The 60,948-nt window shown below is 48.8% G+C and overlaps 2 protein-coding genes across 4 annotated transcripts; one reads left to right on the top strand and one right to left on the bottom strand.

Annotated features, from left to right (window-relative positions):
* The first annotated feature begins 8,944 nt into the window (after positions 1-8,944).
* On the top strand, positions 8,945-59,316 carry PLXNB3 (plexin B3). Its single transcript, XM_051969308.1, has 36 exons — positions 8,945-9,279; positions 11,563-11,652; positions 15,884-16,930; positions 17,221-17,400; positions 23,094-23,222; positions 23,329-23,429; positions 27,541-27,679; positions 27,831-27,987; positions 28,106-28,214; positions 28,429-28,543; positions 28,809-28,934; positions 29,029-29,145; positions 29,278-29,371; positions 29,500-29,669; positions 30,134-30,285; positions 31,349-31,454; positions 32,482-32,612; positions 32,962-33,138; positions 33,394-33,607; positions 33,700-33,939; positions 34,330-34,491; positions 34,709-34,860; positions 35,807-35,907; positions 36,877-37,094; positions 50,608-50,786; positions 51,596-51,662; positions 51,897-52,212; positions 52,835-52,938; positions 53,074-53,167; positions 53,743-53,909; positions 54,491-54,651; positions 55,738-55,885; positions 56,132-56,196; positions 56,375-56,450; positions 57,895-57,969; positions 58,486-59,316. The coding sequence occupies exons 1-36, from the start codon at positions 9,052-9,054 to the stop codon at positions 58,588-58,590; spliced, it is 6,012 nt and encodes a 2,003-aa protein (XP_051825268.1). The 5' UTR covers positions 8,945-9,051; the 3' UTR covers positions 58,591-59,316.
* Positions 9,244-13,461, bottom strand: LOC127543253 (uncharacterized). 3 transcript variants are annotated; one of them, XR_007949177.1, is made up of 5 exons: positions 12,774-13,461; positions 12,048-12,088; positions 11,725-11,912; positions 11,146-11,203; positions 9,244-10,639 (listed from the first exon to the last, which is right to left on the bottom strand). XR_007949177.1 is itself a non-coding variant. In XM_051969310.1 (3 exons), the coding sequence occupies exons 1-3, from the start codon at positions 11,993-11,995 to the stop codon at positions 10,501-10,503; spliced, it is 468 nt and encodes a 155-aa protein (XP_051825270.1). In that variant the 5' UTR covers positions 11,996-12,035; the 3' UTR covers positions 9,244-10,500. The 3 variants fall into 3 exon arrangements, 2 of the variants coding, with proteins under 2 accessions (XP_051825270.1, XP_051825269.1); XM_051969310.1 differs by lacking the exons at positions 12,048-12,088; positions 12,774-13,461 and having other exon boundaries at positions 11,725-12,035; XM_051969309.1 differs by lacking the exons at positions 12,048-12,088; positions 12,774-13,461 and having other exon boundaries at positions 9,244-10,602; positions 11,725-12,035.
* Positions 59,317-60,948: the final 1,632 nt, after the last annotated feature.

The raw sequence follows: 60,948 nt of genomic DNA, 5'->3' as shown, positions 1-60,948 counted from the left end.
CTTTAGGAGGAGGAGGAGAATACTTTAAAGAAATGAATTCAAGCTATTCATTAGATTGTCAAATCCCGAAGCTGAAACTTAAATGCTTCGGCCAAATATCAGAAAAGATCCTAATGTTGAGAAAGATTGAAGGCAAAAGGAAAAGAGGATGGTAGAGGATGAGATGTCCTATTGTGTTACAAAAGCAACTAACACGAACTTTGACAAACTTTGGTAAGTGGAGGACAGAAGAGACTAGTGTGATATGTGGTAATGAAGAGTCAGATTCCACAACAGAACAAGAAAAACAGTTTAGAAACAATGGAAAACCCGAAATTCGTCTTTTTCGTATGTCCAGTGGTTCTGAACTTTAGGGAGCAAGGAAAAGCTATTTTAGAAGAAACATTTGCCAAGGTTTCATTTCCAGTAGCACTTTATTCCCCAAGAAGTGTGACTAAATAGGTCATCAAAGTGGCCTGCCTGCTTCTGTGTCCATTTCCTACCTTATCCGCTCTCCCCATTCTGGCTTTGCCCTTTAATTGGCTAGAATGAGGAATCGCAGTTTCCTTTTGATCTGCTGTAAATTATTGAATAGGGTTTTAGTGTCTACAGTTAATGTAGGAAGTGAACCAAAGGATCAGCTTATGTATTCAGAGTAACAATATTGTAAGATGATCAGCCGTCAATGACATAACTATTCTCATCAATATAATGATCCAAGACAACTCTGAAGGACTTAGGATGAAAAATGCTATCCATCCCCCGAGGAAGAACTGATGACATACTTTATTTTTCTTGAGAATTTTTATGTCTGTTTTTTTTCTCACTCTGACTATTGTGGAAGTGTTTTGCACGACTACATGTGTATAACCTATATCAAATTGCTTGGTTTCTTGATTGGGGAGGATGGGGAGGGAGGAAGGGAGAAAATTGAGAACTCAAAGGTTGGGTTTTTTGCGTGTATATATATACACTGTATATAATTTTCAACATAACTTCAAGGGAGAAACAAAAAAAGTGAAAAATAGTATGTTTCGCTCTGCATTCAGATGCCATAGTTCTTTCTCCGATATGGATAGCATTTTCCATCAGGAGTCTTTTGGAATTCTTAGACCATCATATTACTGAGAAGAGCTAAGTCTACCATAGTTGATCATCACTCAGAGTTGTTCAATGTTCTCCTGGTTCTGCACTTCATTCAACATCAGATCCCGTAAGTCTTTCCAGGTTTTTCTAAGATCCACCTGCTTGTCATTTCTTATGGCACAATAATATTCCATTACATTCGTATACAATGGCTTGTTCAGCCTTTTCCATGATGGACATCCCATCAATTTCCAATTCTTTGCACCACAAAGAGAGCTGCTGTAAGCATTTTTGTACATGTGGATCTTTTTTGTTGGTTTTTTTTTATCTCTTTGGGATACAGACTCAGTGGTGGTATTGCTGTCTACAGTTTTATAACCCTTTGAGCATAGGAACTTACTTTTAAAAATGAATGTCAAAAATTGTTTCTATATGTAACTGTGGAAAAATAAAATAAAAAAATAAATTATGGTTTAAAAAAGGACCAGTTTTTGCTGATAGCATAAAATATTTGGGAATCTATCTACCAAAGGAAAGTCAGGAATTATATGAGCAAAATTACAAAACACTTTCCACACAAATAAAGTCAGATTTAAATAATTGGAAAAATATAAAATGCTCTTGGATAGGCCGAGCGAATATAATAAAGATGACAGTACTACCTAAGCTAATCTATTTATGTAGTGCTATACCAATTAGACTCTCAAGAAACTATTTTTTAAAAATAACTTTTTATTGACAGAACCCATGCCAGGGTAATTTTTTACAACACTATCCCTTGCACTCATTTCTGTTCCAATTTTTCCCTTCCCTCCCTCCATCCCCTCCCTCAGGTGGCAAGCAGTTCTATACATGTTAAATAGGTTACAGTATATCCTAGATACAATATATGTGTGCAGAACCTAACAGTTCTCTTGTTGCACAGGGAGAATAAATAACCCAGGAAGAAAAACAAAAATGCAAGCAGTTTATGTTCATTTCTCAGTGTTCTTTCTTTGGGTGTAGCTGCTTCTGTCTCAATTAGATCTCTTTGTTGAAGAAATCCACTTCCATCAGAATACATCCTCATACAGTATTGTTGTTGAGGTATATAATGATCTCCTGATTTCAAGAAACTATTTTAATGACCTAGAAAAAATAACAACCAAATTCATCTGGAAGAACAAAAGGTTGAGAATTTCAAGGGAATTAATGGGAAAAAAAATCAAATGAAGGTGGCCTAGCTGTACCTGATCTAAAACTATATTATAAAGCAGCAGTCACCAAAACCATTTGGTCTAAGAAATAGACTAGTTGATCAGTGGAATAGAGTAGGTTCACAGGACAAAATAGTCAATAACTATAGCAATCTATATGTTTGACAAACCCAGAGAGCCCAACTTTTGGGATAAAAATTCACTATTTGACAAAAACTGCTGGGAAAACTGGAAATTAGTATGGCAGAAATTAGGCATGGACCCATACTTAACACCGTACACCAAGATAAGATCAAAATGGGTCCATGATTTAGGCATAAAAAACGAGATTGTAAATAAATTAGAGGAACATAGGATAGTTTACCTCTCAGACTTGTGGAGGAGGAAGGAATTTGTGACCAAAGAAGAACTAGAGATCATTATTGATCACAAAATAGAAAATTTTGATTACATTAAATTAAAAAGCCTTTGTACAAACAAAACGAATATAAACAAGATTACAAGGGAAGCAACAAACTGGGAAAACATTTTCACAATTAAAGGTTCTGATAAAGGTCTCATTTCCAAAATATATAGAGAACTGACTCTCATTTATAAGAAATCAAGCCATTATGGATAAATGGTCAAAGAATATGAACAATTTTCAGATGATGAAATTGAAACTATTTCCACTCATATGAAAGAGTGTTCCGAATCACTATTGATCAGAGAAATGCAAATTAAGACAACTCTCAGATACCACTACACACTTGTCAGATTGGCTGAGATGACAGGAAAAAATAATGCTGAATGTTGGAGGAGATGCGGGAAAACTGAGACACTGATGCATTGTTGGTGGAGTTGTGAACGAATCCAACCATTCTGGGGAGCAATCTGGAATTATGCCCAAAAAGTTATCAAAGTGTGCATACCCTTTGATCCAGCAGTGTTACTACTGGGCTTATATCCCAAAGAGATACTAAAGAAGGGAAAGGGACCTGTATGTGCCAAAATGTTTGTGGCAACCCTCTTTGTAGTGGCCAGAAACTGGAAAATGAACGGATGCCCATCCATTGGAGAATGGCTGGGTAAATTGTGGTATATGAATGTTATGGAATATTATTGTTCTGTAAGAATTGACCAGCAGGATGAATACAGAGAGGTTTGGAGAGACTTACATGAACTGATACTGAGTAAAATGAGAAGAACCAGGAGATCATTATACACTTCAACAACGATACTGTATGAGGGTGTATTCGGATGGAAGTGGATTTCTTCAACAAAGAGAAGATGCAATCTTGATCAATGATGGACAGAATCAGCTACACCCAGAGAAAGAACACTGGGAAATGAATGTAAACAATTTGCATTTTGGTTTTTCTTCCCGAGTTATTTTTACCTTCTGAATCCAATTCTCCCTGTGCAACAAGAGAACTGTTCAGTTCTGCACACATATATTGTATCTAGGATATACTGCGACATATTTAACATGTAAAGGACTGTTTGCCATCTGGGGAAGGGGGTGGAGGGAGGGAGGGAGGGGAAAAGTTGGAACAGAAGTGAGTGCAAGGGTGTAAAACATTACCTAGGCATGGGCTCTGTCAATTAAAAGTTATAATTTTAAAAAAAGAACCAGTTTAGAATATTTTTGTGCTGCATTTCTCTTTTAAGTAGATAGCAACCTAGCTTGTTTTGTTTTTAATGGAACACTGCATGGATTTTGTTTTCCCCTGTGTGTGAAGATGCTTAGTAGACAAAGTCAACTTCCCTCCCATAAATTCTCGAGAGACATCTGTCTTCCTCTTATGAAGCAAGGTTAGGTGGAGACCTGGATTTTCTCCAGCCCCAGTCCCTGAGCAGGGGAACAATAAGATAGGAAAGTGTATCTCTTGTCTTGGTTCCTTAAGTTCTATTTGTTCCTGCCTGTATTTCTAATATATGCCTATATAGACCGGAAACCTTGAGCTTTAATCAATCCAGTCTGAGGTATAGGGATGAGGGAGGTGAGGGGAGGGAGAAGGAGGAAGAGGGGAATCTCCCCTTCACTAGCAGGGGCAGGACAGGGACCAAAAAGGAGGGAATCAGATTGGGACCCCAGATTCATTAGACATTACTCTCCTTTCTACACACTAACCTTAATGTGAGACATTCCGTCTTTATTCTGTGTTAACTACTCCCTACTACGCTCTACTTAGTTGTTCCCCACCTAGCCACTCTATTTTTTGAAAGCTTTGCATTCATTATTTTTTGTTCTAACACTTTATTTTAAAAATATAAGCAAAGATAGTTTTTAAATTTTAATTTCTTTTTTAATTAAAGATTTTTTTATTTTCAAAACATATGCATAGATGATTTTCAACATTCACCCTTGCAAAACCTTCTGTTCTAAAATTTTTTCCCTCCCTTCTCCCCATCCCCTCCTCTAGGCGGCAAGTAATCCAATATATGTTAAACATGTGCAATTCTTCTATACATATTTCCACAATCATCATACTGCACAAGAAAAATCAAGTCAAAAAGAAAAAAAAAATAAGAAAACAAAATGCAAGCAAACAACAATAAAAAAGTGAAAAGACTATGTTGTGCTCCACATTCAGTCCCCTCTCTCTGGATGCAGATGGCTCTCATCATCCCAGGTTTATTGGAATTTCCCTGAATCCCATCATTGTTGAAAAGATTCAAGTCCATCACAGTTGATCATCACATAATCTTGTTGCTGTATATGGTATTCTCCTGGTTCTGCTCATTTCACTTAGCATCAGTTCATGTAAGTCTCTCCAAGCTTCTCTGTATTCATCCTGATGATTCTTTCTTACAGAAAAATAATATTCCATAACATTCATAAACCACAATTTATTCAGCCATTCTCCAGCTGATGGACATCCACTCAGTTTCTAGTTTCTTACCACCACAAAAAGGGCCGTCATAAACCTTTTTGCACATACAGGTCTCTTTCCCTTCTTTAGTATCTCTTTGGGATATAAGCCCAGTAGAAACACTGCTGGGTCAAAGGGTATGTACAGTTTGATAACTTTTTGAGCAAAGGTCCAAACTGCCCTCCAGAATAGTTGGATCAGCTCACAATTTCACCAACAATATATTAGTGGCCCAATTTTCCCTCAGCCCCTCAAACATTCATCATTATCTTTTCCTGTCATCTTAGCCAATCTGAGTGGTGTGTACTTTTACTTCAGAGGTGTCTTAATTTGCATTTCTCTGATCATTAATTATTTAGAGCATTTTTTCTTTTGACTATAAGTGGTTTTCATTTCTTCATCTGAAAATTGTCTGTTTATATCCCTTGATCATTTATCAATCGGAGAATGGCTTGAATTCAAAGATAGTTTCCAACATTCACCCTTGCAAAACCTTGTGTTCCAAATTTTTCTCCCTCTCTCCCCTCCTCCACCCTCCTCAAGGCAGCAAGTAATGCAATATAGGTTAAACACGTGCAATTCTTTCAAACATATTTCCACATTTGTAATATTCTCTCTAAACTGTACTATTTTCTGTTGAGATTTTCTCGGGGGTCTCTGGAGGCAGCCTTCCTTTCAATCCAGTAATCACCACACACCCTTTTAGCCGGGGGTTAAAGTGCAAATCCTTTATTGTCTCTTTCTAAGTCTTGTCTCCTTTCCTGCGGCCCGGTTAGCTTTCTTACAGTCTAGATCCTTTATTATCTCTTTCCTGGGGAAGGGCAGCTTTCTGGAGAGTCTTTCAGTCTGGCCTTGGTTCCGAGAGCTTGAGCTCCCGCCTGCCTTCTCTGGCTTCTGAATCTCCCTGACTCAGTCCTGGCTGAGGCTCCTAGCTTATATATGCTCTTTATCAAAGCTGTGAATCTTGTAGAACCATAGTCAATACTAAGTACATGTACTGAACTAGAGAACCGTTAAGCACCATGCAAATAACCATTGTCTCTATCAATTCCACTGACTTAGTACCTTGTAAGAATCCTTTGTTTCAAGTTCAGAGTTCTGGCCCATAACACACATTTACATGCTGCACAAGAAAAATCAGATCGAGTTCCAACGATCTCGTGATGATGTGAGCCACCTACACCCAGAGAGACGACCCTGAGAACTGAGGGTGGGTCACAACATAGCATTTTTACTTTTTTTGTTGTTGTTGTTGTTGTTTGCTCGAATTTTGTTTTCTGTCTCATTTTTCTTCCTTTTTGATCAGATTTTTCTTGTGCAGCAAGATAATTGTATAAATATGTATGCCTATATTCAATTTACATATGTTTTTTACCATGTTTAGCATATATTGGATTACTTGTCATCTAAGGGAGGGGGTAGGGGGAAAGAAGGGGAAATTGGAACACAAGATTTTGCAGGGGCTAATGTTGAAAAATGATCCTTGCATATGTTTTGAAAATGAAAAGCTTCAATATAAAATCAGATCAAAAGGGGAAAAATGAGAAAGAACAAACAAACAAGCAAACAACAACAACAAAGGTGAAAATACTGTGTTGTGATCCACATTCAGTCCCTATGGTCTTCTCTCTGGGTGCAGATAACTCTCCCCATCACAAGTCTTTTGAAATTGGCCTGGATCACCTCACTGTTGAAAAGAGCCACGTCCATCAGAATTGATCATTTTATAATCTTGTTGCCGTGTACAATGATCTCCTGGTTCTGCTCATTTTACTTAACATCAGTCCAGGCCTCTCTAAAATCCTCCTGCTGGTCATTTTTTACAGAACAATAATATTCTATAACATTCATATACCATAAATTATGCAACCATTTTTTAACTGATGGGCATCCACTCGGTTTCCAGTTCCTTGCCAATAGAAAAAGGGCTGCTACATTTTTGCACATGTGGGTCTTTTTCCCTCCTTTATGATCTCTTTGGGATACAGACCCAGTAGAGCCACTGCTGGAGCAAAGGATATGCATAGTTTGATAGCCCTTTGGGCATAGTTCCAAATTGCTCTCCAGAATGGTTAAATCCATTCAGGACTTCACCAACAATGTATCAGTGTCCCAGTTTTCCCACATCTCCTGCACCATTTCTCATTATATTTTTCTGTTAATTTAGCCAATCTGACAGATGTGTAGTGGTACTTCAGAGTTGTCTTAATTTGCATTTCTCTAATTAATAGTGATTTAGAGCATTTTTTTCATGTGACTACGGATGGCTTTCATTTCTGTCTGAAAATTGCTTATATCCTTTGACCATTTGTCAATTGGAGAATGGTTTGATTTCTTATAAATTTGATTCAATTCTCTATATAGTTTAGAAATGAAGCCTTTATCAGTACCCTTGGATGTAAAAATTTTTCCCAGTTTATTGCTTCCTTTGTCATCTTATCTGCATTGGTTTTGTTTGTACAAAACCTTTTTAATTTAATATAATCAAAATGATCCATTTTGCATTCCATAATATTTTTTAGTTCTTCTTTGGCCATAAATTCCTTCATTCTCCACAGATCTGAGAGGTAGCAGAAACCCTTTGTTCTCATTTGCTTTATAGTATCACCCTTTATGTCTAAATCATGAACCCATTTTGGCCTTATCTTCTTATAGGGTGTTAGGTGTGGGTCAATGCCTAGTTTCTGTCATGCTAATTTCCCATTTTCCCAGCAGTGAGTTCTTATCCCAAAAGCTGGGTTCTTTGGGATTACCACTAGATTACCATAGTCATTGACTATTTTGTCCTGTGAACCTAACTTATTCCACTGATCGACTACTTTCTTTCTTAGCCAATACCAAATGGTTTTTTTTACATTTTTAATAACTTTTTATTGATAGAACGCCTGCCAGGGTAATTTTTTACAGCATTATCCCTTGCATTCACTTCTGTTCTGATTTTTCCCCTCCCTCCCTCCACCCCCTCCCCCAGATGGCAAGCAGTCCTTTACATGTTGAATAGGTTACAGTATATCCTAGATACAATATACGTGTGCAGAACCGAACAGTCTTTTGGTTGCACAGGGAGAATTGGATTCAGAAGGGAGAAATAACCTGGGAAGAAAAACCAAAATGCCAGCAGTTTATATTCATCTCCCAGTGTTCTTTCTCTGGGTGTAGCTGCTTCTGTAATACCAAATGGTTTTGATGACCACTGTTTTATAATATAGTTTTAGGTCTAGCACAGCTTCTACCTACTACTTTCTGTCATCTAGTATTTAATCTGCAATAGCCAAGACTTGAGTTTGAATCCAGTCGTGTCACTTAACCTTTGTCAGCCTTTGGCCCCTGTTTTCCCATCTGTAAAATGGGGATAATAACTATGTCTCTTTTGTAGAGTTGTTATGAGAATAGGATCAGTTATATGTAAAGTGTTTTGTAAATCTTGGGGCACCTTGGAAATACGTGGTACCATGTTTTTGTGTGACCTAGATGTCAGTTCCTTGGGAATAAAGATAGCTTCATTCTTGTCTTCCCGGCACCTGACACAACGCCTGTCAGGTAGTTGGTGATTAATCAATGCTTGTAGATTGATGGCTTGATTGGGGATGCGGGAAGGAGCTTTCCTGAAAGTGGTGAACCCCTGCCAGGGTAGTTTAGGGCTAGAGCAGGCCAAGGCGTCCCTGGCTTTGCCCTTCCTCTCATCTCCACCAGGAGACCCCTTCCTTTTTCCTAGTGGCCATGCTTGCAAGCAAGTACGCATGCGCGCGCACACACACACACACACACACACACACACACACACACACACACACACACACACGCATGCGCTCACGCGCGCATACACACACCCCAGAGGGGGCCCCCCCACCACACACACCAGCACCCACAGTTGCCTTAGAAGGCCTGCAGAGGGCAGCAACCGCCGGCCTTGGGATGGAGTAGAGGCGCTGGGAATGAGAGGGGTGGAGGGAGGGCGGGCAAAGGGGCAGGGCTGGCTGGGTTGGTTTGGGCATATTGCATTGTGGGGAAGCTGGGGCACCGGCAAGGAGGGAAGAAGGAGGGAGGGAAAGTGGGAGGGAAGATTCCTGCCTGGCTGTCCAACTCCCCCTGTTCCCGCTCGGGACGGCCTGTACCCTCACTCCCTCCTCCCTCCTTTCTGCCCCTGCGGGAGTCTTGCCCAGGTAGGTGGGTATATGCCCTTGCCTCGTGGGGGAGCCCGTGGGCAGCTGGTAGGGGGGCAGGAGCAGCTTTGGGGGTGCTCAGTTGGGGAGCAGGTTGCCCCACCCTTCCTGCTCCCCCCATCTCAGCTCAGAAGATCATGATCTAGCAAGGGAAACTAGGAACTCTTCGGGGTCGGGGAGACGGACAACTGGTCCAGATGGCAAGGTCTGAAAGGGCCCCCTTTTCTGCTGAAGGGGAGGGAGGCTGCAGCTTTTGGGGGCTGGTTATCCGCCTGTAGCAAGTGGGAGCCCGAGTCCCGGCACGGACACCAGCCAGAGCTTTAACCCTCCCTCCCTCTCCCCCCCCCCCGAAGTTGCCAGGGCAATTCCAAGTGGCCTTGATTCAGAAGGTGGCTGTCTCCTCTCGCAGGGGGGCAGATAAGAAGAGAAACGCTCAGTGGCTATTCCTCGCGGTGCCATCTGTGCCGTCCGTCTTTTTTGTCCCAGAGATAGCAGGAGCCTGGCACCAGCACCGAGGCACAGGATAGGCAGATGGGCGCAAAGGGGGATGCTTTTCTGGCCAGCAGCTGCCCCACGCCGGAGGTCTGGGGTTTCAGACGGGCTAGGGACCGAGGCTCCGGGCTCCCTTCCCCCAGAGCCACCCAACCAGCCCGGCCGGGCTGCAGATCCGCCCGTCACCTCCTTTCACAGCCTCTTCTGCCTGCCCTTTTCTTCTCCTCCTCCCCCATTGCCCGTCCCCAGGCATCATGCCCACCGCTAGGCACGGGCAAGTGGAAGTCCCCCTACCATCCCAACACTTCTTTACTTCCTTCCAGCCCATCCCCCCAAGTGTTCCCACTTTAGAAACGGGGCAGATAGAGACGGGAAAGATCCAACTGTGTTGGAGGATACCCACAGACCTACACGGTCACACCCACCCAGGTAGGGCCTGTGCCATCAGGAGCTTGGGAGTGCCTTGCCCAGAACTCTTAGAGACCATAGAAGCGGATGGTGAAACCTGCCTGCTGAGACCAGGGCCAAGGCGGGGGAAGAGATAGCTGGGAGGCTTTAGGGAAGAGGATTTTCCAGAAGATACTTAATCTCTGAGGATTATTTTTTCCCCTAGAGTAGGTGGCCAGGAAGGGTGGGTCTTGTGACGGCAGTTTTCCATACCTGCGGCCATGAAGGTAGTTGGGAGGAAATGCGCTGAGGTGCCATCTCTGGGGCCCCACCCTTTCCGTATCAGGTGAAGAAGGGGCTCTGTTCCCTTCCCGTCGTCCCATGTTCCCTCTCTCGGACATTCTCCCTCTGGGGTCGGTCCCGCCGGCTGTTTCTGGCCCGAGCCTGGCAGGGTGGGAATAAGGGGATCTGTGTCCCCGGCCTGCACAAAGGTCACCGGGTGAGAGAGGGAATGTGGGGCTAGCCCGGTCCAGAGTGCTCAGGGTTAATCCAGGGAGGGCTGAGGGGGGCATGCCACAGGGGAGACAGTCACTCACTGGGGGGTGGGGGGAGGAAGGTCTTGGGGACTGTGTTGCCTTTTATCAGCTAGGCCTCTGTCCCCGGGCCCCCTGCCCCCTCCCTTCTGCTAGACAAAGGCAGGCATTGAACCCCTAAGGCTGGCGATTCATTTCAAGGAGAGGAGGAGGAGCTGGGGAGGGCACAGAGGCTGGGGTGGGCACGTGCCAGGGCCACCCATCCCATTCCTGGGACATTATCCACCCTCTCCTCCCATTCCAGCTTCAAGCCAAACACCCCCGACTCCCTTCTTTCCAGCCAAACTGTGGCTCGGAATCGGGGGAGAGAGGGCAGACTCACACCTTTCCGAACCCTAATGAGCACTTTTCCCAGCTCCCCTTTCTGTACCCCAAAAGGGTAGCGTCAGCTTACCGGATGCCAGGCTGGGCTTGGGGCCCTATGTGGGTATCTTTTCTTCTGCTTCTGTATCCTAAGGGAAGAGGATCAGATGCTTGGGTTGGCATTTCTGGTGCCCTTACCCCCCATGCCAGGAAGGCATCTCTGTGGCTGACAAGAGTCCTTGGAGTGGCAGAAAAGCTCTCTCAGCTCCCAGAAATCCTCGGATGGAGGCCTGAGAGGGGAGGGCGGGCTGGATAATAGGTCCCTGGAACCCCCCTGGGTGGGGTTAGGGAAACAGAGGAGACATTGTTGGGGATGGGGGGAGAAAATCACCATCATAGCCGCTATTGACGAAAGTACCAGCTGTGCTCAGGGTGGACCCTGCCGTCCCTCCCCCAGATGGGCCAGAATGAACAAGGGCTCAAGCATCTCCTCCTCTCACCCCCTCAGGACAATGCCCACCACAGCCACAGTGTACCAGGCTGCAGTGTCCTGGGGCAGCTGAGTGGAGGAGGTCCCCCCTCTGCCTCGATATTCCCGGTAAGTGACTGAGACACACCTTCCTCCAGCCCGGGTTACCGGCTCTGTTCTTGGTAAGGGGACACCTCTCACCTGCTTTTCCCGAAGCCAGTTGGGCCAGCGAGGTTGGGAGGAGGGAAGGCAGAATTTCCCGAGGGATGCTCCAGGAGGAAAGAGGGTCTCTGGGCTTCTGAGCTCTCTCAGTGCAACTGTGGGGCCCAGGCCTGCCCCAGCTGTGTATGTCATGTGTTCTGGACATGTCTGCACTCTCAGGAAGGAACCTGATGGAAGGTGACGGCAAGGTTAGCCCTGGGGCCCCAGGAATTGAAGAAAATCCATTCTCCAGAGGGGGCCCCACCCCCATCCCCTATGTAGCCCCAGTTACTCAACATATCCTTACGCTGTCAACCCCTTACCACTGGTTTTCCTGTCTCTGGCCTCTGGAGATAAGGGGATCCTGGGGAGAAAGAGGAGATAGTTAGAAGCCATGTCTTTGTGGAAGGCCAGTTTCCTCCACTGGGGGAGAGCTCAGTCCCCAGCCCAAGAAGTGCGGGAGTGCGTGTGTGTGTGTGTGCGTGTCTGTGAGTGTGCGTGTGTGTGTGTGTGTGCGTGTGTGTGTGTGTAGTCTGTATCTGTGAATTTGTTTTAGGAAGGTTGGGGGTGGAGGATTCAGGTCTTCATGTATGTCTGTGCTTGAAAATAGACGCCTGCGTTCATGTGTGCAGAGGATGTAGCTGGATCTGTCTCTGGGTTCCCGGGACGGTGGGGGGCAGGGTGTGTGCGCCTCTGGAAGGGGGTCCCTGCATTCCCGTGTGTATTCACGTGCAGGGGGTCTGCACAACATGGTTGGGCAATCTGTGCTGCTCGGCCTCCGAGGGGAAAGGACGTGAGCGTCGGAGGTTCGGCACGTCTCCACACGCCTGCCTGCGCGTGCATGTCACCGTCGCTAGGTGCCTCGGCTCCCTGCCCCGGCCTGCCTGGCCTGCCGGGACTGGGTGTCTGCTCTGGCTGTGCTCCCGTCCTAGCCCCGCAGCCCTGCCGTCTCTCTGTCTTCCCTTCCCCATCTCGCTTCCTCCCCGTCCCCCACCTCGTAGCTCAGGCTTCGTACCGGTGCTCATTGCCTGGCTCGGGCTTCTTGGTACCTGTGCGTCCGCGGGCGTCTCGGCGCTGCCGGCCTCCTCGGCTCCCCTTTCTGATCTCTCTACGGACGTGGCTTAAACGATCCCGTCCCGTCGTCCACAACTGACGAACGCCAACGTGACCCTCCCGGGGAGGGCGCAGCTTTGGCCCTCCTTGCAGAACTCTGAGGCCCAAGCTGACCTTGACCTGGATATCTTAGCATGGGTGGGCTGGACTCAAGCCAGCAGGCCAGGGCTTCCTAAGCTGCTCTGTGACTGTCCCAAGGTGTGTGCACTTGGGAAACCAGCCCGGCTCAGAGTCCCAGTAATGTCTCTTCAGAGCCAGAAGGCCAGCCACCCCAGTTATAGAGAAGGAAACTGAAGGCCAGTTAGATGAAGTCCGAGGCTGGATTCAAATCCAGGCGGTCTTGGCTACAGCACGCTAAGCACAAGTGGGCAGCCCAAGGATAGAGCCCTGAACCTGGAGCCAGCCTCAGACATTCTAGTGACATAACCCATTTCCTACTCACATCTCTCTCCATTCAGTGACTATTTTATCCTGTGACCCTATAACCTATTTCACTGATCACCACGGAAAAGATAGTTTTCAACATTCCTTTTTCTAAGATTTTGAGCTCCCCCTCCCCTCCCCTAGACAGCAAGTAACTCAGTATAGATTATATTTGTGGGATCATTTCATCCTTTCTCTCTCTCTGTCTCTCTGTCTCTCTCTCTCTGTCTCTCTCTCTCTGTCTCTCCTCTCTTTCTTGCTCTCTCTTTTCCTCTCTCTCTCTCCTCTCTCTCTCTCTCTCTCTCTCTCTCTCTCCTCTCTCTCTCTCTCTCTCTCTGTCTCTCTCTCTCTCTGTCTCCCCTCTCCCTTTCTCTCCTCTCTCTTTTCTCTCTCAGCTTCTCTCTGTCTCTCTTTCTCTCTCTCTATGTCTCCCCTCTCCCTTTCTCTCCTCTCTCTTTTTCTCTCTCAGCTTCTCTCTGTCTCTCTCTTCTCTCTCTCTCTGTCTCCCCTCTCCCTTTCTCTCCTCTCTCTTTTTCTCTCTCAGCTTGTCTCTGTCTCTCTCTCTCTCTGTCTTTCTGTTTCTCCCCTCTCTCTTTCTGTCTCTCTGTCTCTCTCTTTCTCTCTCTGTCTCTCTCTTTGTCTCTCTCTCTCTCTCCTCTCTCTCTCTCTCTCTCTGTCTCTCTCTTTGTCTCTCTCTCTCTCCTCTCTCTCTCTCTCTGTCTCTCTCTTTGTCTCTCTCTCTCTCTCCTCTCTCTCTCTTTCTGTCTCTCTCTCCCCCTTGCCCTTTTCTATTCTATCTGCCTCTGTTTCCACCACATCACCCCCATTCAGCAACAAGCATAGATTTTCCTCTCACCTGCTCGGCAGGCACAGAAACATGGAAATCCTCACCGTGAGAAGCTCCCACTCACTCGATAGGAAGTAAGAAGTGAATATAAAAGCAAACCCCAAAGCTGCCTTTGGTCCAGCGGCTCCATCGGTGTGGTCTTTGCGATGGGGTAGAAGCCCCCTTCTTCGCCTGGCTTGCGCACATCAGCAGCTCAGCTTGCCCTCTGCTTTTGGAAACTTTCCCAGGGCCCGGAGAGATGAAATGCTTTGCCCGGAGACCCACAGGTGCTGTGTGTCGGAAGACTACAAGACCAGCCCTTTGTCTCGGATGCCAATATTTACAAAGTGACTTTAGTCACTTGGAGGGCAAGAGGGAGATTCTGCCAGGCCGGAAGGAAGGCGTGGGAGGGAGAGGTGGCGGTCTTCCACTTCGCTCCCGCGTTGGTGGACCTCATGGCCACCCCTCCTTTGGGGCCGTGTTTCTCTCCAGTTCTCAGCGCCTGAATTTGTTTCTCTTCTCCCTCCCCCGTAGCCGCTTTTGAATTTGCGTCTTCCAGATTTGTCTCTTTGCTTTAGTGTCTATCTTGCTCTGGGCCGACCTGGGGCTGGCTGGGTTTTTGGACCCCATTTTGGCCACTAATTGTCCACCCGTGTTAGCCTCGGTGTCTGGGCTTTCTGAAGATGGCACGTGTACTTGTGGGGGTGGGGGTGTATATGGGGGTAATGGGGGAAGTGTATAGCTGTGTCATGTGTCTGGGGGGTAACATGTGGAAGGGGTGTGTCTGTGTGTATGGGGGTAATATGCGGGGGTGGGGCTGTGTGTATGGGGGGGGTAACGGGGGAGATCGGGCTTGTGTGATGTGTGTGTGCCATGAGAGGGACACGGGAGGGCGGGCTGTGGGAGGAGCGAGTCTGAATAGAATGGTGACTCCCATGCACTGGAGACAGAGACACCCCCCACCCCCAGGAAGGACATTATCCCGCCAGTGAGGAGGCTGAGTGGGAGGGAGGGAAAATCAACAGAAACTGAGTTCCTCCCTGACCACCTTGCCTTATGAAGGTCCCCCAGAGGCAGCAGGAAACTCTGCGATTTCTTGCTAACGGTGCCTGGTGCTGTTTAGTAAGCGATGCCCCCTCAGGTCTCCTCTGGCTCTATTTTAGAGAGGGGAGAGGGGCTCGGAGCCAGGAGAGAGCAGTTTGGGGACTGGCCCCGGACTCCCTTCTTTCAGTCCCGAGGGGTCCCATGTTGACAGTTTGGGGGTTGGGGCCAGCTTCCCTTTGCCTGGGGACTTCACAGGCCCTCTCCGCTTCAGAGGATCTCCAGGCTGGAATGAACCCCAGAGGCCTCTATCCATCCCTGACCTCACCAAGGAATGCCCCCATGACAAGTGATCATCCGGTCTCTGCTCTGAGAGGGAGCCTCATAGCTTCCCAAGCGGAAGAACTCCCCACTTGGGAACAGTTCTGATTGGCCGGGGATTTCCCCTGACTTCTGCCTCTGCAGAACCTTCCCCTCCCTCCTCACAATCAGCTGGCGCTCCCCCCCCCCCACTCCCCGCCAACTCTTCCACTTTTCAGCTCAGCTCCTTGCATGGCACACAGGAAGCAAAGGTGTCAGGATACGTGCTGGCCGACTGGTCTCTTTATTGTCTCCCATATAGAACTCTGCCTCTCCCGTGAGATCTCAAGTTCCTGGTGACAGAGGCGGGCCTGCCGGCCTAGTATCCTCAGTCACTCAGCGTAGTGCTTGAGAGGTGGTCATCGATTGATTGCTCCCCACCCCTTTCTGGTATAGGTCCTCGAGATGGCCAGGCTGCTGCCAAGCCCCTTCCTCCTGTTGCTGTCGCTGTCCTCGTGGAAAAGTTGGCATTTCGTCCTCGCCCACCACTTCTTTGCCCCCAATACCACCTTCAACCATCTGGCCATGGATGCTGACACGGGCATGCTCTATGTTGGTGCTGTGAACCGCCTATACCAGCTGACGCCCGATTTGGAGCAAGTAGGCGAGGCGGTCACAGGCCCCATATGGGACAGTCCCGACTGCCTGCCCTTCCGGGACCCGGCCGAGTGCCCACAGGCCAGGCCCACAGACAACGCCAACCAACTGCTGCTCGTGAGTGGGCGGGCAAGAGAGCTCGTGGCCTGTGGACAGGTACGCCAAGGTGTGTGTGAGAAACGGAGTCTGAGAAACGTGGCGCAGCTTCTCTTCCGGGCTGAAGATCCCGGCGACGGGCAGTTCGTAGCCGCCAATGCCCCAGGAGTGGCCACCGTGGGCCTTGTGGTGTCAACCCCGGGGAGAGACCTGTTGTACGTGGCCCGGGGCCTGGCGGGCAAGCTGTCCGCCGGGGTGCCCCCCTTGACCGTGCGCCAGCTGGCCGGGCCCCAGGCCTTCTCCAGCGAAGGCCTGGGCCGCCTGGTCGTCGGGGACTTCTCCGATTACAACAACAGTTACGTGGGGGCTTTTGCGGGCACTCGGTTCGCCTACTTCGTCTTCCGTCGCCGGGGGTCCCGCACCCAAGCCGACTATCGCTCCTACGTTGCCCGTGTATGCCTGAACGATGCCAACCTCTACTCCTATGTCGAGATGCCGCTCGTTTGCCGTGGTCATGGCCTAGTGCAGGCGGCTTACCTGGCCCCGGGTCAGGGAGGGGGATCCCTGCTGGTAGTGGCTTCCCCGGGACCCACGGGAGGCTCCGCACTGTGTGCCTTCCCGCTGCAAGAGGTCGACGGACAGATGGAACGGGCCCGGAGACTTTGCTACACTGCGGGTGGACAGGGCCCGGCTGGGGAGGAAGTTACCATCGAGTATGGTGTCACATCCCGATGTGTCTTCCTGCCTTCAGTGAGCCAGTTGGAATGGGGGGAGGCGATGGGTTCCCAGCTCTTTGGCTCAACCTCTTTCTGTTCTCTCGATGTCCATGATCCTCAGTGTTTGCCCCTTTCTGTGTGTCTTCCGGTATCTCGTGCTGCTCCTGTGCTCGTGCGTCCCTTGTGTATGTCCCCACATTTCTCTCTCTGTTTCACTCGATCTCTCTCGTCTTAATCATCTCTCTCTGTTTGAAAGTATGAGCCCCACTGAGGGGTGTGGGACTGAAGGCTCCCCTGACCTATCCCTGGACCCCCTACCCTCAGGACTCCCCGGACTCATACCCTTGTGGGGACGAGCACACTCCCAGTCCCATTGCCAGTCACCAGCCACTGGAGGCAGAGCCCCTGCTCACCAGCATCCCTCACCTCAGTGCTGTCGCTGCTCTCGAGGAGGTCGGGCACACCATCGTCTTCCTGGGGGACACCCAGGGCCAGCTGCACAAGGTGAGATGCCCCGGATAGGACCTAAGGAGATTCACCAATTTGGGGCCTAAACAACCGTGGGGAGTGGGCTAAAGCGGGGGGGAAGAATATTCCTACTAGAACATCCCTTCTGGAAAGGACCTTGGAGGCTATTTAGTCACTGAACTCATCCCCTCGATTTTTAGCTGGGGAAATTGAGACTCAGAACAGAGAAGCACGTCCAGAGCATATTAGTGGCCGAACCATGGCTAGGTGACGATGCTTCGGACCTCCAAGATCGCTATCTTTTCTCCGATGAGGCTATCTGGTTTTGGTTTTTTTTTTTTTGTTTGTTTTGGTTTTTTTTTTTTTTTTTTTTTTTTTTTTTTTTTTTTTTTTTTTATGTAGGACCTACATAAATACACAGAAGGTGAGGGGGGCGGGGTTGAGGGGAAGGGCTGCTCATTGATTTCTGGCCCGTCCCGGTGCCATTAAATGGATCCATAGCTTTGTACAAATTAGAGAATCATTCATTCGCCTAAAATCCTCCTCAGGGACCTGAGGCTCTCTGGTAGGATTTGTGTGTGCGTAGCCTTCTGCCAATCGGTACTAGCTTAGAATTGAAACAGACACGGTGGCCATGGCCCTTCTTTCCTCGAGCTGAGGGGTACTTGATAGTCATTGGGGTTATTCTCTGGAGGAGAAAGGCAGCCTTTCCATTATGTAGGAAGGAAATCAATATTAAGTGCCAATCACTGTGCTGGTCACTTTACAAATATTATCTCATTTGATCTTTACAACAACCCTGGGAGGTGGGGGCTGTTATTTGTGCCCATTTTATATTTGAGGAAACTGAGGTAGCCCAGAGGTAATTTACCCAGAGTTTACCCAGTTCGTAAATGCCCAAAGTGAGATTTGAATTCAGGTCGTCTTGACTTCAGGCCTAGCACTCTATCCACTGTGCCACCCAGCTGCCTCTCTAGGGATATAATCCAGTTCAACAGGCTGTCACTAAGCATTTATTAAGTGCTCGCTATGTGCCAAAGTACTTTGCCAAGCACCAATGATACAAAGAAAGGCAAAAACATAATGTGTTTCTATTCCAAATGGGAGCAATTGGGGAAACCAAGGCAGAAGGCAGTATTTGAATGGAGTCTTGAAAGAAGTAGAAGAAACAGAGGGCCGAGATGAGGAGGAAGAACGTTCCAAGTATTATGGGCCAAGCAGCAAAAATGTGCAGAGCCAAGAAATGATAAAGAATAGCAAAAATTCCAGGGTACATTGAGGGAAAGAAGATTTCTGGAATCTTCCAGAACCCTAAGAATTCTGGAAAGGTAGGAAGAGATTGGGATACGAAAAGCCTTGAATGCCAAGCAAAAGATTTCATATTTGACATCAGAGCCTCTGAAGTTGGTTGAATTTGGAGTGGTGTCGAGGGTGACATGCTAAGACCTGGATGATGGCTGAGTAGAGTTGGGGAGACACTTGAGGCAGACAGACTGCCCCGCCGCAACAGCTATCATCATAATCCAGGTAGGAGGTGATAAAGGCTGGACCAGAGTTGGGGCAGATGTTGGAGGAGAGAATGGGGCGTATCAGAGAGATGTCACAAAGGCGAAACCGCCAGGACTTGATGATAGGTTGGTATCAGGGGTTAGAAATGCTAAGTGAAGATGCCATCAGGGTTGGGAGCCTCTCATTCTGGGAGGATGGTAATAGAAGCATTGGGAAGAGAGGAGGACTGGGAGCGGGGGAGCAGGAGGAGAAATGAGTTCTAGTTTAGATATTTTGATTCTGAGCTGTGCATAGTGAAGATGTCTGGGAGATGGGAGATCGGAGGCCAACAGAAATGGGAGATCGGAGGCCTACAGAGAAGGGGACAGGCTAGGGAGACTGAGAAGCATCAGCACAGACATGGTCATATAGTCCATGGGAGCTGATGACATCGGAAAGTGGAATGATCTAGAGGCAAAGAGAAAAGAGCCTTGACGGGCACTCGTAGTTACAGGGGGGGATCTGGAGAGGATCCCACAGGGGAAGCAGAGAAGGAGCAGTAGCATCCATGGCTGGAGTTAAGGTTGAGGGCTGAGGGCATCCGAATTGGCGATGAAGAGTCCTTGGTAACTTTGGAAAAAGCAGGAAACCATTTTCAATCGAACAATGAAGTTAGAAGCCAGACACGCAGAGGGCTTAGAAGCAGAATAAGAGAGGAAGTAGAGGCAGGAATTGCAGACAGCTTTCTGAAAAGGCTTAGCCACCACAGGAAAAAGACATCGAGGAAGCTAAGAAGGATAGTTGGATCAAGTGAAAGGGTTTTTTTTTAAAAAATAGAGGGGAGAAAGATGTGTTTGTAGGTCGCAGAAGAGGAGCTGGTGGATCCCGAAAGAATGAAGATTGGAGAGAGTGGGGATGACACAGGGGCAATTTGCTAGAGAAAACAGGACAAAATAAGATTGAGGCTTTGTGTGGAGGGCTTCTCCTTGGCAAGGAGATAGGCAGAGGAAATCATGAGCGAAGACCTCCGCGTGAAGGGAGATGACGGGAGAAAGAGACAAAAAGGGAGAATTGAGGCGAAGTTCCTGGCTGAGGGGGAGAGGGGAGGGAGAGCCATGGGAGGTCGGAGGATGAATGGAAAGATTTAAAGCAGTTTTATTAGCGATCTGAAAACAATCGTCTTGCTGTGAAGGCCCCGTTGGGATGATGTAACAAAGTTGTAATAGACCCAGGCCAGATATAACCCAAGACATGAACTGGAGCAGAGGCGGTAATCCAAATAACCCAAAATTGAGGCTTGGAGCATAATCAGTGATAGGATAAGGAATGAGAGGGAAGGGATTTGAAGCTCCGCTGGCTCACCGATGGGCCAAAATAGAGAAAGAAGAGTGTAGACCAGTGCAGGAGGGATGGTGTGGGAAAAACTGAGTGAACGGGTGGGACCGGGTCAGGCAAAGACCAGGGTTACAGCCGAATGAAGAGTCAGTAAATATGTAATAAGCACCTACTATGTGACAGGCACTGTGCTGAGTTCTTAGGCTACAAAGAAACCCATGATAGTCCGAGCCCCCAAGGAGCTTAGTCTACTGAGAGAGACGACATATAGAAAGAAGCTGAAAAGGAAAGGGGGAGGTTGCTTGCCTTGCTTGGGGTAGGACGAAGTCCTGTGACTGGGGTGGGAAGTGATCTAAGGCGGTGAGAGTTTTAGAATCGATTCCTCTTTCAAAAGAGATTATGAAGTCCAGGAAAATAGCCAGATGGGAAGAAGGGAAGATGTAATGCTAGATTATGATCCGATAAAGGAGTTTCGGCACTCATGGACATGGAAGGGGTGCATTTGTGGGTCATAACAAGATCGAGGGTGTGGCTGACATGGAATGGAGGTGGGAATCATGGGAAATGAGGAAGTTGAAGAATTGGGAGCTTACAGTGTTTGAAGGAGCATTTCTGTTTATGTTGAAGTCCCCTAATATGAGGGTGGGAGTCAGGGAGTAGAGAAAGATCATGAGCGAGGTCCGGAATTCACCGAGGAAACAAGGAGCACGTCCCGGACGTCCATACGGAACAGCGACCAGAACCTTGATTAGGTGGGAAATGTGGATTGAGTGATGGTTTAAAAAAAAAAAAGTACTGAATGATGGTGGTTGCGGGAGAACCTGGAAGTGGCGTTGGAGAACACAGAGTATCACCGCTCCCCTACATTGCCGGTGGGGAGAAAGGGGCAATGAGAGGAGATGTTCAACCGGTGCTGGAAAGGGTTGCTAGGGAGGCTGTATCGTGAGGAGGGAGCCAGTATTCAGTGACAATCAGAAGATGGAGGGAGTGGAAGAGGAAAAGGTTTAAGATGAAGACAGGCCTGTTAACTATGGAACAGGCATTCTCGAAAGCACAGCATAAAATAGATTTGGAGCGAGATATTGGTGGGAGGAGGGTAGGGGGCTGGTTAGCGTCGAGGATGATGGAAGCAAAGGGGCAGAAAGTGGCAACCAGGTGACGAAGTGCATAGAATACTAACCTTACAGTCAGGAAGACCCTGAGCAAGTCACTTAACCTCAGTTTCCACATCAGCAGAATGGAGATAATAGCATTTATTTTAGCACCTTGATGTGAGGATCAAATGGGATGGAAAGTACTTTACAAAACCGAACGCATCAGAGAAATGCCACCAGTTGTTTTTCAGTGGAAATGGGCGATGGGTCTCATACAACCACCAGGGATTCAGAATCCCTGGAATGGAGAGAGCATGATGGGGCAAGTGTGCCGGCCCTTGGAGAACAAATTCAGGCAATGTGTCACTACAGTCTGTTCCCAGCCACTGTGCCGGGTGCTGGAGGATCCACAAAGCGATCTATCTCTGCCCTCGGCAAGCTTGGATTTTTCTGGGCATGGTGGGGGAGAGAAGATGCAATGTATACACACAAGGAAGTAAATCCAAAAACATTTCAGGAGGAAGCCCTCAGGAGAGGCTCAGAAATGAGCTGACCCCTGGGTTATTTTTTTTTTATGTCATATCTTTTTTTTTATTTTATAATAACTTTATATTGACAGAATCCATGTCAGGGTAATTTTTTTTACAGCATTATCCCTTGCACTCACTTCTGTTCGGATTTTTCCCCTCCTTCCCTCCACCCCCTCCCCCAGATGGCAAGCAGTCCTATATATGTTAGATATGTCGCAGTATATCCTAGATACAATATATGTTTGCAGAACCGAACAGTTCTCTTGTTGCACAGGGAGAATTGGATTCAGAAGGTAAAAATAACCTGGGAAGAAAAACAAAAATGCGAATAGTTTACATTCGTTTCCCAGTGTTCTTTCTTTGGGTGTAGCTGCTTCTGTCCATCATTTATCAATTGAAACTGAGTTAGGTCTCTTTGTCAAAGAAATCCCCTGGGTTATTTTTGAACGTGTCTTGTTTTGCTCTGCCTTCCTTTCCAAATATATTCCTCCCTTCTCCCTGCTCCAGCGAACCATCTCATATAACAGTGATTTCAAGAGAAAGTGAAGAATAGCTCTGTAAAACTGACCAAAACATTAACCATGGCTGACACTGTGTAATGATTCTCATCCGTATCCCCACCTCTTCAGTGAAAGCAGGGAGGCATGCGCTCTCACTTCTTCTCCAGGCCCAGGATGCCAGAACATTGATTTTTGCACTGGGGTTCTTTCCATTTGCATTTCTATAGTCCCTGTGTATGTTGCTTCCCGGGTTCTGTGTTTGGTGTTGTGCAGTGCTTCCTACAAGGCCGTTTCCTTCCCATGAATAATTTCTCATGGCACAGCAACATCCCGTTACCTTCATACGTGCCATTTAACTGATCGATATCGACTTGGCTATTCACCAATCCATGGCCATGGGCCATTTCTGGCTTTTTGCTGTTTGGAAGAGTTTGCAGATGCCCCTCCCTGCTTGCCATCGCTGTCGTTGATTTTGCCATCAGCCATGACAGATAGCCACCACCGCTCCCCTCCTCCCCCATTGTCCCTCGCATCTCTGTGACACTTTTATAGGCAGCTCTAGTCCTTGAAGTCCTGGAGAGCACCCGCAGAGCACAAAGCACCTCAAAGCTCTCTCTCTGGATCCAGTTGGATGATGTTCTTAAGTACAGAAAAGACATTTGGAGCGGTAAAGAATGATGACAGGGTTCAACTTCCTTTTTTTTTCATTCTCCTCCCAGATGTCCCACCCCCTTTTTTCTGTGCTTTAGGGAATTACGGCTCTTTGGTCTTGTCTCCCCAAGGTGTTCCTGAATGGCTCGACAGGCCAGTTGTATAGCTCTCTCCCTGTGGGCCCACCAGGTACTGCCGTGAGCCCCGATTTGCTCCTGAACAGGAATGGGAGCCACCTCTACGTCATGACAACTTCTCAGGTGAGGTAGGGGTGGAAGAAAGGAAGGAAGAAGGGGCAGGGGAGAAAGAGGGGACGTCGGCACCTCCCTATTGCACGCCTACTGAGCCCAAACTCCTCCTCCGCAGGTGACCAAATTGCCCATCTCTTCCTGCCAAAATTTTACAGACTGCCCCAGCTGCCTCCAAGCCCAGGACCCATTCTGTGGCTGGTGTGTCCTTCAGGGCAGGTGAGTGTTGGGAGAAGGGGATCGGAGTCACCCATAGTATTCTCTGAGGAAGAGGTGGGGACCGGTGGTCCTGGTGACACCAGGAAGCCCGAGCTTCCCAATTGAGCAGACTGCTGTGGCTTACATGGTATCCAGCACAGGCTTATGTTCAGCCCATATTAATGTAGGATGGCCCTAACCACACTGGAGGAAGGTGGGGGTCCTTAGTTATAGAGACCCTCTGGGAACATAGAGAATTTCTGTTCCCACAGCTGTTCTGCCAACACATGTGACCTCTCTTGGTTGACTTCTCATTTGCTTCCCCTCCCCAAACTGCTCCTCCTTCTGGCTTGCCTCTTTACATGAGGAGCGCCATCATTCTCCAGGCTCGATTCCTGGGCCTTCCTCCCCACCCTGACCAGGCCCTCATCACTGCCCACCTGGACTAGCGGTCACTCTCCCTGCCTCCAGTCCCTCCCCATTCCAACCTAGCCTTCCCACAGCTGCTAAAATAATCTTCCAAAACCTCAGGTCTCTCTAGGTCACTCCCCTACTCAAAAGTTCCAACGGCTCACCCTTGCTGACAGTCCCGCCTCCTTTCACATCAGGGCCTGCTATTCCCTGGGGAAACAGGCCTCCCATCTAGGGTAGGAAAAACTCAAAGCACATTTAAGGCTGAAACCTACCCCTGTGCTAGGTGCAGTGCTTATAGGGTAAAGATACAAATCCTCATCCCAGCCCTTCAAGCTGGTCCAAGCTGCCTTTCCAACTGTCCCCTCTGCCTGTCCTAAGAGTACCCATCTTTGGCTGCTTCTACCACCTCCTCCCCCACTGAAGTTCCCAGAAGCTCCTTCCCTCAGTCTCTATAGACTTCCCTGTCATAGTCATTGCCAAGGGTCCCTGGCAGATATAGTCTTGCAAGGCTACTGGGAGCACTCGTTAGCTCGGGATGCGGAACCTCCAGAACTTGGGTGTATGAGACCTGCAAAATCATTTGCATATCAACTGCAGGAGAAGATGAGCTGAAGTTGATCATTTTTTTTTTTAGTTTGGCCACTTTATTCACAAGTTGCTCATTTGAATACTTGCCATAGTTAGAAAAATCAGCATCTTATGAATATCTTTATATAACAAATAAATCATTAAAGAGCATTGTTAATCTTTTCCCCCAACACAGTAAGTTCTTTTTTTAATAATAACTTTTTTATTTTTAAAAATACATGCAAAGATAGTTTTCTTTTTTTATTAAAGCTTTTTATACACAAAACATCTGCATGGGTAATTTTTCAACATTGACCCTTGCAGAGCCTTGTGTTCCAGATTTTCCCCTCCTTCCCCCCCACTCCCTCCCCCAGATAGCAAGTAATCCAATATATGTTCTATATGTTAAAATATAGGTTAAATCCAATATATGTAAACATATTTATACAATCGCAAAGATAGTTTTCAACAATTGATCCTTGAAAAACTTTGTGTTTCAAAGTTTTCTCCATCCCTCCCCTCGCCTCCCCTAGACAACAAGTGATTGAGTAACAATAAGTTAAACATGTGCAATTCTTCTAAACATATTTCCACCTTTAGCATGCTCAGATCAAATAGAAAAAAAAATGAGAAAGAAAAAAGAGGCAAGTAAACAACAACAAAGGTGGAAATGTTGTGATCCACATTCAGTCCCCAGAGTTCTCTTTCTGGATGCAGATGGCCCTCTCCATCTCAAGCTTATTAGAATTAGCCTGAATCACCTCAGTGTTTGAAAAGAGCCAAATCCATCAGACTTGATCACATAATCTTCCTGTTGCTGTGTACCGTGATCTCTTGGTTCTGCTCATTTCACTCAGCGTCAGTTCACGTAGGTTCCTCCAAGCCTCTCTGAAATCATCCTGTTGGTCGTTTGTTACAGAACAATAATATCCCACCACATTCATATACCACAATTTATTCAGCCATTCTCCAGCGGATGGGCATCCATTCAATTTCCAGTTCCTTGCCACTACGAAAAGGGGTCCCACATTTTTGCACACATAGGTCCTTTTCCCTCCTTTATGATCTCTTTGGGATACAGACCCGGTAGAGACATTGCTGGAGCAAAAGGTATACACAGTTTGATAACCCTTTGAGTCTAGTTCCAAATTGCTCTCCGGAATAATCGGATCAGTTCACAACTCTACCAACAACGTAGTAGCGTCCCAGTTTTCCCACATCCTGTGAAACATTTATCATTATCTTTTCCTATTATCTTAGCCAATCTGAGAGGTGTACAATGGTACTTCAGAGTTGCCTTTAATTTGCATTTCTCTGATCAATAGTGATTTGGAGCATTTTTTCCATATGGTTAAAAAATGGCTTTTGTTCTTTGTCTGAAAATTGTTCATATCCTTTGACCATTTATCCATTGGAGAATGGCTTGTATTCTTATAAATTTGAGTCAGTACTCTATGTAGTTTACAAATGAGGCCTTTATCAGAGTGCGTGGATGTAAACAAAATTTCCCCAGTTTTCTGCTTCCCTTCTAAAATTGGCTGCATTGGTTTTGTTTGTACAAAAGCTTTTCAATTTAATATAATCAAAATGATCCCCTTTGCATTCCATAATGTACTCTAGTTCTTCTTTGGCCGTAAATTCCTTCCTTCTCCATAGATCCTTTGTTCTCCTAATTTGCTTTCTAGTATCCTTCTTTATGTAATCATGAACCCATTTTGACCTTATCTTGATCAATACCTAGTTTCTCAATCAATGCCATACTATTTTCCAATTTTCTCAGCAATTTTTGTTAAATAGTGAATTCTTATTCCAGAAACTGGAGTCTTTAGGTTTATCAGACACTAGATTTTGATAGTCACACAGTTAATTCTTTTTTTTTTTCTTTTAAATTACATTTTTTTTTTTACAAAATAAGGGAAAAAATAGAAAAAAGACAGAAAAAAGAAAATAAAACAAAAGCAAAGTGTCATGTGCCCAGAAGAACATTCAGAGATTCAAAATATATAACAATAAATTTCAACTTCATGAAAACATATTTAATAATAGGAGAAATTCTATTCATGAGTATCCATCTTTTCTTTGCTTCCTTGTCGATTATTCTTTTGTTCTCTGCTGAGCACTTTATACTTAACTTTTTCCCCCTTTCATCCTCTCTACCTCTCTACCTCCCCCAAGCAAGTTACACTGAAACACAGATATATTTTTATATACATACATACATGTATGTATACACCCCCAACACATACACCCATACCCACAAACTCAGACACATATATATGTCTCTCTCTATATATATATATACATACATAGACCTACATGCATACACATCCACTCATATGCTGGCATATGTATATATATATATGTAAACATTCATTGAAAACAATAATAATATGGTTGATTTATAATGTGAATTTTTCTTTTGATAGCATCTCTAAGTTCAAGTTTTTTTTAAAATCAATGATTACCAGCCCTCCTTTTTTTCCTAGTAAATTCTACTCCTGATCCTTGTAGTGTTTCTGCATCTCTCTTATTTCTTATCTCTGATAACTCTTCTACTTTAATTTTGCTCCTTAACGAATATTTCCACAAGTTAATCCTTAACGAAATAAGACAACTCTATTTTCTCCATGGCGAGTAAAATTGGCAGGTACCTGAGCAACTGGCCAATCAGTGTATCCTGTCAAATCACGTTTCCCGTTCACAGTGATGAGGAAGACAAATAGATCCTTTTTCATGGCCCTTGAATCTGTTCTAAGTATCCAAATGGCCCTTGGCAGAAAAAAAGATCCCCCCCCCCCCGCCTTAGCTAGAGCTAAGGGCTGAGTCAATTTCTTCATGAACTCATGCCCAGTGTGGGCTGGCCATAAGCGTGAGGGACCCAAAGGACGTCTTGTGAGACCTAGGCGAGTACGTATAGGGGAGGTGGTGGGAATCCATATTTGTATAAGGCCTGTATCTATAAAATTCTCATTTCTTCTTCACACTGGCTAAAACTGAGGTCGGGAGGAAGGCACAGTACCTGGGCCGGTGATAGAGGCCTGGGACACAGTGGAGAGGACACCACGGGGTTCCTGGAACGGATGTGCTCTCCCTATCTATCTCCCTCCCTACTTTTCCCTGGTACCCCCTCCTACCATGTGCATGCCTGCAGGTGTGTGAGGAAGGAGGAGTGTATGGGCTTTGAGCAGAGTCATCAGTGGCTATGGAGCTACGGGCCCCCCGAGGGAAGACGCTGCTTGGCTATCGAAAGCCTGGTGCCCAGCCAGCAGCCTCGCCAAGAGCAAGGCCAGGTAAGCTGGGGCGGGCAGGGTCATCGGGTGGCCCAGGCCCGATCGGATCTGGGCTAGGGGTTGGGGGGGACCTCTTAGAACTCAGCACCAAGTTCCCTTGGTCTCTGTCCCAGTATCCTTTTTTCTCTTCTCCATGCCCTCTGCTCCTCAGGTCACCATGGTGGTGCCCCAGCTTCCATCCTTGGCACCAGACAAGTATTTTCACTGTGCCTTCCACAACTATGAGACACTGGCCCATGTGGAAGGAACCCAGGTAGTTTGTGAGTCTCCCCCGCAGGACCAGTTGCCGCCCAATGCCGAGGGCACAGGTAAGAGAGGAAGAGTGCCCCAAGAGATGGAGAGGATGTGGAGGGTCAGCGAGAGAAAAGGGCAGGAGGTGGAAGAACACACTACGCCCTCACCTCATCCCTTTGTTCTCTTCCCTAGATCATGTGACCGTACCATTGGCCCTAATGTTCGAGGATGTGTCTGTGGCTGTCACCAATTTCTCCTTCTATGACTGTAAGGCTACTGGGGCCTTGGATATAGCTGCTCCGTGAGTCCTGGGCCCCTTACTCTGCCCCCTTCTGGCTATCATCCCCACTGTGGCTACTCCTAGCCCAGCCTCACCTCCTTGCACACTAGGACACACTAACCCTCGGGGAAACACAGGGCCAGATCCCGCCGCCCAGGGGTTCAGTCTTCTTCCCCGCCAGTCGGGAGGATCCCTCTTGGGAGTGGTTGGGGCTGAATCCCACCCCTGTGCCCAGGTGCAGTGCATGCGTGAGAAGCCCCTGGAGATGCCACTGGTGTCCCCAAAGTGCCTTCTGTGTGTATGGGGATGGGTGTCCAGATGGGGAGAAGACCGTCTACCATGCTCAGGAAGTAAGTTTCTCAAGAGAGCTAGAGGAAGGCTGGCCACGCTTTGCTCTTCCCTATCTCTTTGGCTCTCCGCGACTCAGCTCTCTCTCTCAGTTGAACTCTGACTGAGGGCGCGGCAGCATTTCTGCCAACCCTCCCACTTCCACAGACTCTTGTCCCATCTCTCTACTCCAAACTTCCCTTGCCCACCTCCCTTTCTGACCCTTTTCTCCTCCAGCTTAACTGAAAAAGCCCCCCCCACTCCCACTGAGGTTGCCCTTTTCCCCAGGCAGATGTCCTGATGAAGGGCCCTGATTTCTGCCCCCATGTGGAAGGTCTGGCTACATCCCATCTTGTTCCCGTGGGCTGGGAGACCAGACTTGCCTTACGGGTCCGGAACCTACATTACTATCAGGTATGGGGACGGGGTGGAGGGGAACGAATGGAGAAGAAAGGAACGGAGGGAAAACTGTGACAAAACCCATAGGGAATTGCTTCCTCTTGACTAGAACAAGGCAGCCTCCTATCACTGCTGGTTGGAGCTGCCAGGAGCCCTCCTAGGGCTCCAGGCCTCCCTGGAAGAGGGAGACAGGGATTCCCAACTCATCTGGTGCCAAGCTCAGCAGGTACGCCACTCTCCATCTTCCTTCCCATTTTCTGTCTCCCAAACTGTCCAGTGTCTTCTTCCAGGGACCCATTCCTAGCCTTCCTCCACTTTACTTCCCCCTTAATCCCCCTCACAACGGTTACCCCCGCAGTTCAGACCCTCCCCTCCACTGAAGGAACTCCGGGTGCCCATCTACGTTACCAGGGGCAACACTCAGAGAGTAGACAATGCCGCTGACATTTATGGTGAGTGGTTAGGGCCCCGGGGAAGGAGGTCCCCAGGGGCTGGGGCTGGCCCCGTGGAGCCACTGGGGGGCTGGAGGGGAAAGGGGTGCCCGTGGAGGAGCTTACTTCCTCCCCCTTCTCACCTTTAGTGACCCTATATGACTGTACCGTGGGCCATGAGGACTGTAGCCATTGCCAGGCAGCTGACAGGAATCTGAGCTGTGTGTGGTGTGGCCAGGGCAGGCCCGTCTGTAACTACAGGCCTCTGTGCCCACCGGAAGCCGTGGAGTCGCTCTGCCCTTTGCCCAGCATCCATTCGGTGAGGCAACATCAATTAACCCCCAAAGCTGATCCTAGCCCCAAACTTGAATCCAGCCCTGACCAATCATTGCCCACCTTCCACGATCACCTCATTCCCCCCGTCTAGGAAGAATCGTGCCCTTTGTGCCCCACCCCCTAAACAGCTCTGCAAGCCAGCAGAGGGCAAAGACTCTCAAGAGCCAAGCCTCTGGTCCCCCTGCCACTGGAACCCCCAACCTGCCTGAACAGCGCAGTAAGAAGGGCTGGCTCTTGACGCAGAGATCCTTGGATTTGCGGCCCAACTGCTCGCTATGAGAGCTGGGCAAGCTGCTCATCCCGTCTGCACATCAGGGACCACTTGTGTGAACAGAAGCGGCCACAAATCCTGGGACTTCTACCTCCGGCTCAGGCCAAGGATGATGAATTCTGAGATTCGGTCATGGCGTTGTGTCCCAAAGTTTTGTCTTCATCTGTTCCTCACAGATCAAGCCTCTGACAGGCCCCCCTGAGGGAGGGGTGGTCCTCACTATCCTGGGCTCTAACCTGGGCAGTCGCTTGGAGGACGTGACCGATGCTGTGAGCGTTGCAGGACAGCCTTGCCGCCTGGACCCGACCCTCTACCGCATCTCCACCCAGTGAGGCGACTATCGATGAGGGGTGCTTGGGACCGAGTGGGAATAGAAGTCAAGGGAAGATAGGAAGAAGGGAGGAGAGATGCTCTAGACCCTAGAGGACTGGGGGAAGAAAGCATTGTTAAGGAGTAAGAAAGCTGGCAAGGTTGGATGGGGCCAGGCCGTGGAGGATTTGAAACGCCAGCGGAGCAAGACTGCTAGAATAAAAGCTTTTTGAGGACGGGAGTTATGTCGTACCCATGTGTACATCTAGCTCCTAGAACACAGTAGGTATTTGTGGACTGTTCGATGACTGAGAGAGCGGTGACACAGGAAAAGATAAACAGAGAAAAAGAAAAGCAGAGAAATGGATAAACACAGAGAAAAGGGGGAGCCCCAAAGCAGATAAAGAAATAAAATGGAGAAACAGATGGATGGAAGGGAGGAAGAGACAAAGAAAAGGAGCAAAGAGACAGAGAAGAGATGAACAGAGAGACAAAAGAGAGAGAAAGATATATATATATATATATATATATATATAGAGAGAGAGAGAGAGAGAGAGAGAGAGAGAGAGACAGAGACAGAGACAGAGACAGAAGGACAGAGACAGAGACAGACAGAAAAAGACAGAGACTAGAGACAAAGAAAAGGAGAGACACACAGAGAGAAACAGAGACAGAGACAGAGAAACAGAGACAAAGACAGAGGCAGACACATATACACAGATACATACACAGAGAATAGGGTATGTGGAAGCACACCTACCTTGGGGTCAGAGAGAATGTGCCTTCCCAGGAATTGCCCACAGTCCTCACTTGGCGGGGAGGGGGGAGTCTCCTGGAAACTGGGGAAGGGAAAAACCAGGAGAAGAGAGAAGGGCAGCAGGGATAGAACGTGTGCTTGTGTTTCTTAGCACTACAGGATCCTATTGTCAATCTGCGTCTGTGGGTGGGGTACCTGACTCTCCCTTGGCCCTAGCTCCCTTCTCCCTGCCCCGCTAGTCTCGGTGCTGGCTCAGACTTCTTGAGAGGAGGGACCTACTCCTCTCTCAGGTTCTTTCAGAAGCCTCCTCACCTCCTCCCTCCAGGATAGTATGTGTGACATCACCTGCTCCCAAGGACACCACGGGCCCCATTAAAGTTACCATCAAGAACCGTCCACCCAGCAAGTCTGCCCAGCTCTTCAGCTACCGGGTCAGTTCCTAAACCTACCGTCCATCCCCATATTCCCTCAGCGCCCCAAGCTTGCTTTCTCTACCCTTCCCGCAACCCTACGGGATGGAGGCAGGGACTATGTGCCAGGCACAGCGCGAAGCACTTTACAGATATGATCCGTTGGATGGGTCAGAAGGAAGGGTGGTGGTGGGGAGGGCCATCCAGCAGTGAGGCCATGTGTGAAACAATAAGGGCCGGAACCCAAGTGGTGATGCTGTCACTGGAAAGGGGGATTTGGCCACCGGCTGGATTGGTGGTGAGCACTGGGGGGGAATGAGAAGACAGCGGCTTCGAGGGTGGCTCCAAGGTGTAGGTTAGGGTGCCCCCTTTGAGAGAGACAAAGAAGGCGAAATGGAGACTTGGAGGGGTTGGGAGGGGGTGGTGGAAGGGCTGGGATGGGGTAGTGGAAGGGCTGGGATGGGGTAGTGGAAGGGCTGGGATGGGGTAGTGGAAGGGCTGGGATGGGGTAGTGGACCGTGCTACCATTCTGATAACCAGTGGAGGGTAGATTTAAATGGAATCAAATAGATGAAGAAGCCTTTATGAAGTGCTTCTCTATTCCAGAGGCCTAAATCAAAGGAAAAACTTCCTGAGATTCATGGAAGGAGCTGCCTCAGAGGTAGCAGGTGCCTTTTCCCTGCAGTGGGAGCCTTGGGCTAAGGCTGGTTGCCCATTGGGGAGATTTGAGTTGGATTCCGGTAGGATTCCATCCCTTCCAGCTCGGAGAGTCTGGGATTCTGGGAACTAGGGTAGTATGTCTCGCACATGGTAGGTGCTTAGACTTTGGTGAGTAAATGGAATAAGTGAATGGAAATCAGATTACCAGGATACAAGGAGAAAGGTGAAAGAAGGCAATGGAAGCTTCCCCATTTATTCCTGACTGATGGGTTTAGAGAAGGTTAGTGGCGAAGGGGAGGAGGGAGACGGGAGGGCTGCTGCACATCGTCTCTCTCGGAGCCATTGAAAGATCCTGAGAGCTTCTTCCCTTTGGTTCTTTATCCTCTAGGACCCTGTCCTGAGTGCTCTGAGTCCCTGGCAGGGTCCTAAGGCAGGAGGCACTCTCCTTACCATCTTCGGGCAGCACTTGCTGACAGAGAATAACGTCAGAGCTTTCCTGGGAGATGAGCCTTGCCTTATGTGAGTGGCCTGGTGCTGCCTTCCAGGAGATGAGAGAGGCTGGGCCCCAGGCCCGGCTTCTAGTCCTCAATTCTGCCAAGCCGTCCCTTTCTCTTCATTCTGTGTGCCTCAGTTCCCCCATCTGTAAAATCAATGGGTTTGACTAAAATCCTTCCACATCTGAATCTAGGATCCGCTCATTCCCCGGCTCTCTGAATCGGTCCTCCTAGTCAGCATCCTTTGTGGGGTCCAGCTCTGTCACCAGGGAAGCGGTGGATCGGGGGTGGGAGTGGGCTGGAGTCTGGGAAGGGAAGAGGGAAACAAGAACCCTCAGGCGAGCAGTCAGAAAGCACTCACCCTCTCCTTGCAGCCAGGGGCCTGTGTGCCCTGAAACCATTGTATGCCTGACTGGGCCCCGGGCCACCCCCGGGGAGGCAGATCTCCTCGTGGTCTTTGGCCTGGCCCAGAGGACTCTGGCCAAAGGCCACTTCTCCTACAGACCCGACCCCCAGCTCCTGTTGGCTGAGCCCAGCGTCAGCTTCAGAGGGTGAGGAAGAGGATTCTGGGCCAGTCCCATCAGGGCTCCCGAGCTCTGGAAGCCCTCTGGGCTAACAAAGCTGGGCTTTCACAATCCTTGTGGAGTGAGGAGTCCAAGCCTGAGTGGGAAAAAGTTGGGAAGGATGGAGAAGGCAGGAAGGGTGTGCCAGGTGGGGAGAGCTGTAAGGGAAGAGGTGCCAGAAGAGCCGGTGGGTGGGAGGGGTGAGAATGAGGCTGCCTCTGACAGTCGACCCTCCTGGGATAGGGGGGGTCGAGTGATCCGGGTGACGGGGAGCAATCTGGATGTGGTTCAGAGGCCCCTGTTGTCAGTGTGGCTGGCAGAGGCCCCAGCCGGGCCCCAACAGCTGGAGCCAAAGCGACCGGCCGAGCATCAGTGTGAAGATAGGGGACGTCCCCAGGCTGCCCAACGCAGTGCCGCCTCTCAGACTTGTACCTGGCTGGAGGCGGGGCTTCTGGAGGTGAGGAACCCCCCATCCCGCCACCCCGAGTCTCATCCTGCCCGGGCGAGCCTCTCCTCCTGCTGGAGACTTGACCGTCTTTTCTCCCTCAGTGCTCCACCGTCTGTTGGACCAACTCCTCGAGCCTGCTCCTGTGTCCAAGTCCTGCCATCCCGGGGGTTGCCCGCCTGAGGCGGATGTTCTTCACCCTGGACAACGTCCTTGTGGATTTCGCCAACGCGAGTGGCGGGAAAGACTTCTTATACCAGCCCAATCCTCGTCTCCATCCCCTGAGCCGAGACAGGCCGGCGCACCCCTACCGCCTGAAGCCTGGCAATGTTCTGGATGTGGAGGTGACCCACCGTGGCAGGCAGCCACCGGAGGGAGGTGGGGAGGCTCAGAAAGTCTGGGCTCCAGGCAGGAGAGGCAGCTCGGCCCCAGGCCCGGGAGGGAAAGGCCTTACTCTCGTGGGAATTGGACGAGGAGGGCAAGAAAGGAAGGGCCGAGACCTCAGCGTCCTTGTCCTCACTCCTCACAGCTGACCGTGAGCCCAGTCCGCCAGGGCTTGAGGTCAGGTTTTATGGGAAGCAAGGAAGGTGACCGGCAGCCTCGGGACTCAGCCAAAACCAGTGAATGATGGCCTCCCGATGGAGAAGACAGCTCCGGGGCCTTGAAGAGCACAAGGGAGACTGGAGTGGGGACCAAAGTGGTTTCAGCCCCTCTTCCCCCTTCCCCATCCTCAGGGTGAAGGGTTAAACTTGGGGATCAGCAAGGAGGAGGTCCAAGTGCAAATTGGAAAAGGCGAGTGTGTGGTGAAGACACTGACACTGACTCACTTGTACTGCGAACCCCCCATGTGGGCCCCCCAGCCCCTCAATAGCTCCAGTGCTCTGCCTGAATTCATAGTAAGTGTCTAACCTCCTTCTCCCTCCCCAATCCCAACTCTTGAAGGGAGAGCAGAGGGTTTGGTTTCCATGGAAAATAGCGTATTAAGGGGGGGCGGGATTTCTGGTCATATTAGCAACCATCCCCATAAGAAAGGAGTTGGGATAAATGGCTCCCAAGGAACGGGGAAGCTGATGAAACAGCCCCAGAAACCTGGCTCCCATCCCTTGCCCTCAGGTACAAATGGGGAACCTTCAGCTGAACTTGGGCCCGGTGAAATATGAGGTGGAGCCCACCCTGCCCAGCTTCCCGACGGAGGCCCAGATCGGACTGGGGGTGGGAGTTGCCGTGCTCATCTCTATGGTCCTCCTCCTCATCCTCATGTACAGGTGATCTCCCAGCATTCTCTCTCATTTCCCTAGCAGCCTTCTCTTCTCCCGATTCTGCCCAACAATCCTCCTTCTTCTTTTGGCTAAACTTCCAACCTCCGACCTCCCCTGCACCTGGTCCGAAGGTTAGACCCTCTTACGACTACGTTAATTAATTAGCGGACGAGGGGAAGAGTCGTAAGTTTTTGTAAATTACTGTGGATGTGGGCTTTCCTCTCTGGGCCCGAGAGACCTTTCCAGGCGACCCTTTCCCATTCCAGGGAAGCGGTGCTGCAGAACGTCTCCCACCTCCAAGACGGAGGGGACAGACTGATTTGCAGAAGGAAACGGCCAGTTTTAGACGTGGGTCGTGTGTGGGGGGATTTGTTCGGCTTGACCGTTCGGCCACGTGCGTGGTTGTTACAAAGATCTTGTTCTTTTTTCTTTTTCCCGTGGGGAGGGAGAGAGAGGGAAAATGCTTGATGATCATTGAAAAAAATCAAATATCAATTTTCAAAAATCAAATACAGAAATTATATTAGCTGGTTCCTCAGATCCTTCGGTTCTGACACCGGAAGAGTCTGTAACCTTTTTGATTTCGATTCATCGAGCATTTATTCAACTTGTACAGGTCTTTCCAGCTTTTTCTGAAATCTGCCTGCTCGTCTTAGAGAACAATATGTTCCATTACATGCATCGACCACGGCTCGTTCAGCCATTCCCCGATCGGTTTCCAATTCCTTGTTACCACAAAAAGAGCTGCGAGAAATGGTTTTGTGCATGTGGGTTTTCTCCCTCTTTCATGATCTCTGGGACACAAGCCCGGTAGAGACATTGCTGTATCGGAGGGTCGTACAATTTTATAGCCCTCCGGACACTGTTCCAAATGGCTCTCCAGAAGGGTTTCTCCCCATTTCTTCTCTGTCCTCATGAGTCCCTGATGACCCTGACTTCTGTCTCGGTGCAGGAGGAAGAGCAAGCAGGCTATGCGAGACTACAAGAAAGTCCTTGTACAACTGGAAAACTTGGAGATCAGCGTTGGGGACCAGTGCCGCAAAGAATTCACAGGTGTCTGGGCTGGGCTGGGTGGCTCGCCTGGCCAAGTTGGGTTGGCTTAGCTGGGCTGGGCCAGGTCAGAATCCAGGCCAGTGCAGTGAGGAGATGTGACTGTAATTGAGAGCTGCTCCTGCCCCCCCCCCAGCAGATGACCTCTGCTTCCGTCTCTAGACCCACAGGACTTTATGGGAAATGTCCTGAAGACCAGAGCCCCTCATCCCTAACCCGAGGAGATTGGGTGGCACTTGTTTTCTTTAAGGCAGCGCGGTGGGCCGAGAGTGGGGCTACTAGGCCATACCCGAGGATCCCTGCTGGCTTACTGATAACTTAGAGAACCAGAAATGAGTGCTGTCTGCGCCCTACTACGTTCTCATTTTTGTTAACTATTTCCCAGCCACGTTTTCTTTTGTCCCCTTCTTTCTTCCCTCCCCCCAGACATGTGCTCAGGCAGGTTAGGTCTCTGACTAGTTTTGTCCTTTAGAGTTTAGATTCAAATCCCATCACCTACTAGCTGTATGAGTCTGGAAAAGTCACTTAGACTCTCTCCGTCTCAACTTGCTCCTCTGGAAAACGGATGTAATAAGAGCACAGGGCTGGTTTTTTTTTTTAAGAGCACAGGACTATTATGAGGCTCAAATATGATATTTGTAAAGCTTTCTGAAAACAAAGTCGGGAGTATGCTGGGAAAAAATTGAACAACTGACGGAGGAAAAACATGCAGGCAGGAGCCATTTTCGAGTTTAATCTGCATTATGAACATTCCCTCATTTCTTTCAGTCTAGAAATCACCAAAACAGTAAATGAAGCCCTCATTTTTAGAGTTTGCCCATTATGAGGTATAATAAACTGACAATGCTACAGAAACAGGAGACGTTATGATTGTGATGACGATGATTGATCTCCGCTAGCACCAAGGGGGGGGGGGGAGAGCTCTTTGGGAATCAGGCCTCATGGCTCCCGTTTCCCATCTCTCCGCGGCAGATCTGATGACCGAGATGACAGACCTCAGCAGTGATCTGGAAGGCAGCGGCATCCCTTTCCTGGATTACAAAACCTTCACCGAGCGCGTCTTCTTTCCCGGCCACCACGGGTCGCCGCTTCGATCCGAGATAGATGTGCCAGATGCCCGTCAGGCCACGGTAAAACAGGGCCTCAATCAGCTCGCCAACCTGCTCAACAGTAAGCTCTTCCTCATCAAGGTGAGGCCCACTGGGGAGCCAGGCACCATAGTGGGGCAATGTATGACTGCGATTAAGAAAGGCCCGGTGCATAAGAGGAAAGGAGACTGCCCGGTGCTTCTATCTGAGGGCTGGCTTGCGCACACAGGTTAGGCTGGGCTGGGCTGCCATGTCTGGACTGGGCCAGGCTGGGCTGAGCTAGGCCAGGCTGCCACGTCTGGGCCGGGCTGGGCTGCACTAGGCCGGGCTGGGCTGCACTAGGCCAGGCTGGGCTGCACTAGGCCAGGCTGCCATGTCTGGGCTGGGCTGAGGTAGGCCAGGCTGCCACGTCTGGGCCGGGGTGGGCTGAACTAGGCCAGGCTGCCATGTCTGGGCTGGGCTGAGCTAGGCCAGGCTGCCATGTCTGGGCCGGGCTGGGCTGCGCTAGGCCAGGCTGCCATGTCTGGGCTGGGCTGAACTAGGCCAGGCTGCCATGTCTGGGCCGGGCTGGGCTGAGCTAGGCCAGGCTGCCATGTCTGGGCCGGGCTGGGCTGAGCTAGGCCAGGCTGCCATGTCTGGACTGATCCGGGCTGGGCTGGGCTGAGCTAGGCCAGGCTGCCATGTCTGGGCCGGGCTGGGCTGAGCTAGGCCAGGCTGCCATGTCTGGGCTGGGCTGAGCTAGGCCAGGCTGCCATGTCTGGGCCGGGCTGGGCTGAGCTAGGCCAGGCTGCCATGTCTGGGCGGGCTGGGCTGAGCTAGGCCAGGCTGCCATGTCTGGGCTGGGCTGAGGTAGGCCAGGCTGCCACGTCTGGGCCGGGGTGGGCTGAACTAGGCCAGGCTGCCATGTCTGGGCCGGGCTGAGCTAGGCCAGGCTGCCACGTCTGGGCCAGGCTGGGCTGAGCTAGGCCAGGCTGCCACGTCTGGGCCGGGCTGGGCTGAGCTAGGCCAGGCTGCCATGTCTGGGCCGGGCTGGGCTGAGCTAGGCCAGGCTGCCATGTCTGGGCCGGGCTGGGCTGAGCTAGGCCAGGCTGCCATGTCTGGGCTGGGCTGAGGTAGGCCAGGCTGCCACGTCTGGGCCGGGGTGGGCTGAACTAGGCCAGGCTGCCATGTCTGGGCTGGGCTGAGCTAGGCCAGGCTGCCATGTCTGGGCCGGGGTGGGCTGAACTAGGCCAGGCTGCCATGTCTGGGCTGGGCTGAGGTAGGCCAGGCTGCCATGTCTGGGCCGGGCTGAGCTGATTGTCACAAGGGAGAGATCCAGCTGGGATTTGATTTAGGAATGTAGTGAAGTGGAAAGAATGCTGCTTGGAGTTATGAACCCGGGTTCCAAATCTCCCTCAGACTTTACTCGCTGTGCGTAACCTTGGGCACAAAGGCCCTTCCCTCAGTTTCCTCCTCTGTAAAGTGCGGGGCTTGGACTAGCTGATTGTATAGGGTTCCTTCAAGCTTAAACAAACCAAATAGAAGCCACTAGGTGGCGCCACGTGGCCTGGAGAAGGAGATTTAACCTTAGACACATCCTCTCTGGGGTATCCTGACAAGTTACTTAACCTCTCTGACTCGCTTCCTGCCTCAGTTTCCCCAACTATAAAATGGGGATCATAATAGCACCCACCTCCCAGAGTTGTGGAAAGGATCGAAGGAGATAATATTGGTAAAGCCCTTAGCACGGTGCCTGGCACATAGCAGGAACTTAACAAATGCTTGTTTCCTTCCTTCCTTTTAGGTCTCACATTAGCTTGGGGGGGGGGGGGGGGGGGAGGGTCAGTGTTCTACTCAGTATTGTTTATTCGTGAGTTAAATAAGAGACAGCGCCCACACGGTTTCTGGGGGCCTAAAACATGGAAGACAAGCGGGCGCAGCAGATGGCAGCAGGGATCCGCTAAGCCATGACTAGAGAGCGGCCCAGAGAGCGGCGGGGGGGGAGGCCGGTTCTGCTTTGCCATCCCAACACGCGCACACACACACACACACACGCACATACACACATGTGCACACGCAGAGACTCACACAAGTCACACACAGAGACATACAAAGAGACACACACAGACACAATAAAGAAACAGACCACACAGAGACATACATAGATACAAACACACATAGACACACTCAGAGACACAGAAATACAGAGACACACACACAAACACGCATATAGAGACACATACAAACATACAGAGATGCACATACAGAGACAGAGATGCACAGAGATACACAGAGACACAAAAAGAGACACATATATACAGAGACAGACACACACACTCACATAGTCACACGGACACGATAAGGAAACAGACACACAGAGATAGGCAAACAGACACGCACACAAACAGATATAGCAACACATACAAACGCATAGAGACACACAGAGACACATATATTCAGAGATACACACACACACATAGAGAGACCCATACGGACAGAGACAGAGCCACCCACAGGGACACAAAAAGAGACAAATATATACGGAGACATAGACACACACACACAGAGACACACGGACGCACGCAGAGATAAAATCGAAACAGTCACTGCCTTCAAGGGGCTTGTGTTTTACTAAGATGGTAGATTTACAGGATAGATGTATAAAAATAAAGCTAGTGGCTAGGGACGGGAGTGGTGGGGTGCTAACTACTGAGGAGAATTAGCAAAGGGCTCCTGAAAGAGGCGGCACTTGAGTTGAGACTTGAAGAGAGCTCGGGGTCGCAAAGAGGTAGCAATAAAAAGGGGAAAAAAAGTCTGCTCAAAGACAGGAAGGCGGGTCATGAAAGATCATGTATAAGGAAAATAGCTGCTCAGCCACCTTGGCAGAAGCATAGAATAAGTAAGGAAAAAATACTATGAAATCAGCGTGGAACGGTAAATCGGAGACAAAGCGTGAGACCGAGCCCTTCCGAACATAAACTGCCAGATTCCTTATTGGCTGATTCTTTGTGACCCCACTTGGGGCTTTCTTGGCAGAGACACCGGAGCGTTTCCCCAGTTCATTTTTCGGCTTATTTGACAGATGAGAAAACTGAGGTAAACTGAGTGAAGTGACTTACCCAGGATCCCACAGCTAATAAGTGTCTGAGGCTGGATTTGAATTCAGGAAGAGGAGTCTTTCTGATTCCAAGCCCCGTGATCTATTCACTGCGGCATCACGTAGCTACAAAACGTCAAGTAGGGATTTGTATTTTGTCTCGGGGCAAGAGGCAGCCAGAGGAACCTCTTGAGCAGGAGAGTGACACGGAGTAGCGCTTTAGAAGTGTCATTTGGCAGGTGTATAGAGAATATCTCGGGGAGGGGAGAACCCCCCAGAAGGTTATTTTGAAATGATCCACGTGAGAGGAGATGATAGTCCAAAATCAAACTGTTATCATACAAGGGGTCCAGGGGATACTGAATACTTGGCAATTGCTTGAAAATGGGGAGGGAAGAGGAGGGAAAAGGAAGAATCCAGAAGATCCAGATGCTAGGAGTCCAGTGAGTGGGAGGGTGGTGGGCCTAATCAAATCAGAGTCGGTTTTGAAAAGAGCTATATTGGGCAGGAAAAATCAACTGTGTGGGGATGACTGGAGCAGGAAGGAGGACTAGATAGGGATATGTGGGGGAGACCTGTGGGACAGGCTATGGGACAGAGCTTGCTAAGGCTACTCCCCTCCCCCCCCCCCCATTTATCCTGCATGTTTGGCAAATAGTGGTTTGCATGTAGACTGTGAACTCGGTGCTCAGCATAGAGTAGGCCCTTAATCAATGCCAGCGATTAATAAGCAATTGTCCAGAGCAAGGTAGCTAGAGTGGTAAAGACCTTGGCGCTCATGCCACGGGAGAATGGGCTAAAAGAACTGGGAATGTTGATTCTGGAGAAGAGAAGTCTGGGGGCTGAGGAAAGGGAGAAGGGTCTTCAAATAAGTGAAGGGCTGTTACTAGAAGATCAGGGAAGGCTTAGCCTCATTCTGGCTGGTCCCAAAGAGCAGGAGGGTTGGGAGAAGCCAGCTTAGGCTTCAGGTCATGTGAGAAATGATCCCTGCAGTGCCTATTATTTGGAGGTCTTCAAGCAGCCCTTTGTTCAGTTTATTCTTGTGTCTGAGGTTAAATCTAACTCACAGATGAGTTAAATTAGAAGGCTGCTGAGCCCCAACCAGCCTCCCGGACTCTGAGGCGCTGAGAAGCATCCAGACTGGTTTTTGAGCTAATGGATATGACGAGGAGCAAAAGAGAAGTGTTTATGACCTCGAGCGTGAGTTGAAAAGTGAGAGCTGGCTCTGTGCCCAGATGCTCACCCCAACCTAGACTTGTGGGTCCCTTCTTTAGCCTGATACATCCTTTGCTCCCCACCTTAAAAGTATCAGGTGGAGTGGAGGAGACCCCCAGCCAAGCTGCCCCTCCACATATACATACACCCCAATGATGAGGTTGGGCGCAGGGCAGGGAGTTGTGGGAACCCCCTTCTGGTCGACCCAGGTCCTTCGTAAATGAATTTACGAACCCAAAAAGTTAAACTGGCAAAAGAAGTTTATTATTCGAACTGAAAAGTTAGCTTTTGCAGGGTGACTTTCTTAGTGGCAAGGTCCCGACAGAGAAGTAGAGATATAGCAGAGAAATCCTGACAGAGAGGTAAATAAGGTCCTGTTAGGGAAATAGGTGAGAGAGATAAAGAGGGAGTAACGCTGAAAAGAGAATGTCTTTTCAGCGGGCAGAGGGTCGCAGCCATGCCAAGGGGAGAGAGGTTCCTTGGCATGACTCCTGCTTTTGGCCCTCTGCAAGGAACTGAGCTGAAGGAAGCTTGTTATATGGGTAGCTCTTGGTGGGGGCTGGGAGCAGTTTGAGTTGGAATCAGAATAGAGAATCTTCGAATTGAATGAGTGTCCCTGGACTAATCTCCAACTCAACAGAGGTCGATATCTAAATCTCCAGCTCCCCTAGGTAGATAACAGAATGAAACCACTTTAATTCCCTGGGGTGGGGCTCTCAGGGGAGAACTTCTCTGAGGGAATTTCCCAAGCTTTCCCCCCAAAGTCTGAGAGAGAGAGAGACAGAGAGACAGAGAAGGGAGGGAGAGAGGAAGAGGAGAGAGAGACAGAGACAGAGACAGAGAGAGAGGAGACAGAGACAGAGAGACAGAGAGAGAGACAGAGAAGGGAGGGAGAGAGAAAGAGAGAGAGAGGAAGAGGAGAGAGAGAGAGAGGAAGAAGAGAGAGAGAGAGAGACAGAGAGAGAGGAGAGAGAGGAAAAAAGAGAGAGAGACAGAGAGACAGGCAGAGAGACAGAAAGACAGAGACAGACAGAGAGAGTTTCAGGACTCTCTTCATCACCAATACTTACATATACCCCACAGTTGGTTTTTATTTTATTAGGGTACAATTGGGGTTAAGTGACTTGCCTGAGTGACCCTAGCCAGTGTCTGAAGCTGTATTTGAACTCATGTCCTCCTGATTCTTGGGTTCGTGATCTACCCACTTCATCACTGGGCTAAACCCACAGTTCTTTTTTTTTAAATGATGTATTTTGAAATAATGTGACTGTCATTTCTGGATACGGCTCCCATCTCGCTCCCCTCTCCCAGAACCGATTCTTATCTTTCCTAAGGACAACCAAAAAACACTAAGGAAACAGCATGGCTACAAAATTCAAAAACCAAGGTTGCCCGAGATAGATAAGGCGTGAAAAGCAGACTCCGGCCTTGTTCTCAGTCCTCGGCATCTGACCCCAGAGTAGGGAGGCACTTCCATATGGGGTCACCGGGGTTGGTAATCAGTGTTCTGATAACTCGTGACTCTTTGTTCTGGGACCTTTTCATCTACTTTGTTATCATTCTGCGGGGAGCTGTTTCTTTTTCCCAGATTCTTCTTACTTGTCTCCGGATACTTCCTCCCCCAGTCTCTTATCACCCTGGAATTAGCACAGCCTTGAATAGCCCTGAAAGCCAGAGAAGAGGGTGTGGGGAACAGGGTAGGCCCTTAAATGGCTCATGACCGTTGAACCCAACAATCCTTGTAGCTTCCACCCGTGGTTTCTGGTTTGGCCACTGGGGCCGCCAGAATGAGTCCCGAATGACCGTGGCAGTGGCCTTTCAAATGCCTGACACGTGGGCTCGGACATGTCCCCGGTTCTCAGCTGCCCGCACTACTTTGTGACTCCTCTGCCTGCCTTCTCCCTGTGGCCCAGGAAGCTCATTATTAGGGCTAGCCTCATCCCTCTGTGAGACCTTAGCAGTCCTGCTCTGATTCTGATTGGAGCCTGGGCTCATGGACTCGAAAACTCCTTTTGGTACCTTCTGTGCCCACTCCCCAGTTTTCAGCTTCCTTTTATTAAGAAAGAAAGAAATAGTAACAAATCAATGCAACCCCATGAGGTCGGAAGCTCCCCGGGGACGGGAACTAGCTTTTTTCCTATTTGTATCTCCAGTGCTTAGCAGTTTTCCGGTACTTCATAAATGTCGAATCACTGACTCTTCAGAGAACTTCATCTTTCCCACTTCATTCATTTGAGGCAAATCAAAGCAAATGTTCCTTTAAACAGTGCATAATATAATACAAACAATATTTTTGAGCACCTACTGTGTACAGAGCGTGGGGAGACACAAAGTCCAAGTCAGCAACCGCCACCTGAGCTTCTCGTCTGTTTGGGGGCCGGGGCGGGGGGGGAGAATGAGGATTGGACCTTAAATGTCATTGTTATAGAGAAAACTGCCACGTGAGGAAGCTTCCCCTTCCAACTCAGGCGAGTGACTTCTCCGCAGCCGGGGCAGAGAGAGGTTAAGCTCCATCACGCGGTCACTGTGGGTCCCAGTGAGGACTTGAATCCGGGTCTTCTTGTCCCCCAGGCCGGCTCTCTCCCCACCACACTATGCTGTTCTGTGCCATATCTCTCACAACATACAATATGGAGCTTGCCGGAATCAGTTAATCAGACTGGGGCAAGAGAGAGCACCCCTTCAGAGCCCCCTGTTGTTAACCACGAGGGGCTTGGGGCAGACTTCCTGGAGGAAGCAGCATTGGAGTTGGGGATGGGGAGAGGGCTTGGTGAGTGAAGAAGGAGAGGACTCACTTCAGACCTAGGGAAAGAGCCTGAAGCATGAGGGGACACACTGAAAGGGGAGGGAGGGAAGATCGGGCAGGGTTGGCAGAACTGCCTAGTTTGGGCAGGGTATCATTGTTTGTTTGTTGCCCTCAAAGAGGGCCCGTGACACCAGGGAGGTGCTTCCATGACACGTGAGTTGGACTGAAGCGAGGGAGGGCTGTGCAAGGTCACTGCCTCACTTTCCCCTCCAGAGCCATCTGGGACCAGCGGCCAGATAGAGATCAGGACTCCTGGAGCTGGCCCGGGATGCCCTGGGAGACGTGGGCCTTTTTAAGCGAAGGTCTTCCCCAGGTCTCAGTTGGACTGAGGCGACCCCCATTCAGTGATTAAAGGAGGTGGAAGTGGGGCAGAAATATGTAGAGAAGACTCGCACATGTTTGACCTACTTTGAATTACTTACTATCTAGGAGAGGGGGGAGGGAAGGGAGGGAGAAAACTTGGGAACACAAGGTTTTGCAAAGGTGAATGTTGCAAACTATCTTTGCCTGGATTTCCAAAAAGAAAGCTATTATTTAAAAAAAAAAGAATGAAAAAAATGAGGCAGAGTGAACTCAAAGTGAAATGTGCCGTATACGGAGTCAGAACAGAGTTCTGGGACGGCCAGCTGTGAATGACTTTGCAATTCTCAGCAATACAATATCCACAGCTACTTGGAAGGACTCGGGATGAAAAATCCTGTCCATGACCAGAAAAAGAACAGATTGTGTTTGAATACAGATTAAAACATTCTCTCTCTCTCTCTCTCTCTCTCTCTCTCTCTCTCTCTCTCTCTCTCTCGTTCTCTCTCTCTCTCTCTCTCTCTCTCTCTCTCTCGTTCTCTCTCTCTCTCTGTCTATTTTTCTTGAAGTTCTTTTTAGGGTGGGAGACATATGTTTGCTTTCACAACATGACTTTTATGGAAACGTTCTGCATAAGTTCACATTTGCTTTCTTAAGCCGGGGATACAGGAGAGGATCTAGAACTCAAAGTTTTTCAAAACAAATGTAAAAAATGTGTTTTAAATATAACTGGGGAAAAATAATATTTTTAAAAGATATGAGACAGAAAAAAATCTGTCCAAATAATCCATCTGAGAGGGAAAGACCCTCGGAGTCTCTGCCCAAATCAGAAGAGATTTCTATTCAGAGGAATATAAATCTCGAGGCATAAAGGACAAGGTTGGGAATCCCTCCTTCTCTGAAGACAAGAACACGGTGTTCCGGCTGGGGTGCTCAGAGTTCAAATCCATATCAGACACTCAACTAGTTGTTTCTTTCTTTCCTATTCCTTTTGACTACGGCCCCAGGAGGCAAAAGCCAGCAAAGGCTGGCATCGGCCTCCTTTTGGAGGCTGTTTCTCTTAATGCAGCAGCAGAGCAGGGAAGATTTTTAAAAATTAAATGTTCTATGAAAAGCACAGCATTAAACCGCAGTGCATTTCACTATAACTTTTTAGTAATCTTTGACATTTAAACTAATGAATTATGTATAAAGTACTCAGAGGTCCTCACTATCCAAAGAGAATTGGTTCCAGGAAAAGTCCACTTGAAGTAAACCCATTTCAAGGATCAATTTTTCTTTTCCTTTCTTTCTTTTTTTTTTTTGCTGAGGCAATTAGGGTTAAGGAACTTGCCCAGGGTCACACAATTAGGAAGTGTTCCATGTCTGAGAGAAAATTTGAACTCGGGTTCTCCTGACTTCAGAGGTAATGCTCTATCCTCTTCACCACCTAGCTGGCCCGAGGAACAATGTTTCATAGTAAATAGTGATTTTGCTTGGTTTTGGAGGCAATCAAGGTTAAGTGACTTGCCCAGAGTCACACGGTTAGTAAACTGGATTTGAACTCAGGAATAGTGGGATTTTGTTTAAGTATGATTAAGATTTTGTCTTGAAAAACAAAATGACAAATTATGAAACGTGATTGATTTAGTTCAGATTTAACAAAATTAAAGTTATATTGTCAAAGGGAGCTGATTCTTAAAACAAGGACTAAATCAAGTAGGGGGGGGTGTGTGTATGTGTGTGTGTGTGTGATTTTTCTGTCTTGTGTAATAGTTTATGCTGTTCATGAAAATAGAGGTGTATGAAGGGCTCCCTCATTTCCCAAGTATCTTTCTTATCAAATCATTCCCTTTTTAAAAACTTATTTTCTTTTTTTTTTCTTTTTCATGTTTTTCCCCCTTTTTTATTATAGCTTTTTATTTACAAGTTACATGCGTGGGTCATTTTTCAGCATCGACAGTTGCAAATCCTTTTGTTCCAACTTTTTCCCCCCATCCCTTCCCCCAGATGGCAGGTTGACCAATACATGTAAAAACTTATTTTCAATAGTATTTTATTTTCCAAATACATGAAAAGATAAATTTTCAACATTCATTTTTATAAGACTTGGGATTCAATTTTTTCTTTCTTCTTCCCTCCCCTCCCTCCTCTCTAAGACAGTAAGCAATCTGATATAAGTTAAATACGTGCAATTATTTTAAAACTATTTCCGTATTTGTCATGTTGTACCAAAAAAATCAGACCAAAAGGGAAAAAAATACAAGAAAGAAACAAATAAACCAAAAAAAGGTAAAAATGCTATGTTTTGACCCACATTCAGTATCCGTAGCTCTCTCTCTGGATGTGGATGTCACTTTCCATTCCAAATCTCTTGGAATTGTCTTGGATTGTTGCATTGCTGAGAAGAGCTGTGTCTATCCCAGTTAACCATCACGTGGTACTGTTGCCATGTACAGTGATCTCCTGGTTCTACTCTCTTCACTGAGTATCAGTTCCTATAAACCTCTTCAGGCTTTTCTGAAATCAGCCTGCTCATCATTTCTTATAGAACGATAATATTCCCTTATATTCACATACCACAACTCATTCGGCCATTCCCCAGCTGAGGGGCACTTACTCGCTTTCCAGTTCCTTGCCGTTACAAAAAGGGCCGCCACAAACAATTTTGCCTTCCCCTTTTTTTATGATCGCTTTGGGGAAAAGACAAGTAGAGGCACTGTCGGATCAGGGAGCGTGCAGTTTGTTAGCCCTTTGGACATAATTCCAAATTGTTCTCCAGAATGGTTGGATCAGTTCCCATGAGTTCTAGAGCCGTGTCAGGTTTTTCTTCATAATGTCATTGCAATTCTGGTAATTCTGCTCAATTCGCTCTACGTCACTTTCCTCTGCTGCTGTCCGGTTTGTCATAATCTGTTCATCCATTCCCCCAAAGATGGGCATCTTCCAGTTTGGGGCTACTATGAAAAGAGGGGCTATTAATATTTTTGTACATATGGTCCTTTTCTGCTTTCCTCTATCTCTTTGGGGCATAGATTCTAATAGTGAGATAGCGGGGTAAAAAGACTGAAAAACGGGTAACTTTGGGGGCACGGTTCTAGATTGCTTTCCAGAACCGTTCTCTTTTTTTCCTGTCATCTTTGCTAATCTGATATGTGACAAATGGAGCCTCGGAGGTTTTCTTAATTTGCAAGACTCTAATTATTAGTGATTTGAAGCATTTTTTCATATATCTGATAGCTTGGATTTTTTTCTTTGAAAATTGCCTCTTTAAATATATATATTATTCAAAAGAAACACACATTTTATTTTAATTGAAAAAAAGAAAGAAAACTACCTGTTTATATCCTTTGTTGTTTATTTATTGGATGTTGCTTTAATCAATTCTTTATATATCTTGACTATAAGATCTTTATCATAGAAACCCACTGCAAAGATTCTCCCTCCCCCACTCACTTACTGTTTGTTTTCTAACTGTAACCGCCTTAGATCTGTACGAAAATTTTTACAATTTTTATCATCAAAATTGCCCTTTTTTTTATCTTCTGTGATGTCCCCATCATTTGTTTGATCGTGAACTCTTCCCCTACCTGTAGGTCTGAAAGGTTTCTTGTTCTATTTTGCTTATGACATCAAAAGTCGCGTGTCCATGTGTAGTTTATCTTGGTATACAGTATGAATGTTGGTCTATGCCTAATTTCTGACGAGCCGCTTTCCAGTTTTCCCCGAAGTTTTGTCTAACAGTGAGTCCTTCTTCTCCTCTCCCCTGCCTCTTCCCCCTCCCCAGAAACTAGGGTCTTTGATTTTATCCTACTCTGGTTATTACATTTTCAGTGTGAGTATTTACACCTCAAAAATAAGCAGTTAAGCTAAAAATCAAGGCTTGATTGAGTGTTCTGTTGATTGTCTAGAGTCAAGGAAGTGTTAATAATATAGATTAAACTCTAAGGTATGTGTGCATACAGTTTTCCCCCCTAGGGAGCAAGTTGTTAAAGCTACCAACAGTTACAGTGTACAATGTTCTCCTGATTGTGCCCGCTTCTCTCAGCATCAGTTCACGGAAGTCTTTACAGGTTTTTCTGAAACCTACCTGCTCATCATTCCATTTCTATTTTTTTAAATAACTTTTTATTGATAGAACCCACGCCAGGGTAATTTTTTACAACATTATCCCTTGCACTCACTTCTGTTCCGATTTTTCCCCTCCCTCCCTCCACCCCCTCCCCTAGAGGGCAAGCAGTCCTTTACATGTTGAATAGGTTACAGTATATCCTAGAGACAATATATGTGTGCAGAACCGAACAGTTTTCTTGTTGCACAGGGAGAATTGGATTCAGAAGGTAGAAATAACCCGGGAAGCATCATTCCATTTCTCCAAGTGATGGGCATCCCCTTGATCTCCATGTCTTTGTCACATTAAGAGTTGATACAAATATTGTTGTACGTGGGGTCCTTCCCCCCTTTTATGATTTCTTTGGGACACAGAGCTAGTAGTGGTATCGGTGCACAAATTGTCGCCTTTGGGGCACCGTCCCAAATTGTTCTCTAGAATGGTTGGCTCGGTTCACATCTCCGCCAACGGTGCCTTAGTGTCCCAATTTTTTCACCTCTTCCCCCACATTCATCGTTATCTTTTCTTGTCATCGTAGCCAATGGGAGGTGGGAGGCAGTACCTCCGAGTTGCTTTCTAATCAATAGAGATTTAGAGCATTTTTTCATATGACTAGAGATAACTTAGGTTTCATCTTCTGAAAATGACCTATTCTGACTATTTTTTGGACTACTTAACAGGAGAATGGCTCTTATTTTCAAAAATTTGACTATGTTCTCTCTATATTTAGGAAAGGGCCTCTCTCTTTTTAACCCAATACCAAACCTTTTTTGATGATTCTTGATTTGTGCTGCTTTGTAGTAAAGTTTGAGATCTGAGGCTGAGAATGAGAATGCCCACTTCTTCATGACTCCATTGGGGTTTTCTTGATAGGGATCCTAGAGTGGTTTGCCATTTCCTTCTCCAGCTCATTTTACAGATGAAGAAAGAGAGGCAAATGGGAATGGTGACTTGCCCGGGGTCCTACAGCTAGTAAGTGTCCGAGGCTGGATTTGAACTCAGTAAAATGTGTCTTCTTGACTCCAGATCTGGCCCTCTGTCCACTGGAGCACCACTTAGCTGCCCCAGATAGACCATCTACCTTCTTACTTTTCTCCCCATTACTTCTTTTCATATTCTTGCTCAGTCGTTCCTCCATCCGAATTTTATTATTGTTTTTTTTCTAGCCATACAAAATAATCCTCTGGTGGTTTTGTTACTGGACAGAGAAATGAACTTCGGTAGCATTTTCATTTTATTATGTTGGTGTGACCTACCCATGAGTAACGAACATTTCGCCAATAAGTTATCTTTCTGGGGGGAAAAATGATTTAACGGTAGAGTTCCTGGGCTTTTCTCAATAGGTAGGCTTCCATATATTGCATTTCTTCCGGACAGAGTAATTTCTCTAAGGCATGGGCCCGGTCACGCCCCTCATTCTCCGTTTAATGAGTTTCCCCTGACTTTGCCCAGGCCGTTCTTCCAAACCTGGCATTGACCTCCTCCTCTTGGGATCTCCAGATTCTGGTGAGGCTCATCTCAAGGGTTTCCTCATCCGCCCAGTGCCTCTTCAGCTCCTCCCGCCTTGAATTTTCTCCAGATTGATTTTGCGTTTACAACCTGGCTACATCTTGCCCCCCTCCCGGGAACGCCAGCTCCATCTGAGCAGGGCCCGCCGCTCTTTTTCCCTAGCTGCCAGCTCCAGGCCAGGCCCAAGGTAGCCGCTTCACCAAAGTCTGTGGATTATTTGCCCCAGATCTCTTGGTTCCCCAGGCAGTTCTCCAAGTAAGTGGCAGAGCTGGCAGAGCTAAGCTAGTGGAGGCGGGGAATTCCTCCCCTTCAACCCCTTATTACTTAGTGGAGAGACAAGGCAAGCAGCCAGATCTTCTGAAGCCAGTGAGCATCGCAGGTAGCCAAACTTCAGCTTCTCGGGCTAAATCATCGTTCCCTCGGCCCTCGGGCCTCAGTCGCTGTTTTTTCTCTTTTGACTCCTCTGGGGTTCGCAATCCACTAAAACTTGGCTGGAGAGAGGGCTGCAGAGAAGGGGAAAAGTCAGGGATCCCCCTCCGGATTGGTGACTCGGGACTGGTGATGATACTTGCTTGGAGAATGGAACGAAAGATACTGAACTCTCATTTCCCTTCCCAAGTTTATCCACACTCTAGAGGAACAACCCACGTTCTCCCAGAGAGATCGCTGCTACGTGGCCTCACTGCTGTCTCTGGCTCTCCACGGCAAGCTAGAATATCTGACCGACATCATGAAGACCCTTCTCAGTGACCTCACAGCTCAGTATGTCCACAAGAACCCCAAACTGATGCTCCGCAGGTAAGGAAGACATAGAGAACCAGAAGCCCAAGCTGCCCACTCCTGCCCAGCTCCGAGCCCACACTTACTGCCCCTAGGAAGCCTGCTGAAATGACCCGATGGGGGGGGGTAGGGGGAGAAACCTCACTGACCTTAGGAGCCAAAATTCCCATTCTGATTTTGCTGTTCAGTCATGTGACTTAGCCATTTCACTTGCTTCTGAAGCTCGATTTCCTCATCTGTAACATAGGAGTGATCAACTTGGCACTGTTAACTTGGCAAAGTTGTGTAGGAAGTGCTTATTAAGGATATGTCATTAATGTGGAAATACGTCGAACATGATAGTCCATGTATCACGTTGTTTGCCATCTTGAGGAAAGAAAAGAGGAGGAAGAAAAGTTTGGAATAAATCTTATAAATGTGAATGTTGAAAACTATCTTTACGTGTAATTGGAAAAAATAAAATACCACTTACAAGAAAGAGAGAGAAAAGAGGGGAAAGGCTACGTCACCTTCTCCCACCTTCTTTCTGATTCTGTCCTCAGAATCACTACTCAGGGAGGCTTACTGAATTAATTCCACATATTTCATGCTCTGGAGGCAGGTCTAGGATGGATTCAAAGGGTGGACAAGGACTTAAAACCCTTCCTTTTCTTTATCTGTCACCTTTTGGTTGACAATCGTTCCCACCTTCTGCCATCCCAGGGAGCTTTGCCTTGTAACAGAGAAAAAGAGTTGAGCAAAATCTATACTTTGACCAAGTCCGACAGTGGCAGTCGCCCACTTCTTGAATGCCAGGATCCTCTTTGATGGTCTGTGTCACTTTATAGGACTGAGACCATGGTGGAAAAGCTCCTAACCAACTGGATGTCCATATGTCTCTACTCCTTCCTGAAGGTGATGTAACCCCACCCTCGTAAAGGTCTGAGGACTTCAGAGTGGGGACCGCTCTGATTCCTAGCCTCCTGACCCAGAGCACCACAAATCCTATTCTCCCGCCCATCAACACCGCCCTCGCTTCTGAAGTTTTATCGCCCGATGAGTGCCTCCCACGTCTCTGATCTCATTGGCCGATGCCTCCCTGGTCCTTCAGTTCTACTGATGGATATTTCTCTCTTCTCCGGATCCTAGGAGGTGGCAGGGGAGCCCTTGTACATGCTATTCCGGGCCATTAAGTACCAGGTCGACAAGGGCCCCGTGGACGCGGTGACGGGCAAAGCAAAGAGAACCCTGAACGACAGCCGGCTTCTGCGGGAGGACGTGGAATTCTGGCCGCTGACGCTGACTGTGCTGGTAGGGCCGGCGGCTGGGACCGGTGAGCCACAACGTGTGCCTGCCCGCGTGCTCAACACCGACACCATCACTCAGGTCAAGGAGAAGGTGCTGGACCAGATCTACAAGGGCACACCCTTCTCCCAGAGGCCCTCAGTGCATGCCCTTGACCTGGGTGAGATACTCGATTCCCAAAGCACCCTATCTGGAGAAGCCCTCTAGGATTCTTCCTATAGCCCTGAGAGACAACAACACCTGCCAAGTCATGGAATATCCCAAGGGGAGCGGTCTCCATTTAAGACCTGTAACATAGGTTTGAGGGGGAGAAACCCTGGGGAAGGCCGGGAAGGCTGCGCCTGGCTTGAGCTTAGAGAGAGAATTCATTTGGGACAGAGAGGAGGGCTGAAGGCGTGGTGGGAACAGGGGAATGGGCTGGTGTACAGGAACAGACCCCATGTTCCTAGCTCCATGGAACATAAAGAACGGTGTGTGTAAATGAGACTAGAAAGGTCGAACCAGGTCGGAGGTGGGGAGGGACCTTGAATGCTAGGTTTAAGACTTTGGATGTTATCTGATGAGCCATGGGGAAAGTCTGAACTTTATGAGCAAGAGAGTGATAAGATCAGGATCCTAATTCCTTATCTGGCTGCAGAAACCAGGGTGACCTCTAAGATCAAGGGACCTAAGGCCCAAAGACTGTTCTAAGATTTGGAGATTTTCTTTTTGCTAAAGTAGTGGGACCCCTGCAATCTCAGCCCTATCACAAGCCCATACCCCCCTCTGCCTTGTTTCCCTAGAGTGGCGTTCAGGAGTGGCTGGGCACCTGACCCTGTCAGATGAGGATTTGACTTCTGTGACCCAGAATCAGTGGAAAAGACTCAACACCTTACAGCATTACAAGGTGCTGGGATGAGCAAAGTCAGGGAAGAAGGAGGAAGGGGGAGGGACAGTAGAGCCGGTCCTTTCCTTGGTCCCTGACCCTGGAGGAGGCCACGCTCCTGCCAACTTTGTCCTGCTCCCTTCTCCCTCCCTGTAGGTCCCAGACGGGGCAACTGTGGGGCTCATCCCCCGAATGCACAATGGGAACAGCATCTCCAAGAGCCCTAATCAGAGCTTTCTCTCTGGAGAGAGTAAGTAGCATATAGTGTTTGGACCCAGGTGGAAGCCCTGCAGTGGACTGGGTTGTGCTAACCTAGGGGCTTCTGGGAGAAATCGGGGCAAAGGCAGGGGTCCAGAATTCTCATCTAAAACTGATGATCTGGGAATGCTGTGGACCTAACTCAGTAGATATTCCTTTTGCCACATGAATCCTACTGGAGGGCCCGGCTTCTCCCCGCCCAGTTCTCCCCAGCTAAAGCAAAGGGAAGTCAAGGGCTGGGAAGAATGCAGTATGTGGGTATAGATTCTCTTTCTCATGAAAGAACTATGGATCAATTATCAAATTAGCCATAGGCATGACTGGGCTGAACCAAAGGGGAAATTTAAAGTAGGCAGGAGGGGGGAAGAATTGCCCCCAGTCTGTGGGGATCCATCCTCTCCGGGAAATCACAGGGCTCACGCTGAGTTGAGGATCCCGAGCTCCACCCTGTCTCCCTTCTCCTTCTGCACTTGTCCCCCATCACCCCCCATCACCCTGCAGTCACCAGAGCCAGTCTTCCCTGGGGAAGGGGCAGGTAGTCTCTCCACGTGATCTGTGCCCTCTCAGGCTTACCCATGTTGGAGGATGGTGACGAGAGTGGCGTCCGGCTCTGGCACCTGGTCAAATCTACAGAGGAACCCGAGGTAGCCAAGCAGAGGAGAAGCAGTCTTCGAGACCGGGAACGGGCTAAAGCCATCCCCGAAATCTACCTCACACGCCTACTCTCCATGAAGGTGGGCGGGGCAGCATCCCGGCTGCCAAGGCCACGGTCAGGGTGCTGGGGAAGGGATATGCCCAACTGCTCGGTGGGAATGTCTATGGCCACATCAGATAAGATGCTGGGGAAGATTAATTCGGAAGGCGAAGTGGCAGGGTGACCATTCCGGCCTTGCAGAGAGAAGGGAGCCAACCCAGCCACAGCAGAAAGCCAGGACTGGAAGGGGCCTCGGTGCCATCTTCCAAACCCTCTCTTTACATATGAAGAAGCCAGGTCCAGACAGGGCAGAGGAGTAAGTTAAGATCACCCGGCTTTGTGATGCCTGGGCTCGGGATCTTTCCACTACAATTCATCAATGAAGCAAAGTGAGTCCCAGTAGTCACCGTTCCAAAGACCTATGGACCAATAGCGGACAAAAAAAGAGAATTTCTTTTGCATGATTGCATATTTGTCACCAGGGTTTGAGAATGATGGGATTTAGTTTTCGTTTTTTCTTTTATAATTTGGGGGGGGGTGAAAGGAGGAGAGAAAAGAGACTTGTGAAAAGAAATTTAAATTAAAGTAAAACAAACAGAATCTTGCCTATATCCTACACAGGGCACACTGCAAAAGTTTGTAGATGATACCTTCCAAGCCATCCTCAGTGTGGACCGGCCTGTGCCCATTGCAGTCAAGTATTTATTTGACTTTTTGGATGAGTTGGCAGACAAACATGGCATCGAGGACCAGGAGACCCTGCACATCTGGAAAACCAACAGGTAGCCTTCTCCCAACCCACCAGAAAAGCTCTTCAACCACTCAGTTCAAGCTTCAGGTGGGCAAACTAAGGCCCGCAGCAGTAAAATGCCTTGCCAAGAACATGCAGAAAGTGATAGCACCGGAGCCAGAACCCAGGGGTTCAGCTTACCTGCTTCTTGCGGGGAAGGGGATTCCTAAATTATGGGGAAGGCGATAATGGATTGTAATCTATTATTAGAAAAAAATAGATTGTAGAAAGATGATGAGGCTGCCCCCCTAATTGGAGCCTCAAGGCTCCAAAAGGGGAAGGGGATCACCTTTTCCTCCATGTTAGGAAGGACAGATGGTTCACACATTTCCATGATGATTCATGTAATTCCCAGGAGTGGATGACTTTACCCAGTCCTGGTCATGGAGGGTTTTGGTGAATTCCTTACTATTACCATCCCAGGAATCCCCGGAATAAAGCCCAATATGAACATATAATCAGAACCCTTTACCATAAAAATAGCAACTGACCCACACGGCGCCGCTTCTGACCCTTGTCCATTTCTACCTGCAGAGAGATGGCCGGATACAGAGGTTTGGCCAAATTCTATGCTATTCTTGGAGTTCAGCTCTTCTGTTCACTCTGCTGTCTTCTGCCTTTCCATATTTCCTTGTAGTTCTCATAGTTGCCATTTTCAATGTTGCCATAATATTAGATTTTCTCAAAATACCATCATTTAGCGACTCCTCCTTCCTATCTCAGTCATTCATTCCAGCAACAAGAATTCAACATTTTCTGTGTGTCCGGTACTGTGTAGAGCTACGGGCCCACAGAAATGAAACCCGAACGCTCGTCTTCCGTGAGGAATAATGGAGCTCTGATTTTTTCCTCAGTTTGTCTTTGTTTTCTTTATCTTTATGCCGGATTGTGGGATTTCTGCATCCAATGTTATTGTCGCTTTCACGAAACTCTTGTTTAAGAAACTGCCAGGTATCTCTTCCAAAAGACCGTACCAGGGTTCATCTTCAACAACGACGTCCCTGATTCTAGGAAAGGCCGGTTCGGGGGTTTGAGCGAAGTAATAAGACACTCTTCCTTCTCTGGTCTTTACCGCCAGCCTGCTGCTGCGCTTCTGGGTAAATACCCTGAAGAACCCCCAGTTCATCTTTGACGTCCGGGTCTCGGACAATGTGGACGCTATCCTCACCGTCATTGCCCAGACGTTCATCGACTCCTGCACCATCTCTGAGCACAAAGTGGGCCGGGTGAGAAGGGACGGGGGAAATTACATCTCCAGAATCAAGGTTTTGATATTTCACTGGAGTTGGGGGCGGGGTCAGAAAGCTAGGAAGAACATCCAGGAGAGCCCTGACCCAGAACAACTGGCTGAGGGGTAACTTGGGGGGATGAAGGGTGAAGTGTTGAGAACTGTGCATAGTGGCGGGCGCGGTGGCAATTTTGCCTGCAATGTTTCACCTTGAGTCCTTTCTCCTTTTTTCTGTGGACGGCAGGATTCCCCTGTGAATAAACTCCTCTATGCCCGGGAGATCCCTCGATACAAGCAGATGGTGGAGAAGTGCGTGCTCGGCTGACTGGGCAGGGGCTGCCGGGAGGGCGGGGGAGGGCGACTGAGGAGAGGGAAGCGTTGGGCCGGCTCTGTCTGAGGTGGAAGTGGGATGAGGGGAAGGCCCACGTGGGACTCCTGCTGGTCCTCGAGCTGCTCGACTCTTCCTTCATGTCTCCCTGCTGCCTAGGTATTACTCAGATATTCGGCAGAATACGACTGCCAGTTACCAGGAGATGAACTCGGCCTTGACAGAGCTGTCGGGGGTAAGTAGCAGGGTTAGTTAGTTAGTTAGTTAGTTCGGCCGGGGCTGTGATGACCAGGGCAGACGGAAGAAACGAGAGACCCGAGCTTTGACCCAGACCCATAATTTGTTCCGGCCCGACTGGGGAGACCAGCCTCTCCTCCAGAAGGATGTTCTTAAACCAGCAGGAAAAGGTGTGAACAAATTTGAGTGAGAGCTTTCGATTCTTGGGAAGGAAAGTGGATTGGATAGAATGGGAAGACTGGTTGGAAGAGGGGCCACTTAAAGGAATCCCAGAAGGATAGGCAGGCGAGGGCAATGGTTGAAGATAATGCATCCCGGATCATAGGATCATACTTTTTCTTTGGTAAATTTTATTTCAAACAATAAGCATCTATTTCCTCTCTCCCACCACCACCACGGCGGGGAAGGTGGGGGAGGAGAAAAACCAAAACCAAAAAACCTTTGTAATAAATCTCACAGTCAACAAAATTCCCACAGTGACCATTTGCCAAAACGTAGGCCTTCCTCTGCACTCTGACTCACCACCTGTCAGGAGGTGGGCACTTGTTTTCTCAGGAGTCCTCTGGAATCACAGTTGCTCACTGCACTGATCAGAGTTCTCAAGACGCCACTATTTTTGTCTTATTGGTTGTTCTCCTGGTTCTACTCGATTCCCTCTGCATCAGCTCATGCAAGTCTTCCCAGGTTTCTCTAATAACAACCAACCCTTTCACCATTTCTTCCAACCGAGCAATATTCCATTATATTCATATGCCATCATTTGTTCAGCCATACCCCAATAGATGGATACTTTTTTTTCCCCTGAGGCAATTGGGGTTAAGTGATTTGCTCAGGGTCACACAGCTAGGAAGTGTTAAGTGTCTGAGACCAGATTTGAACTCAGATCCTCTTGACTTCAGGGCTGGTGCTCTACCCACTGCTCCGCCTAGCTGCCCCAAACCTTTTAATGTCCAGTTCTTTGCCACTGCAAAAAGAGCAACATAACTATTTTTTCATCTTTGAGGATCATAGGTTTTAGAGCTAGGAGGAACCTTAGGGACTAACGAGTCCAGCTCCCTGATTTTCCAGATAGGGACACGGGGACTCAGAGAAGTTAACTTGCTAGGGTCACGGTTAGTGTCCTGAAGCCAACCCAACTCCCTATTCACTACACCGAGCTGCCTCAACAAATGCCAGAGGGAGGTCTTGCTGACTTCAAGGTGGAGACTCGGACTATAGAAAAAGGGCTGTAAGGAGACCCGTCTGGGCACAAGGGGCAAAAGATTGCATCAGTGGGATGGGGACAGATTGATTGTATGGGAGGTGGGGCACCGGGGGAAGGGAGGACAGGACAAGGCTGCTGGTGACCGAGTGCCCCAAAGGGGATGATTCTGACCTCAGGGGTCCCTGCCCCGCCAAGATCTGATGCTCTTCCCAACAATGTGTGTTCCTCCCAACCCCAGAATTATGCTTCTGACATCACCTGCTTGGTTGCCCTGCATGAGCTGTATAATTACATCAACAAGTATTATGACCAGGTGAGAAGCAAGTGGGCTTTTGGGTAGGGATTGGACAAGGGCCTAGAGCCCTGGAGGGGAGGAAAAGAGCCCCTTGAGGTTCGATATCTAGAAGCACTTAAAGATAGAAAGGAGGTTGAAGCAGTGGGAGGCTGAATGAGACAAACTTCCCAGTCTCCCTTGCTTAGATCAGAGCTCTGCCTTAATGCCTGACATCTTGAAAGGCCTTCAGAGGGGAAATCGCCTCCCAATCAGCCCCCAGCTCCCTGAAAAAGAGCTCCTGCCAGCCAAGTTTCTGAGCGGCCATGCTGGGAGCAGGGACTCCGAGATGGAGAGGAACTTGCCTCCTGAAGATTTGCTCCAGCTCTGGGGGTGGGGGGTGGGGGGTGTTTAGGACTAGGGAAGACCACACTCTCAGAGTTCAGCAGAGAAAGAATTGGAGGAGGGGGCAAAAAGGGCAGGGACAGTGAGCGGGAGGCCACGCTGACCGACCAGAAGGGCAACTCTGACCGACCAGATCTCTCTGGCTTTTCCCAGATTATCAGTGCCCTGGAGGAGGACCCTGTAGGTCAGAAGATGCAACTGGCCTACCGGCTTCAACAGATTGCCGCTCTGGTGGAGAATAAAGTGACAGACTTGTGAGTCTCCACCCCCAGAGCCCAGATGTTGGGCCCAGAAGAAGACGGACTGGGGTCTGGGGTGTGTGTGGGAGCTGCTCCAGCCAGACCCTCCAGCTTAAAATCAACTGCCAGGGCCCCTCCTCTCCTACCAGTAGTGCCTTTTGTCCCAGCTCCCTATAGACCCAACGGGTGACTCTGTCCTTACGGATTCTCTCCCCTCCCCCCCAAATGGAGCTAGAGAGGGCCTAGAGCCTCTCTCTCCGAGACCCTCAAATGAGGTTTGGGGCAGATCGAGCCAGGAGGTTGGGTGAACACTGTTGGTACCCAGAGTAGTGGCCAAAGCTTGATCCAGTTTTTCCCAAGTTTGGAGGAAATAGTGAAGAACGAGCCCTGTCTGGGATGGAGAAGGGGGGAGAGGGGCAAACATTCAGGACTTCCCACTGGAGCCGATGTGGCCCAGCCCATGACTTCCCCAGGCCCCTGTCACTAGGATCATTAGTGCAGGTATGTGGGGCAGAGGGCGCCAAGCTTTGCCTTTCTCATCGAGGTCTGTTACTTATGGCATAGCTAGTCTCAGACAGCCCCGAGCTACCCTAATTCACACCGGCTCCGGCCCTTTGGGGGATACTTAAAGGATGGCCTGCCCTCAATCCCACCCTCCCCTCCCCCCATCCCATGTATTTATTTACTTGCTGGAACATTTGGAAATAAATGGAGATCAAAGCCTTTTAAAAAAAGTTCCAAATAATCTCGTGTGGTGGTTTGTATTTGTGGAGGGTGTGGGGGAAAGGCAGTTCTGGGCGGACTTCCTGAGGAGGATCCCTGCATCCTTAAGGCCTGTTGCTGGGCTGGAGAGCCACTGGCACGAGGCACAAGAAAACCTAAACTTCTGAACAATAGCTGGGGCTAGGAACGTAATGTCGGGAATTGTGTGGGGTGCAATCACACCACGCACACGCGTGCTCACACACGCGCGCTCGTACACGCGCGCACACACACACACTCCTTTGCCTTCTCTTCCTTTTCTCTTGCTTCCCCTCCTCCCTCTCTAACTGCTCCTTCTTTGCCTCCTTTGCTGGATCCTCCTCCAGCTCACCCCCTCTAACCACCGGTGTCCCCAGGGCCCGGTCCTGGCCCTCTCCTCTCCTCCCTCTATGCTACTGGCCGTGAGTTCGTCCGCTCCCATGGCCGTTGTCATTACTCTACGCTGATGCTCAAATGTCCGCATCCCACCGTCACCCTCAGCTTGCCCTTCAATCTTGCATCTCCCATTAATTGCCTTCCAGACATCTCAAACTGTGTCCAATAGACGTCTGTCTTAAACCATGTCTAAACCAGAATTCATTATCTCTCCCCTTAAGCCTTCCGCCCAATCCTCTCCATGTCACCTCAAATTCCGCCGGTGCCTTATCGCCTCTGGGATCAAACCCAGCATGCTCTGGGCCTGCTATCCTGCATGTACTCTTCGGCCCATTGACCCCCGGACCTGGAACGCTCTGCCTCTTGGGCAGAGGTAGGGCCTATCTCCCCAGCTTTCTTTTTTTAGAGTCGATTTCAAGTACCGGCTCCTGTGAGAAGCCTTCTCCAACCCCCTTCACTCCCGGGCCTTCCCCTGCTCATCATTTCCTCTGGATTCTGCACAGGGCCTGTTTGGCATAGATGTGTTTGCCCCCTCTTCTTCCTCCTCTCATTAGGTTGTGAGTTCTTTGAAGACCATCTTTTGCCGGCACTTGGCAGGGTACCTGGTATGCGGCAGGCGCTCAATAAATGTTTATGGATTATCTACAAAATCCCACGGGGTCTGCCCCACTCGAGGGGAGTGGGGAAGAGGGTCGGGAAGGTGGCTTAGAAGAAAGTTTGCGCCACAGAGTCTGGAGGGGAAGGTAGAGCAGGAATGGGGGCCGTGTTTGACCGAGTGGGATACACTCAATAAACCTTCCGAAAGCCGGGAAGATGAGAGAAGGGTAGAGAAAGGGCGAGCGAAACTCGGGGATGTTGCCCGGACAGTGCAGGAGGGGCTGGCCTCCCGGGCCCTTAAAGGGTGAGGAATGGCCAGAAGCCATCCAGTTTTTCTGAGACTGTGCTTGAGGGGAGTCCCGGGGACAAAAAGACAGAGCTGGGAGGGGGAAAGAGGATTGGCCTGGTTATTGGTCGTAACCACGGGTAAACTGAGGCTGGGAGATCCGGAGTTGGGAACGAAATCTAGTCTCCGGCAAAAGGGAGGAAGCGCCCGTGGGGCGTTTCGCAAAACCAAGAGAAAGTGGTGCCCCGGAAGTCGACTCTGTGGGAAGGGGGCTAGGGCATAAAGGATCGCCCCTAGGGCTCGCTGTCCCAGAGGCGTAGGGAAGTTGGATCACAGCGGCGCTCTTCCGAGGCCGTG

This window comes from Antechinus flavipes, chromosome X, assembly GCF_016432865.1.
Source record: "Antechinus flavipes isolate AdamAnt ecotype Samford, QLD, Australia chromosome X, AdamAnt_v2, whole genome shotgun sequence".
Lineage (NCBI taxonomy): Eukaryota > Metazoa > Chordata > Mammalia > Dasyuromorphia > Dasyuridae > Antechinus > Antechinus flavipes.
This window is presented reverse-complemented; position numbering and strand designations above follow the sequence as displayed.

What these genes read in the sequence shown, in the direction of transcription:
- PLXNB3 (XM_051969308.1), top strand. Translation starts at nt 9,052, where the DNA reads ATGAGAGGGGTGGAGGGAGGGCGGGCAAAGGGGCAGGGCTGGCTGGGT. An exon ending in CCCAGGGCCAGCTGCACAAG is followed by an intron (nt 17,401 to 23,093) that starts GTGAGATGCCCC and finishes TGTCTCCCCAAG; the next exon opens with GTGTTCCTGAATGGCTCGAC. An exon ending in GCCCAATGCCGAGGGCACAG is followed by an intron (nt 27,988 to 28,105) that starts GTAAGAGAGGAA and finishes TCTCTTCCCTAG; the next exon opens with ATCATGTGACCGTACCATTG.
- LOC127543253 (XM_051969309.1), bottom strand. Translation starts at nt 11,995, where the DNA reads ATGGGGGTGGGGCCCCCTCTGGAGAATGGATTTTCTTCAATTCCTGGG. An exon ending in ACTGGCTTCGGGAAAAGCAG is followed by an intron (nt 11,204 to 11,724) that starts GTGAGAGGTGTC and finishes CTCTTCCCTTAG; the next exon opens with GATACAGAAGCAGAAGAAAA. An exon ending in CAAGCCCAGCCTGGCATCCG is followed by an intron (nt 10,603 to 11,145) that starts GTAAGCTGACGC and finishes CCACCCTGCCAG; the next exon opens with GCTCGGGCCAGAAACAGCCG.